At 44.0% G+C, this 71725-nt stretch overlaps 2 protein-coding genes and 4 long non-coding RNA genes across 8 annotated transcripts; 4 read left to right on the top strand and 2 right to left on the bottom strand.

The window, feature by feature from the left end:
• The first annotated feature begins 4287 nt into the window (after positions 1-4287).
• On the top strand, positions 4288-6639 carry LOC126991464 (uncharacterized). The gene is made up of 3 exons (XR_007745529.1): positions 4288-5301; positions 5420-5740; positions 6490-6639. It is a non-coding gene; the product is annotated as an uncharacterized LOC126991464 (long non-coding RNA).
• A 9648-nt stretch (positions 6640-16287) lies between these two features.
• LOC126991455 (uncharacterized) lies at positions 16288-32488 on the bottom strand. Its single transcript, XR_007745520.1, has 6 exons — positions 32358-32488; positions 25689-25816; positions 24748-24914; positions 18634-18734; positions 17906-18370; positions 16288-17361 (listed from the first exon to the last, which is right to left on the bottom strand). It is a non-coding gene; the product is annotated as an uncharacterized LOC126991455 (long non-coding RNA).
• Positions 21511-23112, top strand: LOC126991456 (uncharacterized). Its single transcript, XR_007745521.1, has 3 exons — positions 21511-22303; positions 22442-22769; positions 22816-23112. It is a non-coding gene; the product is annotated as an uncharacterized LOC126991456 (long non-coding RNA).
• Positions 32489-32863: 375 nt separating the features above from the next.
• Positions 32864-39935, bottom strand: LOC126991457 (uncharacterized). Its single transcript, XR_007745522.1, has 4 exons — positions 39771-39935; positions 38548-38775; positions 37933-38084; positions 32864-32975 (listed from the first exon to the last, which is right to left on the bottom strand). It is a non-coding gene; the product is annotated as an uncharacterized LOC126991457 (long non-coding RNA).
• A 1804-nt stretch (positions 39936-41739) lies between these two features.
• On the top strand, positions 41740-51266 carry LOC126991463 (uncharacterized). 3 transcript variants are annotated; one of them, XR_007745527.1, is made up of 6 exons: positions 41740-42114; positions 42540-42881; positions 43464-43627; positions 44668-44895; positions 50315-50426; positions 50768-51266. XR_007745527.1 is itself a non-coding variant. In XM_050850223.1 (5 exons), the coding sequence occupies exons 4-5, from the start codon at positions 44721-44723 to the stop codon at positions 50938-50940; spliced, it is 348 nt and encodes a 115-aa protein (XP_050706180.1). In that variant the 5' UTR covers positions 41742-42114; positions 42540-42881; positions 43464-43627; positions 44668-44720; the 3' UTR covers positions 50941-51266. The 3 variants fall into 3 exon arrangements, 1 of the variants encoding a protein (XP_050706180.1); XR_007745528.1 differs by lacking the exons at positions 50315-50426; positions 50768-51266 and adding an exon at positions 45366-45436 and having other exon boundaries at positions 41741-42114; XM_050850223.1 differs by lacking the exon at positions 50315-50426 and having other exon boundaries at positions 41742-42114.
• A 5532-nt stretch (positions 51267-56798) lies between these two features.
• On the top strand, positions 56799-60080 carry LOC126991468 (neogenin-like). Its single transcript, XM_050850225.1, has 4 exons — positions 56799-56928; positions 58727-59027; positions 59198-59419; positions 59916-60080. The coding sequence occupies exons 2-4, from the start codon at positions 59013-59015 to the stop codon at positions 60078-60080; spliced, it is 402 nt and encodes a 133-aa protein (XP_050706182.1). The 5' UTR covers positions 56799-56928; positions 58727-59012.
• Positions 60081-71725: the final 11645 nt, after the last annotated feature.

Here is a 71725-nt window from a genome sequence, read left to right on the forward strand (position 1 = left end):
ACATCCCTTCCTACTCCTCCTCTCTCCCACCTCACCTATTTCCTAACCCTCCTTGACCTCACACACCTCTCTTTCCCCCTCTTTACTCACCTCACATCCCTTCCTACTCCTCCTCTCTCTCACTTTTCCTCCATTACTAAACTACCTCTCACACACCTCATCCCCTTTCCTAATCCCCTTCACTCTGTTTTTTTTATCTCTTTCATTTCAGCTAAGATGGCGCCTAAGAAGTGCAGTACTTGTAACGGTAGCTTCTCAGCTCACTTTTTTACAGGGCGTTCTGCTGTCTGTCGACTGTGTCTGTCCAGGCAGCATCTCGAGACAAGACTGCAGGAGCAGGAAGAGAAGATGGAAGAAGGCCAGAATAAAATAATAGAGCTTTCTCTCACCAGGCAGCATCTCGAGACAAGACTGCAGGAGCAAGAAGAGAAGATGGAAGCAGGTCAGAATAAAATAATAGAGCTTTCTCGCACTGTTGCCTCCTTGCAGGAATTCATCCAGGCTAACGTTGCTGTGGTGCCAAACCCTTCTCCAACCGCCCCCTTGCCCTCAGCGGTACCGTCGACACCAGCGGACAACACCACGCAACGGGAGGATGCTAGTGGCACCGACCATGATGGCTTCACCGTCGTGAATGGAGGAGCCAAGCCAGCCAGACAAGCGATTTATCCTGTTCATTGCCTCAACAGGTTTGCCATTCTGGAGGAGGAGGACGAGCAGGAGAGCACCTTCCTGGTGGGTGACTCCATGATTCGCCAGCAGGTCGTTGAGTTCTGCGGCAGAGTTCCTCGTCGAAGACGGAACTATTGCTATCCTGGTGCTGGGATCGACGACATAACTGCTGCTCTTGAGGAGATCTCCCCCCAGGCTACTAATGATTCACTGTTTGTTATTCACACAGGTACGAACGACGTCACCACGACCCGGTCTGAGGAACTCCTGGAGAAGTACCGTAGGCTCATCCAGCAGTATAAGACTAAATCCCCTAACATTTTGATCTCAGGAGTTCTACCACGGACTTGGGCGGAGAGCGACTTTTTCAGTAAGGCCTTCAGCCTAAACAACCGCTTACAGACTCTTTGTAGGGAGCTTGACGTGGAGTTCCTAAACGCATGGGACAATTTCTATGGACAAAATGAGCTCTTTCACAGGGACGGATTGCACCTTTCTCCCATCGGGGCAGCCAGACTCGGAAGGCTCCTCAACGAAGCAGTGCGTGTCATCTGAACAAAAAACGAGTCACGGCCACGTCCCTCCACCCCGCCCGTGTAAATAGACGCCGTGCATCAAAACAAACCCGTAACCGTGATCCCGCAAGTACCACCACCTCTATTACCAAGCCTCTAGATAACTTAAAAATCCTTAGTTTCAATGCGCGTAGCCAAAGAAACAAATTTGATGAACTGAGATGTCTTGCTTTAACAGAAAATTTTGACATAATTGCTATAACCGAAACATTTATCGACACCACAAATATTGATTTAAGTTCCGAATACAACATAGATGGCTACAGACTCTTCAACAAAGATCGTGTAAACCGTAGAGGCGGTGGCGTCGCCCTTTATGTCAAAAGCTATTTGCAACCCACTGACAAAACACCGGGAAACAGTAACGTTGAACATTTGTGCGTGCGAGTAAACATTGCAAAAGTCAACTTAAATATATCTGTCACCTACAGACCTCCCGGGCAATCACTCGATGACGACCTTGAAATGTACAGGGTCTTAAGGCAGTCACTTAATAACAGCGACTCACTGATATTAGGAGATTTTAACCTCCCCCATATCGACTGGGCGACACTGTCAGGTACAGAAGGCGAGTCACATAGAATGATCGAATTTCTAGAGGAAAATTATCTAAGCCAAATGGTTTCTGAGCCAACTCGACAAAATAATATACTCGACCTTGTTATAACAACCCAAGATAACCTAGTCAGTAGTGTCACGGTAGGAGAACACCTCGGTTCTTGCGATCATAAATTAGTGCGCGTCGACATTAAAGCTCAATCATCAGTGACTGAAAATAAAGTAAAGGTGCCCAATTTCAAAAGAGCTAACTTCGTAGAAATCCGACAACCACTAACAGAACTACCCCTATCAGATGACGGCAACGTAGAGGAAGCCTGGCAAAGCCTAAACAATCACTGACTACCGCAGCAGAACACATTCGTCCCCTTGTGCGAGAAGCGAATTAACACTAATAAAAGCCCACCGTGGTTTAATAGCGAAATTAAACAATCAGTCAATGAGAGAAAATTGTTTTACAGGTTAAAGAAAGAACAAAGCACGCCCGAAAACATTAGACTTTATAATGATGCCAGGCGACGAGTAAAAAGACTAGTAGGTCAGGCAAAGCGTAGATACGAAGAAAATATTGCAGCCAACTGTAAAAATAATCCGAAATCTTTCTTCAGTTACATAAACAACAGAAAGGCGATCAAAAGTGGTATTGGACCTTTAACAAACAGCGACGGTGCACTAGTGACTGACAGCCAACACATTGCAAACCTCTTAAACAATTACTTTTCCTCGGTGTTTAATACTAACAGTCTTCCTCTCGCTACCACCAACACCAGTACTATTGTAAATCTCGAGCATGCACTGCCTAATTTTGAAATAACAACCGATGAAGTCCTTAAAGCTCTCCATTCACTTAAAACAAATAAAAGTCCTGGACCTGACAAAGTATATCCAACTCTGCTGAAAGAAACAAGGAGCGAAATACTCTCCTCCCTCACAACCGTATTCAATATGTCCTTGCGACAAGGCATCGTCCCTTCAGATTGGAAAAAGGCTAACGTGACACCGATTTACAAGAAAGGAGACAAAAAAGTACCAGGTAATTACAGGCCCATTAGTCTAACTTCGGTTGTAGGTAAGCTACTTGAGGGCATAATTAGAGACAAAATTGTGAATTACCTTGAAAGCCACTCATTGATTGGGGACTCACAACATGGCTTCCGAAACAAAAGATCCTGCCTATCAAACATATTAACCTTTTATAACGACCTCTTCACTGTTTGTGACTTAACCAAATCACTGGACGTAGTCTATCTTGATTTCCAGAAAGCGTTTGATAAAGTCCCGCATCATAAATTACTTTACAAATTAAAGCAAATAGGTATTGACGGTCAAGTAAACCAATGGATCGCGAATTGGTTGAGCAACAGACAACAAAGAGTAGTGATCGACGGATTTAACTCAGAGTGGGCGCCTGTCACTAGTGGCGTCACTCAGGGCTCGGTCCTTGGCCCAGTGCTCTTCATTATTTACATCAACGACGTGGATGTTGGACTCAATAACCGCATTAGTAAATTTGCAGACGACACAAAGATTGGCAACTCGGTTCTCACTGACGAAGACAGGCAAAGCCTCCAAGAGGATTTGCACAAAATTTCAGCTTGGTCGGATAGATGGGAGATGCCCTTTAACATAGACAAGTGCCAGGTCCTTCAAGTTGGAACGAGGAATAAGAAGTTCGAATACGAAATGCGCGGCGTTAAACTCAAAAGCGTTCAATGCGTCAAAGACTTGGGGGTCAAAATCGCGTCAAACCTCAAATTCTCACAGCAATGCATCGATGCATCAAATAAAGCGAACAGAATGTTGGGCTTCATTAAAAGAAACTTTGTATTCAAGAATAAAGATGTAATACTCCCGCTCTACAACAGTTTAGTCAGACCCCACTTGGAATATGCGGTACAGTTTTGGTCTCCCCACCATGCAAAGGATATTGCTAAATTAGAAGGTGTTCAGCGTCGGGCAACGAAAATGATCCCTTCCTTGCGCAACAAATCCTACGAAGAAAGGCTTTCTACCCTTAACATGTTCTCTCTTGAGAAACGTCGCCTCCGAGGAAAACTGATCGAATGTTTTAAAATACTTAATGGTTTCACGAATGTAGACAGATCAACATTGTTTATGATCGATGACACTTTGCGCACGAGGAACAATGGCGTAAAACTCAGATGTAGACAAGTAAATTCAGACTGCACCAAATTTTTCTTCACCAACGTCGTAGTGCGAGAATGGAATAAGCTTCCACCGTCAGTGGTCCAGTGTAACACGATTGACTCCTTCAAAAATAAGCTCGACCGTCACTTCCTTCAACTTAATATCGACTAGAGTAGAAATGCAACGTTTGGAGTCTTCTGATTAATGTAAAATCACTTAGGTTTAAGGACAGACCACCAAGTCTGGACCATGGGGTCTGTGTGGTCTGATTTTCTATGTAAATCTATGTAAATCAATTTACTCTGTTTTGAGGTATACATGTCAAAATATCAACATCAACGGCACAACACAAAGATCTGTCAGTCACACAGGAACAAGACTCAAACCTTGATGAACATGGAGGCAACAGAGAAATGAAGAGGAGGAGGAAGAAAAGAGAGGCAGGAGGAGGAGGAGGAGAGTTTAACCCAGGGCTGTGGAGTCAGCCCCCCTGCCCCTCCCCCTCTACTGCATTTGTTTTTTTGGGGGGTGCTTCCTGTGGCGCCGGTAGACTTGCTTGACCATTTTTTGACAGCAACAGCAGCACAAGCCACAACAGCCCTTGCTTTGGCAAATGGCACCATGTGGATACAAAGCCACTGGTTTGTTTATCTTCTGGATATGAGCAACTGACCTTGGTCGTTTGTGACGTACACCAAGAAAAGTTGGTGTTGCCGGTTGCGTCTTCCACCAGGGCGGTTGGAGGAAAAAGGTCAAGTGTGATTCCAGCTTGAGACCTTATTCCCATTGTTTTCTGCTCTGAGCACTCTCGTCTTGCGGCGAACAGTGGGAACCCACACTCACGTCTTCCACTCATACAAACTTGATGCTTGTACGCCAAGTCACTGCTCATACACCAAAGCATTTTTAGTGATTTTCTTTTGCTCGTAAATTGAAACGCTTGTAAACTAAGGCACTTGTAAATCGAGGTATTACTGTATATAAAAAATCTTTCAAACAAGTAATTTGTGACGGACAAGAAAAACATCACCACAAAGAACCTCATCAAGCACACAGGTGTCTTTCACTGTGATACGGCGCACTTGTAAAATAATACCAATTTCTGTAGTCATGAATAATCACTGCACCCTTCACTGCACATAGAGGCCTTGTTGGAGGCTGTGTCTTATGCCTGTGCAGTAAAAGCATAACTGTCAAACTAACAGGAACACTGGTGCCTCCTTTCTGCAGGTTCTCTTGGTAAGCATAACTGTCAAACTAACAGGAACACTGGTGCCTCCTTTCTGCAGGTTCTCTTGGTAAGCATAACTGTCAAACTAACAGGAACACTGGTGCCTCCTTTCTGCAGGTTCTCTTGGTAAGCATAATTGTCAAACTAACAGGAACACTGGTGCCTCCTTTCTGCAGGTTCTCTTGGTAAGCATAATTGTCAAACTAACAGGAACACTGGTGCCTCCTTTCTGCAGGTTCTCTTGGTAAGCATAACTGTCAAACTAACAGGAACACTGGTGCCTCCTTTCTGCAGGTTCTCTTGGTAAGCATAATTGCCAAACTAACAGGAACACTTTCAAACTCTCAAACTTTCCGCAGGTTCTCCTGGCCACCACCGGCAGGGACGTTGCCATGTAGCTGTGGTCAAGGAGGCCCACGGGTCGTGCCGGAACTAGGTGCAGCTGTGCCTGGAGGGTTGCCATGATGGCACCACCTTTCACCGTGTCGTGCTGGGCTTCATCCACCCGACAGGAACGGACAGCAGCGGAGAAGCCGTCAAGGGGAAGCCCTTCAAGGTGAGGCCGCAGGTTTAGCTCTGTAGTCACTGTGCACTAAATCAAATGTAGTTTACAAATTCAATACGTAATCAGTTTAACAACCTGCCATGTTGCATCTCTTTCTATCTTCTACCGATGTTTTCATGCTGACTGCTCTTCTGAACTTGCTAGCTTCATGCCTCCCCCCTCCCGTGGCCCCGCAGCACTCAACTTTCTGCTCTTGCTCATCCCAATTCTATCCAAATTCATCTGAAAGAGTTCACCAGCACTTCATTCTTTCATCCATTCCGCTGGTAAAGTCTAGAACAGCCTTAAGTCCTTGGCCTGTCCTTCCCCCTGCCTACGACTTGAACTCCTTCACAGGGAGAGTGTGGTGACACCTCTCCATGTGAATTTGACCTGTCTTCTGGCCTCTGGTTCTGTTTTCTATTGTTGGAGCAGCGTCTGGCAGGCTTTTTTATTGCTGTTTTGTTTTTCCCCTTGAGCTGCCTCCCTCCCTCCCTGGCTGTAAGGAACAACCCGGTACACATTGTTGCATCTCAGCCACAGTGCATGTTGAGTGCCGTGACAGCTTAATGGGCCTTCAGGGACATGTTGGATTCGTCAATAATAAATTATGATAAATGGCCTGTGAGACTAAATTCATGTTAGTAGACAAATGCCTTAGTGCTACAGTGCTGTGTGGGTTTACTCCTCCCTGCCTTATAATGCCACTATAAGCAGATGCATAACACAGTGAGCCCTCAACACACTACTCTGACCCTCAGGAAGAGTTCCACACACAGCTGTGGCTCGGCCTGCTGGCAATGGCCCCAGCGACAATCGTTCTTTTTGGCGCTGGGCCAGACTCGAGAGCTGCAGGACAAACACACACACACACCGTCACGGCCAACACTCTCCACACGCCTGGAGGAGGGAGGCATTGGCTACCATCCATTCTTGTTGTCTTTGATCATGGTTATTTTCTGACATGTAGCAGAGGCAGGAAGCAGCTCAGGACACACACCTCTTCACCTGTAGCTGTTATAAAGCTTCATTAGTCCGTCTGTACCGTCTCCGCCAGTTCTTCTCCCCCGCACAGTTGCTATCCATTTACAGGGGCCTTGTCCGCCCTCGTATGGAGTATGCATCTCATGTGTGGGGGATCACTCACACAGCTCTCCTTGACAGAGTGGAGTTAAAGTCTCTTCGTCTCATCAGCTCTCCTCCTCATACTGATAGTCTTTTACCTCTCAAATTCCGCTGCCATGTTGCCTCTCTTTCTATCTTCTATCGCTATTTTCATGCTGACTGCTCTTCTGAACTTGCTAACTGCATGCCTCCCCCCCTCCCGCGGCCCCGCTGCACACGACTTTCTACTCATGCTCATCCCTATACTGTCCAAACCCCTTATGCAAGGGTCAACCAGCATCTTCACTCCTTCATCCCTCACGCTGGTAAACTCTGGAACAATCTTCCTTCATCTGTATTTCCTCTTGCCTACGACTTGAACTCTTTCAAGAGGAGGGTATCAGGACACCTCTCCTCCCGAAATTGACCTCTCGTTTTGGACACTCCTTTGACCTCTGTTCGGGAGCAGTGAGTAGCGGGCTTTTTTTTTTTATTTACGCCCATGAACTGTCTTCCTAGCTTTTTGGTATCGGTACATCCCTAATAGAAAGTCTATTAATAAGGAAGCATATATGAATTTTCTGAGTCAAGATCTTCAGGTTTTGGTAGGTTAAGTTTAGGGTATTTTCAAACCCATGACAGCCAGCACCCTATGGTATAAATCACCAAAAAGTGGCCTCACTTTGTTGTATAGAAAGTCTCATTAGTAAGGAAGTGTATATGAAATGGCTCACAACTCTTTTCTTCCACAGGTGAGGTGCCGGCCAGCAGCGGACAGTGACAGCGCCAGGAGTTCAGGAACCAAGACCTTACCAGCAGCAGCAAAGGCAGGATGACCCAGGACTCACTTTCCCCAGGACCAAGCATAGTAGTAGTAGTAGTAGTAGTAGTTAGTAGTAGTAGTGGTAGTAGGTGGAGTAGTGTGCATGATTCCTACCATCCAAAACTTCATCCTCTCTTCACATTTTCCTTCCCCTTCATGTTTTCCCTTGTGTCTCCTCTCTGTCATCATCCTCCTGCCCTTCATCCTCCCTTCATGTCTTCCCTTGTGTGTCCTCTCTGTCATCATCCTCCCTTCATGTCTTCCTTTGTGTGTCCTCTCTGTCATCATCCTCCCTTCATGTCTTCCCTTGTGTGTCCTCTCTGTCATCATCCTCCTGCCCTTCATCCTCCCTTCATGTCTTCCCTTGTGTCTCCTCTCTGTCATCATCCTCCCTTCATGTCTTCCCTTGTGTGTCCTCTCTGTCATCATCCTCCTGCCCTTCATGTCTTCCCTTGTGTGTCCTCTCTGTCATCATCCTCCCTTCATCCTCCTTCATGTCTTCCTTGTGTCCTCTCTGTCATCATCCTCCTTCATGTCTTCCCTTGTGTGTCCTCTCTGTCATCATCCTCCCTTCATGTCTTCCCTTGTGTCTCCTCTCAGTCATCATCCTCACTTCATGACTTCCCTTGTGTCTAATCTCTGTCATCATCCTCACTTCATGTCTTCCCTTGTGTGTCCTCTCTGTCATCATCCTCCTGCCCTTCATCCTCCCTTCATGTCTTCCCTTGTGTGTCCTCTCTGTCATCATCCTCCCTTCATGTCTTCCCTTGTGTCTCCTCTCTGTCATCATCCTCCCTTCATGTCTTCCCTTGTGTCTCCTCTCTGTCATCATCCTCCTGCCCTTCATCCTCCCTTCATGTCTTCCTTTGTGTGTCCTCTCTGTCATCATCCTCCCTTCATGTCTTCCCTTGTGTGTCCTCTCTGTCATCATCCTCCCTTCATGTCTTCCCTTGTGTCTCCTCTCTGTCATCATCCTCCATTCATGTCTTCCCTTGTGTCCTCTCTGTCATCATCCTCCTTCATGTCTTCCCTTGTGTCCTCTCTGTCATCATCCTCCCTTCATGTCTTCCCTTGTGTCTCCTCTCTGTCATCATCCTCCTGCCCTTCATCCTCCCTTCATGTCTTCCCTTGTGTGTCCTCTCTGTCATCATCCTCCCTTCATGTCTTCCCTTGTGTGTCCTCTCTGTCATCATCCTCCCTTCATGTCTTCCCTTGTGTCTCCTCTCTGTCATCATCCTCCCTTCATGTCTTCCCTTGTGTGTCCTCTCTGTCATCCTCCCTTCATGTCTTCCCTTGTGTCTCCTCTCTGTCATCATCCTCCCTTCATGTCTTCCCTTGTGTCTCCTCTCTGTCATCATCCTCCTGCCCTTCATCCTCCCTTCATGTCTTCCTTTGTGTGTCCTCTCTGTCATCATCCTCCCTTCATGTCTTCCTTTGTGTGTCCTCTCTGTCATCATCCTCCCTTCATGTCTTCCCTTGTGTGTCCTCTCTGTCATCATCCTCCTGCCCTTCATCCTCCCTTCATGTCTTCCTTTGTGTGTCCTCTCTGTCATCATCCTCCCTTCATGTCTTCCCTTGTGTCCTCTCTGTCATCATCCTCCCTTCATGTCTTCCCTTGTGTCTCCTCTCTGTCATCATCCTCCCGTCCCTTGTGTCTCCTCTCTGTCATCATCCTCCCTTCATGTCTTCCCTTGTGTGTCCTCTCTGTCATCATCCTCCTGCCCTTCATCCTCCCTTCATGTCTTCCCTTGTGTGTCCTCTCTGTCATCATCCTCCCTTCATGTCTTCCCTTGTGTCTCCTCTCTGTCATCATCCTCCTGCCCTTCATCCTCCCTTCATGTCTTCCCTTGTGTCTCCTCTCTGTCATCATCCTCCCTTCATGTCTTCCCTTGTGTGTCCTCTCTGTCATCATCCTCCCTTCATGTCTTCCCTTGTGTCTCCTCTCTGTCATCATCCTCCCTTCATGTCTTCCCTTGTGTCTCCTCTCTGTCATCATCCTCCCTTCATGTCTTCCCTTGTGTCTCCTCTCTGTCATCATCCTCTCCTTCATGTCTTCCTTGTGTCTCCTCTCTGTCATCATCCTGCCCTTCATCCTCCCTTCATGTCTTCCCTTGTGTCTCCTCTCTGTCATCATCCTCCCTTCATGTCTTCCCATGTGTGTCCTCTCTGTCATCATCCTCCTGCCCTTCATCCTCCCTTCATGTCTTCCCTTGTGTGTCCTCTCTGTCATCATCCTCCCTTCATGTCTTCCCTTGTGTGTCCTCTCTGTCATCATCCTCCCTTCATGTCTTCCCTTGTGTGTCCTCTCTGTCATCATCCTCCCTTCATGTCTTCCCTTGTGTCCTCTCTGTCATCATCCTCCTGCCCTTCATCCTCCCTTCATGTCTTCCCTTGTGTCTCCTCTCTGTCATCATCCTCCCTTCATGTCTTCCCTTGTGTCTCCTCTCTGTCATCCTCCTCCTGCCCTTCATCCTCCCTTCATGTCTTCCCTTGTGTCTCCTCTCTGTCATCATCCTCCCTACATGTCTTCCCTTGTGTGTCCTCTCTGTCATCATCCTCCCTTCATGTCTTCCCTTGTGTCTCCTCTCTGTCATCATCCTCCCTTCATGTCTTCCCATGTGTGTCCTCTCTGTCATCATCCTCCCTTCATGTCTTCCCTTGTGTGTCCTCTCTGTCATCATCCTCCCTTCATGTCTTCCCTTGTGTCTCCTCTCTGTCATCATCCTCCTGCCCTTCATCCTCCCTTCATGTCTTCCCTTGTGTCTCCTCTCTGTCATCATCCTCCCTTCATGTCTTCCCTTGTGTGTCCTCTCTGTCATCATCCTCCTGCCCTTCATCCTCCCTTCATGTCTTCCCTTGTGTGTCCTCTCTGTCATCATCCTCCCTTCATGTCTTCCCTTGTGTCCTCTCTGTCATCATCCTCCCTTCATGTCTTCCCTTGTGTCTCCTCTCTGTCATCATCCTCCCTTCATGTCCTCCCTTGTGTGTCCTCTCTGTCATCATCCTCCCTTCATGTCTTCCCTTGTGTGTCCTCTCTGTCATCATCCTCCCTTCATGTCTTCCCTTGTGATTGATCTCTGTCATCATCCTCCCTTCATGTCTTCCCTTGTGTCCTCTCTGTCATCATCCTCCCTTCATGTCTTCCCTTGTGTCTCCTCTCTGTCATCATCCTCCTTCATGTCTTCCCTTGTGTCTCCTCTCTGTCATCATCCTCCCTTCATGTCTTCCCTTGTGTCTCCTCTCTGTCATCATCCTCCCTTCATGTCTTCCCTTGTGTGTCCTCTCTGTCATCATCCTCCCTTCATGTCTTCCCTTGTGTCTCCTCTCTGTCATCATCCTCCCTTCATGTCTTCCCTTGTGTCTCCTCTCTGTCATCATCCTCCCTTCATGTCTTCCCTTGTGTCCTCTCTGTCATCATCCTCCCTTCATGTCTTCCCTTGTGTGTCCTCTCTGTCATCATCCTCCCTTCATGTCTTCCCTTGTGTCTCCTCTCTGTCATCATCCTCACTTCATGTCTTCACATGTGAGTCCTATCTGTCATCATCCGCACTTCATGTCTTCCCTTGTGTCTCCTCTCTGTCATCATCCTCCCTTCATGTCTTCCCTTGTGTCTCCTCTCTGTCATCATCCTCCTGCCCTTCATCCTCCCTTCATGTCTTCCCTTGTGTCTCCTCTCTGTCATCATCCTCCTGCCCTTCATCCTCCCTTCATGTCTTCCCTTGTGTGTCCTCTCTGTCATCATCCTCCCTTCATGTCTTCCCTTGTGTGTCCTCTCTGTCATCATCCTCCCTTCATGTCTTCCCTTGTGTGTCCTCTCTGTCATCATCCTCCCTTCATGTCTTCCCTTGTGTCTCCTCTCTGTCATCATCCTCCTGCCCTTCATCCTCCCTTCATGTCTTCCCTTGTGTCTCCTCTCTGTCATCATCCTCCCTTCATGTCTTCCCTTGTGTCTCCTCTCTGTCATCATCCTCCTGCCCTTCATCCTCCCTTCATGTCTTCCCTTGTTGTCCTCTCTGTCATCATCCTCCCTTCATGTCTTCCCTTGTGTCTCCTCTCTGTCATCATCCTCCCTTCATGTTTTCCCTTGTGTCCTCTCTGTCATCATCCTCCCTTCATGTCTTCCCTTGTGTCTCCTCTCTGTCATCATCCTCCCTTCATGTCTTCCCTTGTGTCTCCTCTCTGTCATCATCCTCCTGCCCTTCATCCTCCCTTCATGTCTCCTCTCTGTCATCAGCATCCTTCTCTTCATCCTTTCTTTATATTTTCTTCTCTCCTTTGATCATGTTTTTCCTTCTCTCTAATATTCTTCCCTCTTGTCTCCTCTTTGTTATATAATTTCCTCTTCCTTTTATACTGTTTTTTTCCCAAATTCCTCCTTTCTAATATTTATCTTTTTTTCTCTCCTCCTCCTCTTCCCTTTCTACCCTTCCCTCTTTCTTCTTACTGTTCATTTCCCATTTCTCCTCTTCCTGTCAAATATTCTTCCATCACTTTCCTCCTCCTTCCTCTATTTCTCTTCCTTCTCTCTTTCCCATCTTAGTTTCCTTTCTTCTTCCTCCTCTATACATTAGATGTTGAAGGAAACTTTAATTTATGCATTTCATCTCTCTCTCTCTCTCTCTCTCTCTCTCTCTCTCTCTCTCAGGGGATGATTTAAACAGTTATCTTTTGTTTTGATTTATTTATTAACATATTTCTCGATAAACTTTATTGTTCTTCTGATCAAAGTCCAGGGGTATGCTCTCCCTCACACACACACACTAACAGGGAGCATATGCCAAGGGTGGTGTCGCTTCAGAGAGGGAGAGAGTAAGGGGGAAGGGGTCTTATGTATGTGTCTAGGGGGCATGTGTCTGTGGGGTTTGTAAACATACTGTGGGGGACATCCTGTGAGCTGTGGTGAGAGAGAGAGAGAGAGAGAGAGAGAGAGAGAGAGAGAGAGAGAGAGAGAGAGAGAGAGAGAGAGAGAGATAAACAGTCAATTTTCAAACCACTAAGCATATGGAACCCACATGTATGCAATATCAACTTGGCTTACTACTAAAGTGCAACCATTTTAGCGAGTCCATTGGGGCGTTGGTTCATCAAGGGTCCTTTCCTCCCCTCTGCTCTGCCACACAGTCCCAACACCTATTTTTTCCTCTCATGTGTTGCCTGTAGCTGACACATGAGAGGAAGGGACAGGTGCTGGGACTGTGTGGCAGAGCGGAGGGAAGGACAGGACCCAAGGAAGCCAACGCCTCAACAGACTCGCTAAAATGGTTTCACTATAACACTACTACAATTATTACTGCTATTTCTGCTGCTGCTGCTACTACTACTACTACTACTACTACTACTACTACTACTACTACTACTACTACTACTACAATTATTACTGCTATTTCTGCTGCTACTACTACTACTACTACTACTACAATTATTACTGCTATTTCTGCTACTACTACTACTACTACTACTACTACTACAATTATTACTGCTATTTTTGCTGCTGCTACTACTACTACTACTACTACTACAATTATTACTGCTATTTCTGCTACTACTACTAATACTTCTACTCCTACTATATTACTGCTATTTCTGCTGCTGCTATCACTACCACTTCAACTGCTACTTCTACTACTATGGTCACATATAAATAAATTGCCTCTCTTTCTATCTTCTGTCGATATACTCACGCTGACTGCTCTTCTGAACTTGCTAACTGCATGCCTCCCCCCCTCCTGCGGCCTCATCTCACACGACTTTCTAATCAAGCTCATCCCTATACTGTCCAAACCCCTTATGCAAGAGTCAACCAGCACCTTCACTCTTTCATCCCTCACGCTGGTAAACTCTGGAACAATCTTCCTTCATCTGAATTTCCTTCTGCCTACGATATGAACTCTTTCAAGAGGAGGGTATCGGGACACCTCTCCTCCCGAAATTGACCTCTCTTTTTGGCAGCTCCTATGTACTCCATTCAAGAGCAGTAAGTAGTGGGCTTTTTTTTCATTATTTTTTTTTATGCCCTTTAACTGTCTCCTTTGCTGTAAAAAACAAAATAATAATAATAATTCATCTCTTCTCAGGTACACAAAATACATCTGGCTCTGTAAGTAAAATAAAAGTTATTTCTAATAATTTACTGTGATTTTTAGAACCTTTGCTTCTTGTGAAGAATTTCTATCAGGAAATGTTGAAGGCCATGAGGAGGAAAGAGAAGAATGAGGCAGAATGTGCAAGTGTGATGGAAGGGAGATCATGTTGCCCTCCCTGAAAGATGTAAAGCATTGTACTCGGTCACCAGCCACACACACACACACATGCAGGACTCTCCCAGATACAACCCTTACTTATTATGATGTGTTCTGACCCCTGTGCTGATCTAGACATCCACCCAGACACACACACACAAAAGACTGCAAAGGGAGAATGCAGAAATATCGTAGTGGTGTATGTCCTCCTAAAACAATTCATTGACAGAAGAATTGTACAAGAAGAAGCTGGAAGATACATTGGATTGCTGGAGGAGAAAGATAAGATTCTGATAATGGGAGATTTTAATTGTAAGGAAGTGTCATGGGAAAACTGGTCAACGGAGGGAAGTGAAGCTTCATGGGGGAATAAGGTTTTGGAATTGGTTATAGATAACGTCCTCACACAGTGGGTAGAAGAAAATATGAGATGCAGAGGAGACGAGCCATCTAAATTGGCCTTGATAATCACCCTGGATATCATAGAGGTGATGAACTATAAGAGCCCTATAGGGAAGAGCGATCACGTACTTATCGAGTACATATTACGAGGAGGTAAAATAAACAGGAATGAGGACTGCAGGAAAGAATGGTTTAACTTTAATAAGGCAAATTTTTAACAACTTGGGAAACATTTTGAGGAAGCACAATGGGATACTTTTTTTGAGGCTGAAAATGGGGAGAAAAATGGGCTATCTTTCTACTGATTTACAACGAAGGAGTGGAAAAGTGTGTACCAAGGATGAAAGAAGGCCAGACATCAAGAGAAGAGTGGTACAATAGAAAGTGTGTTGACGCCAAGCAGGATAAGGAGAAGGCATGGAACAAATGGAGAAAAATAGGAGGATGGATCTATGGAATGAGTACAAGAGGAAGAGGAGTGCTTATGTCAAAGTAAGAAGAAAAGAAAAAGGAATTTTGAGAAAAAATATTGTAGACCAGCCAAAACTGCTTTATGAGTTCATAAATGGAAAGTTGATAAAATAGAGATGAGATTCAGAAAGTTAAAGTTAGTGGTGAAACTTTTGATAGTATAAGTGAAATAGTAGAAGTGATGAATAATTGTTTGCAAACAGTGTTCACAAAGGAGAGTGAGTTTGAAGGTGTAGATGCAGTGCCGGGGAATAGAGTGCATGGGTCTGGAGAGAATACAAACATCAGCAGATGAAGTTATAAAATTATTGGAAGAATTGGATGTGAGGAAATCAGCAGGACCGGATGGTATATCAAATTGGGTGCTAAAAGAGTGTAACCAGCAAATAGCTGAAAAGTTGAGCAACTTGATTAATGTTTCACAAGCACAAGGGAAGGTACCGAGAGACTGGAAGAGGGCTAACATCGTCCCAATACATAAAGGAGGAAGTAAGGAAGACCCGTTGAACTATAGGCCAGTGTCATTAACAAGTGTAGTAGCAAAGATGTGTGTGAAAATTATAAAAAAACAGATGGGTGGAGTATTTAGAAGAAAACAGTACATTAACAAATAGCCAATTTGGATTCAGAGGAGAACGGTCTTGTGTAACTAATCTGATCAGCTTCTATTCAAGAGTAATTGATATAATACAGGAAAGGGACGGTTGGGCAGATTGTGTGTATCTGGACTTAAAGAAGGCATGTGATAAAGTACCACACAAGCGATTAATATGGAAACTTAATCATGTTGGAGGTGTGGGTGGTTCAATATTGGATTGGATTATGGACTTTTTGATGAAGAGAGAAATGAGAACAGTAATTAGGAATAATAAATCAAGCTGGATGGAAGTGACCAGTGGAGTCCCCCAAGGATCGGTGTTGGCTCCGATTATGTTTGTAATATATATTAATGACATAACAGAAGGGGCGACAAGCTATATGAATATGTTTGCTGATGATGCTGAAATAATGAAGAAGACTGTGTAGCCCTGAGCCAAGATCTTGATATAATAAGCGAATGGTCATGCAAATGGGAAATGACATTCAATACAGAGAAGTGTAGCGTGATGGAGTTTGGTAAGAGCAGTAGATGAATATCGGGGAACTACTCTCTGAGTAATGAAAGAATCATGAAAAAAAACTGAAGAAAAAGATTTGGGAGTGATCATAACAGACAAGTTATCCTTTGGAAAACATATAGACCGGATAACTGGGGAAACATACAATCCTCTTAGAAACATAAAAGCAGCATTAATATATTTAGATGAAGAAATGGTAAAGAAACTAATAACATCGATGATACGTCCAAGACTGGAATATGCAGCATTAGTGTGGTCACCTATGTTGAAGACAGAAATTAGAAAGTTGGAAAGAGTACAAAGAGCAGCGACTAAATTACCGGAAACTCTGAGAGAACATACCTATGAAGAAAGACTGGAGAAATTGGGACTAACAAAACTAGAGAAGAAGAGAGAGGGACCTAATAGCATTGTACAGGATACAAGAGGGATTGGAGAAATTGGACAGGGAAGACCTAGTGGTACGTGACAGAAGTGTGACAAGAGGCAGTGATAAGAAATGACAAGAAATACAGTTTTCCATACAGAAGTATAACAACATGGAACGGACTGACAAGGAGACTGTGTGCAAAACGATTCATGAATTTAAAGCCAAACTGGATAATAAGCATTATGGAGATGGGACAGCACGAGCCTAGTACGGTATTTCACAACTAGGTAAATACACACACACACACACACACACACACACACACACACACACACACACACACACACACACACACACACACACACACACACACACACACACACACACACACACACACACACACACACACACACACACACACACACACACATGCAAGACACTTGGTCTGCTGCTTGATCTAGAGTACCCGCTGCAAAGAGGCCTGGAGGACAACACTGAAGTCTTCTCCCCTGTACAAGCAGCATGACTGGTGAAGCTTTCTCACCAACCAAACTACTAATGGTGTCTCTCTTCTCCAAGGAGTCGTGGTAACTACATTTTTCACCTTTCAGCTCACCCCTGCAGGAAGGTTTGCATAGATATGACACTTTCTCTTGAGCGTTCCCCTTGGCTGCTGAAGTGTTTTCAAAATCACACAAAGAAGTAAAGAGAGCACCTTGCTGGGATCCTGCTGAACCTGATCTCCATTCTGGCCAGCAGCAGCAGTATTTTGTAGCCAGTTTTATGTAAAATGTCTCCTGGTGACTGTAGTGCTGCTTCCTGCCTGTGTGCATGCCTCACTGTTAAACATACCTCTTGGGAGATGGTGCAGGCTGCTCTCCTCACCCACAATATGAGGCACGGGTGAATACTCTTGTGGTCTCCAGCGAGCAAAACTTGCATCATCTACCAAGGTCTTTTCTGGTGAGTCTCCCGAGTTTGGCCGCCAAGAAACACCTCCTTCGTCCAGGGGTGAAGACCTGAGGCTTAAGGGTTCTGCTTCACCTGCTGTCTTGGCCCCAGCAGCCACTTCCCTCCTGGCTTGTGGTGGCTTGACATCCTCACACCTGCAACAATCCTCATCATCATCATCACCCCAAGCTTCACCCCCTGCCCAAGTGTTGCCTCTCACCGGCAGTCACTAACAAGGACTGGACCTTACAAAAGAGTCTGTTGGAGAAAATCCTGAGCTGACTTTGCTTTTTAGAGAATGCAAGAGGATTTTCAATATCAGTTTTGATTAAAAATATGCATCTTTAACCCCTTGACTGCAAATTTCCTACCAGAAGACCTCACCAAGCTACAGGAATGGAACAAAAAGTGGCTGCTACAATAATGAAAAAAATGGCAACAGGAATGGAACAAAAAGTAGCTGCTACAATAATGAAGAAAAATATAAAGTCCTGCACCTTGGGAGGGAATATCCAGCACACCAATACCACATGGGAAACACTCCACTATCCACCACAGAGCCAGAGAAAGACCTGGTAGTACATGTTTTCATGGTACCAATGAAACCAAATACATGCCCATCGCAGCGGACGGGTTAAAGATGCTTTATACCATAAGTTTTCCCAAGGATAATTTCCAAAAAAGCTCAAGGCTTCTCACCTGGACATTGAAGTGTTCCTCAGGATGCTCTCGGGCGACGGTGGCCTGCTGCTGTGCAGCCTTCATGGAGAGACTCATCGTCACTGCTGAGGGCGCTGTCCTGCTGCCCTGCGCTGACCTCTGTGAGTCTGCTCCCAGGCAGGCGGCAACCTTGGAAACATTTATAAAGAATAAGAAGAGGCGACACTGGCCACACTTATAACTACCATGTCTGTTTTGTTTATATTCCCTGCCTGTTCCCTTGTCAGTAATCTGTCAGCTGCAACACTTACCAGCATCTTGGTCCACCTGGGCACTCTGAGCCTGTGTCCGCACCACTGCACAGCCTTCAGACACCAGTACCAGCACAAGATCTTGTGTCAGCCAGTCTTTGGGTGTCTTAGGGAGGCTGCTTGCCTTCAGCCGGGGCACCAGGCCGCCCAGCACTCCCAAGAAGGCTCACGGCCAGCCTGCCGCTCACACAGCCTGAGAGTGAGGAAATAATCAGAATAAAAAAAAGAATAACATGGAAACAAATACCTCACATACACAGTTTCTTACTAACTAAGAGTGAATGTTCATATTCTTGTCAAAACATTCAATCATTATACCTTAGGAACACTTTGGGGTTATCCAGATGATGCACAATGATACAACTAAATATTTACTGCAATATCAGAGTGAAACATCAACCAACATGAATCAATTAGGAGGTTATCAACGGAACATGACAATGACTCCATGCGCACCCTCATGGTTGAGGCCGACCGACTCAAACTCCACCTTGGCTGATTTCCCACACATTGACCCAACAAGGCTTGCAGTGGCCGGGCCCAGCGCTGGATGGGCTCTGCAGAAGAAAGTTGAAAAACAGTGTTTGTAGAAAGAAGAAAAAAGATGCTGCAACAACCACAAGCTTCACCTCTTTGTGTCCATCAGTATACTGGAGACAAGAATGGAAACTAATTCAGTCTTGCTAAATAACTGTTGAGCAAGCCCTTCAGTTCGGCAAAGAATTGTAAAAAGAAAAAATACACTCCCAAACCCCAGTGCTTGGTCTGCTTGAGGATCCTGATCACTGTACTGCTGAACAACAACCAAACATGACTTTTCATTCCTCTCACACATGACAACTTTCACATTAGGGTTACACAGTATTAATGCACATCCCATGCAAGAAAATGGCATTACATTACTATGTTTAACCCTTGACTGTGGATTTCCTACCAGAAGACCTCACCAAGCTACAGGAGTGGAACAAAGTGTCTGCTATAATTCAATGAAGAAAATGTAAAGTCCTGCACCTTGGGAGAGGATATCCAGCACACCAATACCACATGGGAAACACTCCACTATCCACCACAGAGGCAGAGAAAGACCTGGGAGTGTATGTTACCAGGTTACCAGCGAAGGACAAATCCCTGACAATCGCAGCGGACAGGTTAACCATCAACAGTCCACTACAGGATTATGGCCTTTCCTAGGATGCTCTAACTCTCCTGTCCTGTTAGTATACTCCTCCCTGTTCAGGCTAATGCAGGCTAATTCCATTTTTCCGCCTAGTTCTCTGTCTGGCGTTAGTGTGCTCCATCCTGCCCCGGCAAATGTTCTAATTCCACCTCCACCTGGGTCTCTGTTTGGTGTTAGTGTGCTCCATCCTGCCCCAGTAAAGGTTATAATTCTTTCCACCTGGTTCTCTGTCTGGTGTTAGTCTCAATCCTGCCCCAACACAGGTTCTAATTCCACCTCTCCACCTGCTGGTGAAGAGGTGGATTAGATCCTTTGTTGGGGCAGGATGGAGCACACTAACTCCAGACAGAGAACCAGGTGGAGCGGTGGAATTATAAACTTTGCTGGGGCAGGATGGAACACACTAACACCAGACAGAGAACCAGGTGGAGCGGTGGAATTATAAACTTTGCTGGGGCAGGATGGAGCACACTAACACCTGACAGAGAACCAGGTGGAGCGGTAGAATTAGAACCCTTTGTTGGGGCACGATGGAGCACACTAACACCAGACAGAGAACCAGGTGGAGAGGTAGAGTGCAGGCGAGATTGAGGAGGCGGGGTATAAGGACACCACTGCCTACAGTAACTTTCGGTAATGTACAATCAACTCGAAATAAAATAGATGAATTAGCAGCAAACTGTGAATATATAGGGAACTACCGAGAGAGTAGCTTCATAGCATTAACAGATACCTGGCTTGCAGACAAGGATGTTGACGAAACAGTAAATATTGATGGTTTCTTGATAGTCAGGGGAGACATGAAGGACGTGGTGAAACAGAAGGGAGGAGGGCGGCGGTGTACATAAATGAGAGATGGTGTACTCAGGTTAACATAAAGGAACATTTTGTTGTGACGACCTGGAATATTTAGTAATATCATGTAGACCTTTTACCTACCACGTGAAGTTAATAATGTGACGATTATAACTGTATACATCCTGACTGATGCCACTGAGGCAATAGCGAGTAAGTTATCACTAAATTGTGTTAGAAAATACGAAAATGAAAATCCTGAAGGAATTATGAAAGTGTTGGGGGATTTTAACCACTGTAATTTCCAACCATATGTACCTTTGTATCAGCAAACTGTAACTTGCCCCACTAGAGATAATAATATTTAAGATAAAATGTATTGTAATGTAAGGAACGGTTATCGTTCTTATCAAAAGCCTAAATTAGGTAAATCTGGCCACAATATGGTGTTTTTGGCTCCCACATGTAAGCAAACTCTGAAATGTAAACTGTGCAAGAAAATTAAGGTGCAGGATTGGAATAATGAGCACATGGTGAGTCTTCAAGGCTGTTTTGATTGTACAGACTGGGATGTGTTGTATAGTGAGTCCAACTCTATTAGTGCAAATGTAGATGTTTTAAATTCATATATTGTACAGACTGGGATGTGTTGTATGATGAGTCCAACTCTATTAGTGCAAATGTAGATGTTTTAAATTCATATATTGTACAGACTGGGATGTGTTGTATAATAAGTCCAACTCTATTAATGTAAATGTAGATGTTTTAAATTCATAAATTAACTTTTGTACCAACATGATTGTTCCAACTAATGAAATTAGCATTTATCCAAATAACAAACCCTGGATAAATTCTGATATCAAAGCGTTATTGATTGAAAAGAAGAGAACTTTTATAAATGGTGACTGCATGCAAAGTAAAGTGATACAAAGCCAATTAAATAGGAAAATACTAGATGCTAAACAGTCAAATAAAGTTAAAATTGAAAACTTATTTAAGTCAAATAAGTCAAAAGATGCTTGGACAGGGTAAACTACTGAGTGGCTCTAAAAGAAAAGGTCATTAAAAGACCCACCAAACATGTAAATGATTTGAACTCCTTTTATGCAAGGTTTGATGTGCACCATTTTAATACTGAATGTGAAAATATTTTGTCAATGGTTAGGCATCAATGTAGAACGAATAATAATAACTCTTGATGATACGATGAACTCCATGAAACTTATACAATGTGGAAAAACAAGTGGACCAGATAAAATTGGTTCTAAACTACTAAAATCCTGTGCCGATCAACTTGCTGATCCACTGTGTAAACTTTTCCAAGCTTCACTTGATCAGAGTACAGTACCGGATGTGGAAAATGTCAGAGATTATTCCAGTACCCAAAAACAACCACCCAAGGGAGTTTAATGATCTTCGACCCGTAGCCTTAACATCAATTATAATGAAATGTTTGGAGCACATTGTGAAGAGGTACATTTGTTCAAGCGTAGATCCCTTGAAAGATATTTTGCAATTTGCTTATTGTCAAGGTATGAGTGTTCAGGATGCTGGGTTAACCTTACTTCACCAAACTTACGAACATTTAGAACTGAAATTCACAGGTTAGAATTATATTTATAGATTTTAGCAGCGCTTTCATTACAATTCAGCCACATATTTTACTTAACAAATTACCAGAGATGAATATCAACAGTAATCTAATACTGTGGATCTATAGTTATCTTTTGCAAAGACCTCAATACACCAAATTTTTTTTTTTTTTTTTTTTTTTTTTTGTCGCGGCCTATTGCGCCGGTAGGCTTCTTCCCGGTGGGGCCTGATGGTCAGCCCAAGGCTTCTTCCCGGTGGGGCCTGATGGTCGGCCCAGCCCGTTCTGGCGCAGGCGAGTGTTGATAGTGGCGCCATCTTGTGTTGGCCCATGCTGCCCCCCGGAACTCATCTTTCAGCCTCTCTTTGGAGAGGTTATCTAGAGCCCAGGTTGATGGGTGGTCTTCAGGCCAGCATGTGGGTAGTCTTAGGCCACTCGGCAGTGACTGAAAAACCTCAACTGTGCGGCACACTAACACCAGACAAGAGAACCAGGTGGAGAGGTGGAATTATAACCTTTGTTGGGGCAGGATGGAGCACACTAACACCAGACAAGAGAACCAGGTGGAGAGGTGGAATTATAACCTTTGCTGGGGCAGGATGGAGCACTCTAACACCAGACAAGAGAACCAGATGGAGAGGTGGGATTATAACCTTTGCTGGGGCAGGATGGAGCACACTAACACCAGACAAGAGAACCAGGTGGAGAGGTGGAATTATAACCTTTGTTGGGGCAGGATGGAGCACACTAACACCAGACAAGAGAACCAGGTGGAAGATGCTTGGACAGACCTTTATTTTGCAGTGGACTATTCATATCAGAAGACAATTTTTCTTTATACTCTTATCATCACGGCCATGGGTGGTGTGGTGCCAGGGTGTGTGTGGATGGCCATGGGTGGTGTGGTGCCAGGGTGGTGTGGATGACAGGGAAGATAGGGGCAGTAAGGTGTGCCAGGGTGTGTGTGGATGGCCATGGGTGGTGTGGTGCCAGGGTGGTGTGGATGACAGGGAAGATAGGGGCAGTAAGGTGTGCATGGGTGTGTGTGGATGACAGGGAAGATAGGGGCAGTAAGGTGTGCATGGGTGTGTGTGGATGGCCATGGGTGGTGTGGTGCCAGGATAGAGTGGATGACAGGGAAGATAGGGGCAGTAAGGTGTGCATGGGTGTGTGTGGATGTGCCAGTGAATGGTAAGGGAAGGAAAGGCAGGAGTGTGCAGGCCACGCACCATGGAGTCCCCAACTAGGCGAGTCTCGAACTCATCCTCCATGGTGTCTGCCAGCACCTGGAACCTATTGAAGGTAGTGGGGGTCAGTAAATCCTTGGTTGCCTGCTTCGGTTTGGCTCCATTCCTTACAGGTTGGAACCCGACATCCTGTGAAGCAGGAAGAGAAGCGTTAAGTGGGGCAGGCTGGAAGTTGTCCTGTGGGGCAGGCTGGGAGTTAGCCTGTGAAGCAGGCTGGGGGTTAGCCTGTGAGGCAGGCTGGGGGTCAGCCTGTGAGGCAGGCTGGCGGTTGTCCTGTGAGGCAGGCTGGGCGTAAGCCTGTGAGGCAGGCTGGGGGTAAGCCTGTGAGGCAGGCTCGGGGTTAGACTGTAAGGCAAGCTGGTGTTAGCCTGTGAGGCAGGCTGGGGGTTAGCCTGTGAGGCAGGCTGGGAGTTAGCCTGTGAGGCAGGCTGGGAGTCAACCTGTGAGGCAGGTAACACGTCCTCCCGTGAAGCAGGAGGGTCGTCTGGAGAGGGCACAGTCTCGGTGGAGGGCCTCTCCACCATCGATGGTGGAGTCACTGCCACATTACTTAAAACAAATTCAGTCACAGCCTTCTGAAGTTGTAATCTTTGAACGCAGAGGCGGCAAGTTCTACTCAGCTGGAAGTACTGAGCTGCAAATCGTCCGGGACAGACGTCACACTTACGGAGGTTCGAAGGCATTGTTAGAAATTTAAGCGAGTTAACAGTTAGGGCAAATATTAAAAGCGCTTTCAAAATAACTTAAAGTGTGACCATAAATTGAATTGGATAAAATTGTGCATGGAAATTAGATACTGATGTGTTAGATGCCTCCAACACTGGGAGTTCGCCCCACTGGGTCTTGAAAATGCCTCAAAGACCAATCGCTTGTCCTGAGCCTCAGTCACGAGAGAGACTTTCACAACCCGGCACTTTTCAGCAATTGTCCTTGAAGTTTTGTCCCATAGAATGGGGCCGGTGTAGTCACACAGAGCAGAGCTGGCAAAGAAAGAAAAGGAATCAGCAATTCGTTCCCACTTTCCGAAACGTCTAACCCAACTCTGCGACCCTTTCGAGGCCTGGCCGGTGGCACCTGTCACCAGGTGTTCTCCACCAACTCTAGAGAGTATCAGACGCCCTTCCTGAGAGACAAAAAAGCTGAAATATTCCTTGAGTATAAGAAAAAACCTCAGAAACTCCACCTAGAAGCCGGGAGGTACAATCTCAAATGACCCACGGAAGACATCTCTTTCAGGAGAAAACAAGAACCAGCTGTTATGCAGAATAGGGATGGGAGTACCGTCGATAGAAGGGAGGGACGGGGAGCTCACACCGACAACTGGTTCCCAGGGAGGCTTTTTAGTGAAGAGGTCGCCACACTCCTCTACACCGCAGGCCTAAATAATTAGGCACGGTCCAGCTGACTAGGACCCTGGAACTCCAGCCATTGTCTCATAAAGAGATCCTCTGCCTGCAATCCAATCCACCACTGCTGCTGCCCAGAGGCTTCACCGTGACACTGGCACGGGAGACAGATCAGGTATTACACCTTGTCCAAGGGTGACCTGAGACTATGCAGGGCAGGGACGTCTAGTTCCTTGAGGTGAAAACACTTCACCCGCATACCCGGACCTTGAGGGACTGACTGACTGGTTCTTGTTGGTATAAGGACAGGGAGATCAGGGATGAGGGAGGGACAAAAGACGGGAACTGAATCCCGCAACATCCCTGACCCACACTTACTACACCACCAAAACAACGAGGGGAGTAAAGCCAAACCTTGAGGTATGCCTGGAGCACATTGATGGCCTTGTTAACCTTGGTGTGGAGTGTTTGGTGGGCCAACTCGTGGTAGAGGTGGATGGCCAAGGTGGAAAGGGCCAGCGATCTTGTCCGCCACCACGGTCACACTTTCCACTATTCAGCAGCATGTTGACCAAGTGATCCTGTGAATGCAGGTGAAAAAGGTGAATAGAGTCATGCTGTCCAGCTTTGTAATGCAAGAGTTAGCCTGCATCTTCACTCCCTGGCAGCATGTTGACCAAGTAATTATTAGTGAGGTGAAAAAACAGAATCATGCTGTCCAGTTGACCAAGTAATTATGAGTGAGGGTGAAAAATAGGAACAGAATCATGCTGTCCAGCTTTGTAACGCAAGAGTTAGCCTGCATCTTCACTCCCTGGCAGCAAGTTGACCAAGTAATCATATGTGAGGATAAAAAGGGGGAGTAGAGTCAAGCTGCCCAACTTTGTAATGCAAGAGTTAGCTGCATCTTCATTCCCTGGCATCACATTGAAGAAGTTATCATGTGAGAGTAGAATCATGCTGTCCACCTTAATAAACACATGTAGGTGCCTCCTCTGTTTCCTGTGTAGGGAGGTGCAGGCAATCAGGAGTACACAGCAGGAGGGCTGCAAACACACACAATGCCTCTGTCCCTCCCCACCATGACATTACAGTAGTTTAAGGGACACACAGAGGAGGCTGAATCAAAACTATACCAGACATTATTATTATTATTATTATTATTATTATTATTATTATTATAGATCAATAAAAGGGGCATCAAGGGGAAGTAAAAACTGGTATAGACACAATCAAAGTCCCCATAATGAGCAGACACGAATATGAAAAATAAGAAATAGTTCTCAAAGACACTCAAGTGAAGAGGATAAGAAGAAAGGGACAGAAACAAACACTAACACCTCTACTCTCCTCACCTTCACGTCAGAGCAGTTCATGAGGGTGAGGTCGGGGCTGAGGGCTGCAGCACGGGCAGGGGCGGGGAGAGTGACCACAGCGGCAGCAGGGACCCAGGCAGACCCAAGGCTTCCATCTTAGGTGATTGCTGAGAAGGGGAGGAAGGAAGGTGCTGGAAAGTGTTATGAGGGGGAGTGCTGCCAGCCTCAACAGCACTAAAGGGTGTGGCTGCTGAGAAGGGAAGGAAGGAAGGTGCTGGAAAGTGTTATGAGGGGGAGTGCTGCCAGCCTCAACAGCACTAAAGGGTGTGGCTGCTGAGAAGGGTAGGAAGGAAGGTGCTGGGAGGTGTTATGAGGGGGAGTGCTGCCAGCCTCAACAGCACTAAAGGGTGTGGCTGCTGAGAAGGGGAGGAAGGAAGGTGCTGGGAGGTGTTATGAGGGGGAGTGCTGCCAGCCTCAACAGCACTAAAGGGTGTGGCTGCTGAGAAGGGAAGGAAGGAAGGTGCTGGGAGGTGTTATGAGGGGGAGTGCTGCCAGCCTCAACAGCACTAAAGGGTGTGGCTGCTGAGAAGGGAAGGAAGGAAGGTGCTGGGAGGTGTTATGAGGGGGAGTGCTGCCAGCCTCAACAGCACTAAAGGGTGTGGCTGCTGAGAAGGGAAGGAAGGAAGGTGCTGGGAGGTGTTATGAGGGGGAGGCTGCCAGCCTCAACAGCACTAAAGGGTGGCTGCTGAGAAGGGAAGGAAGGAAGGTGCTGGGAGGTGTTATGAGGAGTGCTAACATAAGAAGAACATAAGAACACAGGAAGCTTCAAAAGGCCGAGTGGCCTACACGGGGCAGCTCCAGAATCCCCACTACTCACGATGGGTGAGGAGGTGTAGTTTCAGGAGTTACAGGTAGAGGCTTGATCCTCGTCTACCTTCGGTACGGGCGTACGCTCCAGTACCCTGTCACCTTACTGCACCCACACCTCACTGCCACCTGTCATCCTCGTCCATGTAGCTATCCAGTCTACTCTTAAAACAAGCTATCGTCCCTGCACTAACTATGTGATTGCTGAGTCTATTCCATTCCCCCACCACCCTATTACTAAACCAATGCTTGATCATTCATTCATTCATTTCATCGACGCCTGCTCCTAGGAGCTCCCACCAGGGGATGGCCACGGCAGAAGAGCTTCCATCTTCCTCTATCCAGACACTCCCTCCTTGCCTGCTCAAAGTTTCTCAAGGATCTTTCCCCCCTCTCCCTAATGTACTCTTGCACCCTATCCCTCCATTTCACTGGAGGTTGTCCTCAAGCATTCCCTCCTTCTATCTCGCTCACATACACCCTTCTGGTCATCTTACTCTCCTCCATTCACTCCATGTGGCCAAACCACTTTAAAGTCTGTCGCTTCACTTCTTCCACCACTCCACACTTCCCTTCACCCCTGTGACACATTCCAAAATGCTCGTACACACTTTCATTACTCATTCCATCCATTCTACTCACACCACAAGCACTCCTCAAATAACTCATTTCCACTGCCTGCACTCTAGACCTCTGACTTTCATTCCAGGCCCACGTTTCACTTGCATATGTGAGGGTTGGTACTATTATTGTATTTCTCAAATCCCTCTTTACCTCCATGCTCACACTTCTGCCATTCATGATTCGTCCCAAAGACCTTATCACCCTTCTTCCTTGCAATGCCCTTTCTCTTGTCTCTCCCTCCGTACCACCATGCTTGCACATAACTGATCAAGATACTTAAACTCATTGACCTCCTCCATTTCTTCACCATTCAAAATATTTTGCATTCTTTTTCACATTCAATTCCCACTCTCAGGGCATACAAAATCTACAACCTCACTTCTACTTTGCTCACAAACCATCACTTTACTTTTGTTGACATTTTCAGCTTTTTCCTGTTACAGACACTGTCAAAAACACTGACCAAATTTTGTAGGCCAGTCTCACTTTCTGCAATGAGCACCGTGTCATCAGCAAACAGTACTGAATTCAGTACCCACTTCCCTCCCTCATCGAACAGTCTTACTCCAACTTCTCCAACTTTGCCCTTCATTTCTCTAATGACACCATCCATATAAATATTGAATAACCATGGTGACACCCTTGTCTTAGGCCCACTTTTATCTCAAAATGTTCACTTGTTTCTCCAGTAATTTTGACACATGCAGATGCATCCTCATAGAAAGACTTCATTGCACTAAGCAGTTTTCCTCCCACACCATAAATCTTTAAAACATCCCACAATGCAATCCAATCGACTCTGTCATAAGTTTTTCCAAATCAATGAAGGCATCGTATAGTTTCTTTCATTTTGCTATTATTTTTTTCTAGTACCATCCTGAAGGCAAATATCTGATCCATACATACCCTTCCCTTCCTGAAGCCTCCTTGTTCTTCACTGATTTTCTCTTCTGTAAGTCTTTGCACCCTCTCTATTATGACTTTTCCATATACCTTTCCGGGTATACTCAGGAGACTTATACCTCTATAGCTCCCACATTCCCCTCTCCTGCCCTTCCCCTTGTAAACTGGGACAATGATGGCTTTCGTCCAGTCTGCTGGCACCCCCCCTCCCATGCTACTTCACATATCTTGACCATCCATTTCACGACTTCATCTCCTCCACACTTCAACATTTCTGCTGTGATTCCATCAATTCCTGCTGCCTTTCCATTTTATAATCTTTTTATTGCCTGATTTACTTGTTCATATGTTATAGTTCTTTCTTTATATACTCCTCCTCTGCCTCTACTCAAAACTGCTGCTGTTACAGCTGCTGGACGTCCATCCTCAAAATTCATTAAGTTTTTGAAATATTCTCTCCATCTCTCTTTCACAGCTTCCCAGTATTTCAAAATCTTTCAATTCGATTCCATAACTTCATTTATTTTATTTGAGGAGATATTTTCTGCATTTCTTTCGTTTTTTACTTCTTTCCAATATGATTTCCTGTTCCCTTTATATTTTTCACTTAGTCTTTTTCCAGTCTTCATCAACTCTCTTCTTACTTTCTTTTATTGCTTGTTTTAATTTCATTTTGCATTCTCTATATTTCTTTTCCTTTCCCTTTTTACTTGTTTAGCCACATTTCTTTCTTGAGTTTTCTTAAAAAGTTCCCTTTTCTCTTTTACTATCCTCCTTATCTCTTTTCTCCTCCAGGAATTTCCTTTTCTTTTTCCATCTCTCACCACTTTCATCCCTAACACTTTTTTGTTGTATTTACCGTTATTTCTTAAAATGTTCCAAAACCTTTTTCAATATTTGTATTATCTTTTACACTTTCCCATTTTTCACTTAAGGCCTCTGCCATCTCACGGTTATACTCATCTTTTATTTATTTTTCCTGTAACTTTTCTATCTTGAATATTTCATTTTTTACTTCACCTTTCTTTTCAAACACCCACTTTTCTTTCAGCTTTAACTTTGCCCGCACTGCAAGATGATCAGATCCATTGAACATTCCTCTTACTACCTTTGTGTCACAAATCTATTTTCTAAGCCTTTCATCTACTGCCACATAATCAATCAATCCTTTTTGCTCATTATCTTCTCCCCTCCTCCATGTGTATCAGTGGATATTCTCGTGCTGAAAGAAGGTGTTCGCTAGGAACATTCCCCTCTCAGCACAGACATCCACCAGGCACTCTCCATTATCCCCCATTTTCCCACCACATCCATCACACATTCATCACCCACTTTAGCATTCATATCTCCCATCATAAAAAGTTTCCTTTCTTTCAAAACTCTTCAAACATGCATTCACTTCCTCCCAAAAGCTTCCTTCTCTCAGTCTTCTCCTTTCACCCACACAATTCCTGATCCCTTCCAACCATAATCAGTCACACCATTCCACACTCTTTCAGACATCACAGTAGCACATCCTTCCTTACTCCTGCCTCCATACTTCTCATCTATCCCCGTCCATACAACCCCCCCAGGCACACCCTCCCACGTACCCTCTCTACCATCACTCACGCCAGTTCCTCGAATATGTGTTTCACTCACTCCCAACACATCCACTCTAACATTTAAAAAAATTTCAATCATCACTCTCCTCTTTTCCTCACCACCTAAACCATTCACATTAATAGACACCAGTCTCATACATTCCTTTCTCTTCTGCCGCCCTCTGGCCATCGTTCCTGCCTCTAAAAACTAGATAAAAGTATGCTTGCTAATTTCCCTCCTAAATCTATACTTTTCTAATTTAAATCCATTACTGCGAGTTCTATCCTGCTGGCTAATTCTCAGTAATTTACTTATATCGCCTTTGTTATAACCCTTGACCCATTTGAATACTTCTATCAGATCTCCCCGCACTCTTCATCTTTCTAGAGAATGTAAGTTTAGATGTTTCAGCCTATCTTGATATGAGAGGTTCCTCAGTCCCTGAATCATCTTGGTCATCCTCCTCTGAACTGATTCTAGCAAGTTGATGTCCATTCTGTAGTGTGGGCACCAAAACTGGACAGCATAATCTAAGTGTGGCCTAACTAACGCTAAATAGAGTCTGAGAATGACCTCTGCACTTTTGTTGGTTACCGTCCTGTTAATAAAACCCAATACCCTGTTAGCCCTATTCCTCGCACTAATACATTGCTTCCTTAGTTTTAGGTCAGAGATCACCAACACTCCCAGATCCCTTTCACACTTAGACCTGCCTATCGATGTGGAGTCTGAACTATACCCGTGTAATGGGTTTTGTGTTCCTACACTTAGTACGCTACACTTGGTGATATTAAACTCATCTGCCATTTCTCTGACCAAGCTGACAGTTTGTTAAGGTCCTCCTGCAGTGCTCTAACATCCTCCCTTGTCCTAATAGTGCGACCTATTTTTGTGTCATCTGCAAATTTACCTATGTCACTAGTTATCCCATTGTCTATGTCATTGAAATAGACAATGAATAAAAGCAGGCCTACAACTGAACCTTGATGAACCCCACTGGTAACATTACCCCATTCGGATTTTTTACCGTTAATGGTGGAAGAGGGAGTGCCAGGATGGGTTTGAGGAAGGGCTAAGGGACATGATTTTAGGATGGGTTCAAGGACAGGGTGCTAGGATGTGTTGAAGGACAGGATGGTAGGATGTGTTTTAGGATGTGTTGAAGGACAGGGTGCTAGGATGTGTTTTAGGATGTGTTGAAGGACAGGATGGTAGGATGTGTTTAGGATGGGTTCAAGGACAGGATGGTAGGATGTGTTTTAGGACGTGCTTTAGGATGGGTTCAAGGACAGGGTGCTAGGATGTGTTTTGTTAGGAATTAGGTCAGTTAACCAGGGGATTAGACAAATTAACGATTTCCTTTATGGAACTAGTCTCGGGCCAAGAGTTCAAGCCAACTAAGAGTATCGTCTGAGCTCAAATAAGCCTTGGATGGTACTTACATACTTCGCTCATCGGCTCCCAGACCGAGACAGTATCATCGTATTCACTGCCTGAAGACTAAACACATTTACCATGAAAGGAATAACAATAGTTCAGTGTTTCCTTTCATGAAATAATAAATAATTGCCCTTGCGGCAAGGATAATTCAAAATACCCCTTCTGACCTACATGGTTGGCTTTCGGCCCACAACATCACCTGCTCTCAAGCTAACAACACCTCAGCGCTTTCGCCCCATATTAACTCGCGGCAGTGCTGATTTAAACTTAGTCTCGAGGACAACAGTACTCCTCCAGAACTTACTTCAAGAGACCACTTCTTTGAAACCCTTCGAAAGATAAGTGCCTCCTACAGTGATTACAATTAGGTATTACTATCAGGCCTGTTAGGATTATCGTTGTAACGCTGGGAGGTGCTTGTAGGGGAAAGCCAGGCACCCCTGCTGTATTAGTGGTAAGTGGTTTGTGTGTCTTTTTGTGGAGTTGTCTTGGTGTGGTTCATGTGTCTTGCGAGAAACATAAACGTTGGGTACAGTAAAGTCACTGTATCACAACAGTTTTAGGATGGGTTCAAGGACAGGGTGCTAGGATGTGTTTTAGGATGGGTTCAAGGACAGGGTGCTAGGATGTGTTTTAGGATGGGTTCAAGGACAGGGTGCTAGGATGTGTTTTAGGATGGGTTCAAGGACAGGGTGCTAGGATGTGTTTTAGGATGGGTTCAAGGACAGGGTGCTAGGATGTGTTTTAGGATGGGTTCAAGGACAGGGTGCTAGGATGTGTTTTAGGATGGGTTCAAGGACAGGGTGCTAGGATGTGTTTTAGGATGGGTTCAAGGACAGGGTGCTAGGATGTGTTTTAGGATGGGATGAAGGACAGGATGGTAGGTAGGATGTCTCTTTGGGCAATCCTGCATCAGCTGACAACTTCCCACCTCAGTAAATTCAGGTTATAAAATTAAGATTCTTCAGAGCAATGGAATTTGTACTGACAGACTGTTACTGAATCACTACCAGCACTCTGGCACTTGTTACTTTTATGAATTTCCTGCATTTCAGAATTTGGACAACTATATTTCAGCTTACAAAATCCCGTTAGCAAAAATAAATTTTACTGGGATTTTTCAGACCAATTCAGACTCCTGGACTTCCACGACACCAACAGCAACACTCAGGCACTCACATCCCTTACAAATCCCTGCACATCAGAATCCGGACGCCTAGATTTCAGTGTAATTTCCTCCTTAGTAAACTGAGGTAAACGCAGTGATTTCTAAGACCAATTCAGACTAACCGACTTCACTATCTGGGAGGCAACACTCAGCACTAACATCCAGGCCGGAGCGCTTGGTGAAGCCCCTCCTGACGAGTCGCCGTTCACCGACGCGCTCCAGCGGAAGAATGCTGATGCCGAGGGCGTACACATTGCGGGCCAAAACACACGTCAGAGAGTGGAGGGTTTCTGCAGGAGGAGGATAAAAGTGGCAGTTATGTTGGGCTGTTGGAGAGCTGCATCTTCACCAGCTACCTTCCTCTAACACTTCTGAGCTTTTATTTAATTCTTTATCATCAGTGAGCTCATCCCCTGAGCCTAGAGAGAGGCATGAAAACAGCCTTCATTAAAAGCAGGCCAGCAATGCTGCATATCTAAATGATTCTTTACCTATCCAAGGGCAGACAAAGTACATCAATCAGTGACATAACAAAAGCACTGCATAAGGAGGAGTAGGAGCACTTTCTCCAGCACCTCAGCCTGTTATCTCTTTGGCAGGAAGAGAGGCAACGTGAGGCCTGGCTCACCGCCCACTCCTTGATAAGCTCATCCCTGTGGGTGAGGGAGGGCAGGGTGGTCCCAGAGCTCACCAGATATGCACACGTTAAGGTTGGCCTTAATCCACGGCACGCGGAGGGTCTGAAAGGTGCGCGCCACAGACTTACACATCATGCTGGACTTTTCATGTGAGGAGTTCTAGATCAGATAATCGTTTTAGGCTTGGTTACACATGATGTCGGACTTTCAACATGAGAAATTCAACCTAAGATAATCCTAGTGACTGGCAGAGCAAAAAATGTATATTGGTTACACACACACACACACACACACACACACACAAGTTAAGCAGTGACATCAGTAATAATCACCATCATTAGAGTACTCCAGTTCCCTTGGAGAGGATAGAGTTAAACCACAAACACTTGCAGCACATTCTGAGGGTGGCAAGACACTGTGAGGAATATTACCAACAGTCATGTAACACAAAGGGGGCAGCTATGTCTTTGGCCAGTCCATAATTATACTTGTCACAAACACTTGCAGTATATTCTGAGGGTGGCAAGACACTGTAAGGAATATTACCAACAGTCATGTAACACAAAAGGGGCAACTATGTCTTTGGCCAAGTCATAATTATACTTGTCACAAACACTTGCAGTATATTCTGAGGGTGGCAAAACAGTGACGGCCTGCCTGCATGCTTGCTGACAGCTAGTCACCACTGCTAACAAGGAGCATGTTTAAGGTGCGTCTCTTCACTCACCCGCTGACTGCACCCCATACGGTCAACTTGGGTAAGCCTCCATGTAGCTGCCCTTCCCATTCTAAGAATTACATGAGTCGTAAGTTATGTGAGCGTCCCCGTGGCCATACAATACTTATGGTTGTGACTTTACTATATATATTCTCCATTTTTTGTATTCTATTATTTTCTATCAATATTAACCGGGCAAATAAGTTTACTCTCATTATTTAATGGTATTCTATTTTTTTTTTTATTTACAGCACAGAGAGCAACTCAAGGGCAACAAAAAGATGTAAAAAAAAAATAAATAACTGTTCCGCTCATACAGCAATAAGTCTAGAGTGGCCAATAGAGAGGTCAATTTCGGGTGGAGAAGTGTCTTGATACTCTCTTCTTGAAAGAAGTCAAGTCATAGGCAGGAGGAAATACAGACGAAGGAAGGCTGTTCCAGAGTTTACCAGTGAAGGGGATGAAAGAATGGAGTAACTGGTTAACTCTTGCATAAAGGGTTTGGACAGTATAGGGACGAGCTTGAGTAGAAAGTCGTGTGCAGCGTGGCTGTGGGAGGGGGGGAGGCATGCAGTTAGCAAGTTTCGAAGAGCAGTCAGCATGAAAATTTCGATAGCCTTAGCCTCCACTCTGTCCAGAAGAGCTGTGTGAGTGGAGCCCCCCCACACGTGAGATGCATACTCCATACGAGGGCGGACAAGACTCTTATATATGGAAAGCATCTGTGCGGGGAAGAAGAACTGGCGGAGACTGTACAGAACGCCCAACCTCGAGGAAGCTGATTTAGTGAGAGAGATGTGAAGTTTCGAGTTGAGATTTTTAGTTAAGGATAGACCGAGGATATTTAGTGTTGAAGAAGGTGACAGCTGAGTGTTATTGATGAATATGGGAGAGGTGTTTGGAAGATTGTGTCGAGTTGATAGGCGGAGAAATTGAGTTTTTGAGGCATTGAAGGACACAAGGTTCCTTTTATCCCAATCAGAAATGATAGCAAGGTCTGAGGTTAAGCATTCTGCAGCCTCCAGCCTGGAGTCATGTAATTCCTGTTGAGAGGGTCTTCTGTTGAAAGAAGTTGAATAATGCAGAGTTGAGCCATCAGCGTATGAGTGGACAGGACAGTTTGTTATGGAAAGATCATTGATGAATAACAGGAACAGAGTGGGTGATAGGACAGAGCCCTGTGGAACACCACTGTTGATAGTTCTAGTAAGTAATGGCACCAGTCCTCTCTGCCAAGGATTAATTCTAGTTTTCCTGAAGGAGTCTCATTATGACACCCACCTCATGGCTGCCAGTTCTGTTCCACTCATCCATCATGCACTGGTAGTGAGGGCCGGCCACTGCAGGCACTCAAACATAATGAATGACCTTGATCAAGCCTATCGTCATGCTGTCCAGCTTTCTAATGCAGTGGGGTGTTGGGGGGTAGAGGAGGAGTAGTAGCTAGAATAATTTTCCAGGGTTGGTGATTTTTTTTTTTTAAATCAAAGAAATCAAAAAATCATTGATTTTTTTTTTTTTAATTTTCAGATTTTTTTTTTATTATTATTATTTTTTTTATAAATATATATCCTGCTGAGTGATTTGAAAGTCTCCATAGGTTACTTTAAGTTTAAGTTTAGGGCCTGTAAGTCTGAGCACAGTCAAGGATCCAGATACATACTTGTTCAGTACTTGGTACAGGAGCAGGTTTAGGACAGATAGAGTTGCCTGAAGTTGTCATTTTCATGACAGAATATTATATTATTACCACAGAGAAGAATATCTACTTCTGTTACTGTTTGGTTGCTAACCTTGGTTATTATTATGATACATTGCCTGCCAAGTTAGTAAAGACTAAAGGAGGATGATTTTTGGGGGAGCATCAATGTGTCAAAAACTGGTCCTGTCATTTCATCAAATCAGCAAAAAACTAAATCCATCAAATTTTCCAATGTTTCCATTTTGCCAAAAACAGCTTTTTACCCTTATCCCATCAGTGTAGCAACAAGTTCATATCATTTCAATGCATCAAAAATGAGAAGGCATCAATATATCAATAAATCCAGATGTTATCAAAGCATCAAATTGTTAGAAGTCATCAGAGCATAAAAAAAATCAAAGTTATCAAAGCATCAAAAGTCTAGTCCATGATGACACTATGGGATATTACGACTTTGACAATGGTACACCATCACAACTACCTGACAATGGTACACCATCACAACTACCTGACAATGGTACACCATCACAACTACCTGACAATGGTACACCATCACAATGGTACACCATCACAACTACCTGACAATGGTACACCATCACAACTACCTGACAATGGTACACCATCACAACTACCTGACAATGGTACACCATCACAACTACCTGACAATGGTACACCATCACAACTACCTGACAATGGTACACCATCACAACTACCATTAATGCAAATGTTTCTACATCAACGAGTAAAGCGGTGTGACACAGTATGATCGAGACTAACTTGGGAACCAAATTCTCGAACTAACAAGTGATACTCTGTTCGGGGTCACGAGGCAATATCAATGAAAGCCTCAGTCATACCCTTGACAGATCAGAACGGGGTCTGTACCTTGTAGCACCAGGAGCACTTCAGCCTGAGGAATTAACAGAAATGTAAAGTGCCATCTATCAATAAGATGCCGGCCAACTACTCCATTATCCGGGGTAACATCCACCATGGAAATGGACAGTATATTCACATGCAGTTTATCTCAGCTGTGGGCCACACGATGGACAGGCACCTTTAGTTTCTAGAGGCGGCCCACACTCGAGACAGATACGATTCAGATGATGCTGATGAAGCTGCTGTTGACTAAGAAAATCAACCTTCTCAGCAACAGAATCATTGTCCCTGCGCTGTGTGTCTGGCACCCCTAGAGAGAACGATCTGCTTCAGGCCTTGCAATAATGCACAGGTCTGTGTAGGCTGCAACAGCGTCACAGAAACCATGAGGTATCCATGTCCTATCTGCAGGGGCCAGGTGCAGGAGTGATTAGAAATATTCACTCAGCAAGATATGAAATACTGCTGCTTCATTTCTAGTTTTGAACGCTGCTGATTAATTGCAACCCCAGTCCTCAGAGGGAAGAATGACACTCTCAATTTTATGGTTCTTAGGTTATTTATTGTAAAAAAAAGTCACTTGAAATAAAGACTGATATTGATATGTATCTTGTTGTGCTGCCTCGCGCTTCATCTGCTGGACCTGAACATAATGTGTCGATGTTTTGCTAAGATCTGAAGATGTTTTTGACATTTTGGAAATATATGAAGTTTTGGATGCATTGATTTGATTTTATCCATTTTTGATGCTTTGAAGCCATCTAGTGTTTTTGATGATTTGATAACATCCAGGCAGTGTAAGCTTTTTTATAACTTGATAAGATACAGCTTTTTGGATGCTGTGAAAAGATAGTCTTTTTGGCGTTTTGATAGGCCTGACACCCTTGGAATAGTTTTGATGCTTAGAAGGCGCCCGATTTTTTACCAAGTAAAAAACATATGGCAAGTTGGCAACATTAGAGCAAGAGGATATAACAATGTAGGATTATTTATTTATTTATTTATTTATTTTTTTTTTTTTTGGGGGGGGGGTATATACCTCGAAGAGAATAAATGAATCAATACATATGAATAGGTTGTTTTACTTTACCATCTTTGGAGCACATCATTTAACTTATGGAAGACTTTTAGTTAAAAAAAAAAAAAATCATGATTTTTTAGTAAAAAAAATCAATGATTTAATCATTTGATTAAATCAATTTGATTTAATCATTGCCAACTCTGTAATTTTCCACTATATTTTTATACTTTTTTATCATGGTAAAAATGCATTTAAATATGCCTTTTGTCCTTGTTAAGCTTGGTGCTGGCTGACTGATTGATAATGGAGAGTAGTAAAACAGGAGGAGGAGGGGGAAGAGGAGGAGGAGGAGGAATACATAGGAAGAACAGACACTAGAAGACCTATCGGTCTATGGCGAGGGTGTCAGTTTACTACCGCTACTACTAGTAATCTACGTGTGGTAGAACAGGACAGAAAAGATGAAGGCTCCTTCCCACCCACCTCTCCCTCCGGCAACGTGCAGGAAGTAGTTAGAAGAGAACACCATGTACCTTTAAGGAAGAAAGGGACATGGAAATTTTAGAGTAAAGAGAGAAATAAGAGGAAATTACTACCCTTAACTTACACTACTGGTAACCTAAGCTGTGGGGGAAAATGACTTCATTACATAAGAACATAAGAACATAGAAACACAGGCAGACTTGAAGAGGCCAAGTGGCCTACACAGGACAGCCCCAGAATCCCTCCTAATACTCACGATGGGTGAGGTGGAGGCTTGATCCTCGTTTTACCGGCGGTACTAGGCACGCACCAGTAACCTGTCACCTTACTGCACCCACACCTCACTCCATCTGTCATGCGGACATTAACTGTTGCTTTACTCTTTTGTTAACTTACGCTACTTGCAATCTAGGTTGTGGGAGAGAATAATATGGATTTAGGTTGAGGTCTTGCTGCAATCTGTCTGAAAACATGCAAAGAAGGGTCAGTATAATCTTATATCCCTGAAATACTTATCCAATGAAGACTTGAAGACTCTGTGCGCTAACTACTGACGGTGGGAGTCTATTCCAGTGATCGACGACTCTATTATTGAAAAAAACTTTTGCGCACCAATGTGTTACATCAGTTTCCCTTCAACTTCATACCGTTGCTGCGTGTTATTGTGTTGGTGTCTCTCTGAAATAGACTATCTAAAGGAGGAGGAGGAGGAGAAAGGGGAATAAAAAAGCATTGGTGTGTTCCTATATCCTAACAAATGCTGGCAGCAGGGTGGGTGAACATAAATTACTGGAGTCTGAGGCAGAGTTGCATTGCCAGGTGACATGAAGGCGAGGGTGGGTGAGGCATGGGGGCACGTTACTGCACTCACCATCCAAGGACTGCAGGCTGGAGGGCATACTTGGCACATCCTTGTAGTGGGGCAGCAGGAGGAACCAGTGGGAGGTGTAGGGGTGGAGGCCGACCACCTGGCAGGACATCTTGGCAGGGCTCAGGGTGTGGCCTATGAACCTTGAGTTGGAGCAGCGTTGGAACACTCTCCTCATCGTCCTCTGTCCCTGTGGTGGTGCTGGCCTGGCTCTTCCTCTGGGCTGAGTCTCTGAAATGGGAAAGCAGCATTCATCAAGGCATTACTATAGGAGACAATGCACGTACAGAGGGAAGAGTGCAGTCGCTACAAGCTTCTTTCAACAGCAAGGGAGGCAGCTTAATGGACAAAAATCACATTAGCAGCGACAAAAAAGCCTGCTGGACGCTGCTCTCACCAAGGAAAAAAGAATGAGCACACACCAATGTTTCAGGGCCCACATTTAGGACAGAATGGTTTTGAAGGACTGGCTCGCACTACAAACACCCTCCCCCTCTTCCTCTTCCTACATCTCTTTCTCTTCCTATCCCCTGCTCCTCCTTCTCTTCCTGCCCCCTCCTACTTCTTCTCCTTCTCTATCTCTCTATCTCCTCCTCCAACTCCTTACCTAATATATATGCTTTGAAGAGGAAGAAAAGGAGGAAGAGAAGGGATAGGAAGAAAAGAGGAGGAGGGAAAGGAAGAGAAAGAGGAGGAAAGGAAAGGAGAAGGGGAGACAGGAAGAGAAAGAGAAGAGAGAGGAGGAGGAGGAAAAGGAATAGTGAATGCATCAACATAAAAGCCTGCTGGACGCTGCTCTGACAACGGTAAGAAGAATGAGAGGCTGGAAGATAGGGCTGTTAATTTCCTCGTTTTTCAATATTTTCCAGAGTTTTATCATCTATTTTTGTTTTTTTACAGTTGAGCACAGTTGTTCATGGGCCAAATATTTGTATACATTTTTATTCTTCATTGTTCATTTCAGCTAAATCATTCGTATTCATAATCTACACAGATGGATTGCAATGTGTGTGTGTGTGTGTGTGTGTGTGTGGGAGGATACCCATAGACACACACTGGCGGTCCTGCAGACTCCTAATGTTCTTATGACCAGAAGTATTTACAGGGACAGAAGGAATTTACTTCAGGGTACACAGGGACAGGATGAGAACACACAATGATATACAAGGACAAGGAAAATGGACATATGCACAAAAATAGGATACGTTTAAAAACATGTCCCTTACTTGGTTGGCGGTCATGCACGCCCACAGCCCTTAGTGCATGGCGGGCGGTGACGTGCAGGCTGTAGGCGTGGTCCACCCTGGCGGCTCCCTCCTCCACGCCGCTCGATGAGTTGCTGCCACCACCCACGGCTGCTCCCTCGCCAGACGGTAAATGTCATCGCCAACTGCAGACGTAATTTCATGCAGTATATACGTACATAAATTCTTGGGCTATATTATGTCATATGTTATATACAGATTTCATGAGATATAATGTCATGTATTATTTGAACATTTAAACTTAAAAGCCTGCAAGATGTCAGTCAGTCTACGCATCAGCAAATATTGTGGCCCAGTTGTGGCGTGGGTTGTGAGAGGAACACCAAGTAATTGACCACAACTTTGCAGAGGTTTGAATGTACTATTTATAGTAAACATATAGTGGTAAAACAAATGGTTTAGTTTAGTTTGATTTCCAAGAGCTGAAGCAAAAAGTGTTACAAGCCAACTTGAGCTCCCCTTCCTCCTCCTTTTCCTTCTTATTACAGTTATTATTATGAGAGACAAATCAGGCAGAAAGGGAGGAAGGCTGACACTGTGAGCTTCCACTCCAGCAGCCCACACACACCGCAGACCACAAGAAGGAAAGCTAAAGCAATGAGAAAACTAGAAAGAAGCTGAGATACTGTAGAAGATCATACAAGTGGAGGGACAGAGAGACAAGGCAACAGATATCCCAAAATACACCTCTCCTCCTCCTCCTCCCCCTTACATTCCTCCACTGACGTCACGGCGTTCGCTGAGTTGCCACTTTTCACAAGATGCGCAGAAGTTTTTCACTTTTGTCATCCACATAACCCGACTTGGTAGTATATAGACTTAGGGTGTGAGAGGCACGGTACGCGAGGTCAGTTGGAGACATAGCACAGTGTCTAGCGGGCTGTCTACGTCAGAGCCGCCACTTAAGATTTGCCGGACTTTAGCTAGTATCGGAATAATGGATTTATATCGGTTATCGGTTATCGCTTATATTTGTGTCTGCAGTTAACGAATATCGGTTATCACCGATAAGGTTTTCCATTATCAGTTATCGGGTATCGGGAATAAGGTTAATTTTCTGTTATCGTGCCCATCTATGGTCGTCACTACCGTCAGCATTAATACTTGCTGCGGCAGAGGCACTGGAAACAATCTTATGAGCGTTGGTCTTACTATTGGAGCTCCCGCCCCCCGGCCTCCTCGACCACCACGTCCTCGGGCCATAATATTATGTTCCCACTGGACGGACGTCCTCGGTGCAGTACGAGACGAATAACAAGTCCCCACGTTGTATCGTACAAACAACCCTTTGAGCAGAACCAGCAGCCGGAAATGATAGAAAAAAAATATTACTGATACTGAACAAGCAAACGCAAACTGTAACGGAAACGAGACAGGAATGTCACGGGATTGTGCTCCCGCTGCAAGGGCGCCAACCCACGTACATCATCGTCATCATCTGCAGGGAAGGTAAACACAGCACGGGGCGCCGCTCTGCAACACGGAAGCTGAGGATCACCAGCGGCTGTCAGGCGGCAGGGAGAGCAGTGCAGTATGCTTAGTGTAGAGGAAATTAATGCCAGAGGAAGAAGTGAGTATGTGTTCACGGGTTTATCTTTCTCAGTTGGTAAATGTGCCAGAACGAACTGTTGTAGGAATCTCCTTGATGCTCCTGTTCCTCTACCATATTGTATAGGAAACCAAGCCATTCAAGATGTACGAGATAACTATAAATATCTTGGGGTCAGGGTGTATTCCTCCCTAAGGTTTCACTTGCATGTGAGAGAAATCACTGGCAAGGCTGGAGGCATTGGTTACTGTATTTTAAAGGGTACCCTTTGCTGATTTCATGAAGGCAGTTTTCATCTCTCATATTCACCCTATCTTGGACTTTGCCTCTGTGGTTTGGTTCACTGTTTATACAGGTGACATGACCCAGCTCATGTCTTCTCAGTGCGGGTCATTAGCATTTGGAATAATTTACCAGAATCAGTTGTCTTGGTGAATTCTATTAATGCTTTTAAACAGCATCTCGACACTTCTTTTGGTCAAATTTTGTGTGATTTTCATTGACTTTGGGTTGTTGAGTATGACTTTGAATTGTAAAATTGTGTCCTGTGCTGTGCTGTGTCTCCACTCGGGATTGCCAACCTGACTGCATTGTCTTGCCACTTGCTCAAGAGTGTTATGGCAGTGGTTTGTGTGGTCTTGGTGATGCCACATTAGCCAACCATCAGATCATCTAAAGGACAATCTACTTGCTGTCTTGGTTGTAGGCGTCACCTGATTCTAGATGGGGTTCTCCCCATCTAGGTAAGAAATGTAGGTAAGAAACCACAATAATGAAACCACCTCCAGAACATTGCCCTGGGCTACACCACTCATAACATCTGTCCAGTCAAAAACTACACCATTCTTCTATACTCAGTAATATATATATATATATATATATATATATATATATATATATATATATATATATATATATATATATATATATATATATATATATATATATATATATATATATACACACACACACACTATATACGATACCATAAGTAATACTGCCTCTAGAACATTACCCTGGGCTGCACCACTCATAACATCTGTCCAGTCAAAAACTGCACTATATTCAGTAAGATCATAAATATATACCACAAATAATGAGACTGAAACATTGCCCTGGGGTATTCCACTTGTCTTTCCCATCAAAAATTGTAACATTCACTTGTACTGTCTGCTTGATAGGTCTCAAATAAAGGAACAAGACTTCAGACAAAAGCCAGATTGGTGAGGATCATTGTGCTGGAACATCATCATCATTTCATAGACGCCTGCTCCTAGGAGCTGCCACCAGGGGACGGCCACGGCAGAAGAGTTTCCAACTGTAACGCATCACAGCAATGCTAGGGATGCTAACACAGGCCTCCCCACAGAGTAGCAGAGGGCAGAGGGCGGCGTGCGGCCCTGCATTGCATCAAATCAGCTGCCCCATCACGGCCATGCCCACGCCCGTCATTCTGGGCCAAAGAGAACCTCGGGTGGCAGGCAGCACAGCGGGGGAGGCGGCGGTGCCAGGCCAGGAGGAATGTAAGGGGGAGGAGGAGGAGAGGTGTATTTTGGGATATCTGTTGCCTTGTCTCTCTGTCCCTCCACTTGTATGATCTTCTACAGTATCTCAGCTTCTTTCTAGTTTTCTCATTGCTTTAGCTTTCCTTCTTGTGGTCTGCGGTGTGTGTGGGCTGCTGGAGTGGAAGCTCACAGTGTCAGCCTTCCTCCCTTTCTGCCTGATTTGTCTCTCATAATAATAACTGTAATAAGAAGGAAAAGGAGGAGGAAGGGAGCTCAAGTTGGCTTGTAACACTTTTGCTTCAGCTCTTGGAAATCAAACTAAACTAAACCATTTGTTTTACCACTATATGTTTACTATAAATAGTACATTCAAACCTCTGCAAAGTTGTGGTCAATTACTTGGTGTTCCTCTCACAACCCACGCCACAACTGGGCCACAATATTTGCTGATGCGTAGACTGACTGACATCTTGCAGGCTTTTAAGTTTAAATGTTCAAATAATACATGACATTATATCTCATGAAATCTGTATATAACATATGACATAATATAGCCCAAGAATTTATGTACGTATATACTGCATGAAATTACGTCTGCAGTTGGCGATGACATTTACCGTCTGGCGAGGGAGCAGCCGTGGGTGGTGGCAGCAACTCATCGAGCGGCGTGGAGGAGGGAGCCGCCAGGGTGGACCACGCCTACAGCCTGCACGTCACCGCCCGCCATGCACTAAGGGCTGTGGGCGTGCATGACCGCCAACCAAGTAAGGGACATGTTTTTAAACGTATCCTATTTTTGTGCATATGTCCATTTTCCTTGTCCTTGTATATCATTGTGTGTTCTCATCCTGTCCCTGTGTGCCCTGAAGTAAATTCCTTCTGTCCCTGTAAATACTTCTGGTCATAAGAACATTAGGAGTCTGCAAGGGACCGCCACTGTGTGTCTCTGGGTATCCTCCCACACACACACACACACACACACACACACACACACACACACACACACACACACACACACACACACATTGCAATCCATCTGTGTAGATTATGAATACGAATGATTTAGCTGAAATGAACAATGAAGAATAAAAATGTATACAAATATTTGGCCCATGAACAACTGTGCTCAACTGTAAAAAAACAAAAATAGATGATAAAACTCTGGAAAATATTGAAAAACGAGGAAATTAACAGCCAGCCTATCTTCCAGCCTCTCATTCTTCTTACCGTTGTCAGAGCAGCGTCCAGCAGGCTTTTATGTTGATGCATTCACTATTCCTTTTCCCTCCTCCTCTCTCTCTTCTCTTTCTCTTCCTGTCTCCCCTTCTCCTTTTCCTTTCCCTCCTCTTTCTCTTCCTTTCCCCTCCTCCTCTTTTCTTCCTATCCCCTTCTCTTCCTCCTTTTCTTCCTCTTCAAAGCATATATATTAGGTAAGGAGTTGGAGGAGGAGATAGAGAGAGAAAGAGAAGGAGAAGAAGTAGGAGGGGGCAGGAAGAGAAGGAGGAGCAGGGGATAGGAAGAGAAAGAGATGTAGGAAGAGGAAGAGGGGGAGGGTGTTTGTAGTGAGCCAGTCCTTCAAAACCATTCTGTCCTAAATGTTGGCCCTGAAACATTGGTGTGTGCTCATTCTCTTTTCCTTGGTGAGAGCAGCGTCCAGCAGGCTTTTTGTCGCTGCTAATGTGATTTTGTCAATTAAGCTGCATCCCTTGCTGTTGAAAGAAGCTTGTAGCGACTGCACTCTTCCCTCTGTACGTGCATTGTCTCCTATAGTAATGCCTTGATGAATGCTGCTTTCCCATTTCAGAGACTCAGCCCAGAGGAAGAGCCAGGCCAGCACCACCACAGGGACAGAGGACGATGAGGAGAGTGTTCCAACGCTGCTCCAACTCAAGGTTCATAGGCCACACGCTGAGCCCTGCCAAGATGTCCTGCCAGGTGGTCGGCCTCCACCCCTACACCTCCCACTGGTTCCTCCTGCTGCCCCACTACAAGGATGTGCCAAGTATGCCCTCCAGCCTGCAGTCCTTGGATGGTGAGTGCAGTAACGTGCCCCCATGCCTCACCCACCCTTGCCTTCATGTCACCTGGCAATGCAACTCTGCCTCAGACTCCAGTAATTTATGTTCACCCACCCTGCTGCCAGCATTTGTTAGGATATAGGAACACACCAATGTTTTTTTATTCCCCTTTCTCCTCCTCCTCCTCCTTTAGATAGTCTATTTCAGAGAGACACCAACACAATAACACGCAGCAACGGTATGAAGTTGAAGGGAAACTGACGTAACACATTGGTGCGCAGAAGTTTTTTCAATAATAGAGTCGTCGATCATTGGAATAGACTCCCACCGTCAGTAGTTAGCGTACAGCGTATCATTAGCTTCAAGTCTTCATTGGATAAGTACTTCAGGGGTATAAGATTATACTGACCCTTCTTCGCATGCTTTCAGACAGATTGCAGCAAGACCTCAACCTAAATCCATATTATTCTCTCCCACAACCTAGATTGCAAGTAGCGTAAGTTAACAAAAGAGTAAAGTAACAGTTAATGTCCGCATGACAGATGGAGTGAGGTGGGTGCAGTAAGGTGACAGGTTACTGGTGCGTGCCTAGTACCGCCAGTAAAACGAGGATCAAGCCTCCACCTCACCCATCGTGAGTATTAGGGGGGATTCTGGGGCTGTCCTGTGTAGGCCACTTGGCCTCTTCAAGTCTGCCTGTGTTTCTATGTTCTTATGTTCTTATGTAATGAAGTCATTTTCCCCCACAGCTTAGGTTACCAGTAGTGTAAGTTAAGGGTAGTAATTTCCTCTTATTTCTCTCTTTACTGTAAAATTTCCATGTCCCTTTCCTCCTTAAAGGTACATGGTGTTCTCTTCTAACTATTTCCTGCACGTTGCCGGAGGGAGAGGTGGGTGGGAAGGAGCCTTCATCTTTTCTGTCCTGTTCTACCACACGTAGATTACTAGTAGTAGCGGTAGTAAACAGACACCCTCGCCATAGACCGATAGGTCTTCTAGTGTCTGTTCTTCCTATGTATTCCTCCTCCTCCTCCTCTTCCCCCTCCTCCTCCTGTTTTACTACTCTCAATTATCAATCAGTCAGCCAGCACCAAGCTTAACAAGGACAAAAGGCATATTTAAATGCATTTTTACCATGATAAAAAAGTATAAAAATATAGTGGAAAATTACAGAGTTGGCAATGATTAAATCAAATTGATTTAATCAAATGATTAAATCATTGATTTTTTACTAAAAATCATGATTTTTTTTAACTAAAAGTCTTCCATAAGTTAAATGATGTGCTCCAAAGATGGTAAAGTAAAACAACCTATTCATATGTATTGATTCATTTATTCTCTTCGAGGTATATACCCCCCCCCCAAAAAAAAAAAAATAAATAAATAAATAAATAAATAATCCTACATTGTTATATCCTCTTGCTCTAATGTTGCCAACTTGCCATATGTTTTTTACTTGGTAAAAAATCGGGCGCCTTCTAAGCATCAAAACTATTCCAAGGGTGTCAGGCCTATCAAAACGCCAAAAAGACTATCTTTTCACAGCATCCAAAAAGCTGTATCTTATCAAGTTATAAAAAAGCTTACACTGCCTGGATGTTATCAAATCATCAAAAACACTAGATGGCTTCAAAGCATCAAAAATGGATAAAATCAAATCAATGCATCCAAAACTTCATATATTTCCAAAATGTCAAAAACATCTTCAGATCTTAGCAAAACATCGACACATTATGTTCAGGTCCAGCAGATGAAGCGCGAGGCAGCACAACAAGATACATATCAATATCAGTCTTTATTTCAAGTGACTTTTTTTTACAATAAATAACCTAAGAACCATAAAATTGAGAGTGTCATTCTTCCCTCTGAAGACTGGGGGTTGCAATTAATCGGCAGCGTTCAAAACTAGAAATGAAGCAGCAGTATTTCATATCTTGCTGAATGAATATTTTGAATCACTCCTGCACCTGGCCCCTGCAGATAGGACATGGATACCTTATGGTTTCCATGACGCTGTTGCAGCCTACACAGACCTGTGCGTTATTGCAAGGCCTGAAGCAGATCGTTCTCTCTAGGGGTGCCAGACACACAGCGCAGGGACATTGATTCTGTTGCTGAGAAGGTTGATTTTCTTAGTCAACAGCAGCTTCATCAGCATCATCTGAATCGTATCTGTCTCGAGTGTGGGCCGCCTCTAGAAACTAAAGGTGCCTGTCCATCGTGTGGCCCACAGCTGAGATAAACTGCATGTGAATATACTGTCCATTTCCATGGTGGATGTTACCCCGGATAATGGAGTAGTTGGCCGGCATCTTATTGATAGATGGCACTTTACATTTCTGTTAATTCCTCAGGCTGAAGTGCTCCTGGTGCTACAAGGTACAGACCCCGTTCTGATCTGTCAAGGGTATGACTGAGGCTTTCATTGATATTGCCTCGTGACCCCGAACAGAGTATCACTTGTTAGTTCGAGAATTTGGTTCCCAAGTTAGTCTCGATCATACTGTGTCACACCACTTTACTCGTTGATGTAGAAACATTTGCATTAATGGTAGTTGTGATGGTGCACCATTGTCAGGTAGTTGTGATGGTGTACCATTGTCAGGTAGTTGTGATGGTGTACCATTGTCAGGTAGTTGTGATGGTGTACCATTGTCAGGTAGTTGTGATGGTGCACCATTGTCAGGTAGTTGTGATGGTGTACCATTGTCAAAGTCGTAATATCCCACAGTGTCATCATGGCTAGACTTTTGATGCTTTGATAACTTTGATTTTTTTTATGCTCTGATGACTTTTAACAATTTGATGCTTTGATAACATCTGGATTTATTAATATATTTATGCCTTCTCATTTTTGATGCATTGAAATGATATGAAATTGTTGCTACACTGATGGGATAAGGGTAAAAAGCTGTTTTTGACAAAATGAAAACATCTGGAAAATTTGATGGATTTAGTTTTTTGCTGATTTGATGAAATGACAGGACCAATTTTTGACACATTGATGCTCCCCCAAAAATCATCCTCCTTTAGTCTTTACTAACTTGGCAGGCAATGTATCATAATAACAACCAAGGTTAGCAACCAAACAGTAACAGAATAGAGGTAGATATTCTTCTCTGTGGTAATAATATAATATGCTGTCATGAAAATGACAACTTCAGGCAACTCTATCTGTCCTAAACCTGCTCCTGTACCAAGTACAAACAAGTATGAACAAGTATGTATCTGGATCCTTGACTGTGCTCAGACTTACAGGCCCTAAACTTAAACTTAAAGTAACCTATGGAGACTTTCAAATCACTCAGCAGGATATATATTTATTAAAAAAAAAAAAAAAAAAAAAGAATTAAAATTAAAAAAAAAAGATCAATGATTTTTTGATTTCTTTGATTTAAAAAAAAAAAATCACCAACCCTGGAAAATTATTGTAGGTACTCCTTCTCCTCTACCCCCCAACACCCCGTTGCATTAGAAAGCTGGACAGCATGACGATAGGCTTAATCAAGGTCATTCATTATGTTTGAGTGCCTGCAGTGGCCGGCCCTCACTACCAGTGCATGATGGATGAGTGGAACAGAACTGGCAGCCATGAGGTGGGTGTCATAATGAGACTCCTTCAGGAAAACTAGAATTAATCCTTGGCAGGGAGGACTGGTGCCATTACTTACTAGAACTATCAACAGTGGTGTTCCACAGGGCTCTGTCCTATCACCCACTCTGTTCCTGTTATTCATCAATGATCTTTCCATAACAAACTGTCCTGTCCACTCATACGCTGACGGCTCAACTCTGCATTATTCAACTTCTTTCAACAGAAGACCCTCTCAACAGGAATTACATGACCTCAGGCTGGAGGCTGCAGAACGCTTAACCTCAGACCTTGCTATCATTTCTGATTGGGATAAAAGGAACCTTGTGTCCTTCAATGCCTCAAAAACTCAATTTCTCCGCCTATCAACTCGACACAATCTTCCAAACACCTCTCCCATATTCATCAATAACACTCAGCTGTCACCTTCTTCAACACTAAATATCCTCGGTCTATCCTTAACTAAAAATCTCAACTCGAAACTTCACATCTCTCTCACTAAATCAGCTTCCTCGAGGTTGGGCGTTCTGTACAGTCTCCGCCAGTTCTTCTTCCCACGCACAGATGCTTTCCATTCTTGTCCGCCCTCGTATGGAGTATGCATCTCACGTGTGGGGGGTTCCACTCACACAGTTCTCTTGGACAGAGTGGAGTCTAAGGCTCTTCGTCTCATCAGCTCCCCTCCTCTTACTGACAGTCTTTTACCTCTTAAATTCCGCCGCCATGTTTCAACTCTTTCTATCTTTTATCGATAATTTCATGGTGACGACTATTCTGAACTTGCTAACTGCCTGCCTCCCCCCTCCTGCAGCCCCGCTCCAATCAACTTTCTACTCACGCTCATCCATATACTGTCCAAACCGCTTATGCAAGTGTTAACCAGTATCTCCATTCCCTTCACTGGTAAACTCTGGAACAGCCTTCCTTCGTCTGTATTTCCTCCTGCTTATGACTTGAACTCTTTCTATAGGAGAGTATCAAGACACCTCTCCACCCGAAATTTACCTCTCTTCGCCACTCTAGACTTATTGCTGTATGAGGGGAACAGTTATTATTTTTTTTTTTACATCTTTTTGTTGCCCTTGAGTTGCTCTCTGTGCTGTAAATAAAAAAAAAAATAGAAGACCATTAAATTATGAGAGTAAACTTATTTGCCCGGTTAATATTGATAGAAAATAATAGAATACAAAAAATGGAGAATATATATATAGTAAAGTCACAACCATAAGTATTGTATGGCCACGGGGACGCTCACATAACTCACGACTCATGTAACTCTTAGAATGGGAAGGGCAGCTACATGGAGGCTTACCCAAGTTGACAGTATGGGGTGCAGTCAGCAGGTGAGTGAAGAGACGCACCTTAAACATGCTCCTTGTTAGCAGTGGTGACTAGCTGTCAGCAAGCATGCAGGCAGGCCATCACTGTTTTGCCACCCTCAGAATATACTGCAAGTGTTTGTGACAAGTATAATTATGGCTTGGCCAAAGACATAGTTGCCCCCTTTGTGTTACATGACTGTTGGTAATATTCCTCACAGTGTCTTGCCACCCTCAGAATGTGCTGCAAGTGTTTGTGGTTTAACTCTCTATCCTCTCCAAGGGAACTGGAGTACTCTAATGATGGTGATTATTACTGATGTCACTGCTTAACTTGTGTGTGTGTGTGTGTAACCAATATACATTTTTTGCTCTGCCAGTCACTAGGATTATCTTAGGTTGAATTTCTCATGTTGAAAGTCCGACATCATGTGTAACCAAGCCTAAAACGATTATCTGATCTAGAACTCCTCACATGAAAAGTCCAGCATGATGTGTAAGTCTGTGGCGCGCACCTTTCAGACCCTCCGCGTGCCGTGGATTAAGGCCAACCTTAACGTGTGCATATCTGGTGAGCTCTGGGACCACCCTGCCCTCCCTCACCCACAGGGATGAGCTTATCAAGGAGTGGGCGGTAAGGAGCCAGGCCTCACGTTGCCTCTCTTCCTGCCAAAGAGATAACAGGCTGAGGGTGCTGGAGAAAGTGCTCCTACTCCTCCTTATGCAGTGCTTTTGTTATGTCACTGATTGATGTACTTTGTCTGCCCTTGGATAGGTAAAGAATCATTTAGATATGCAGCATTGCTGGCCTGCTTTTAATGAAGGCTGTTTTCATGCCTCTCTAGGCTCAGGGGATGAGTTCACTGATGATAAAGAATTAAATAAAAGCTCAGAAGTGTTAGAGGAAGGTAGCTGGTGAAGATGCAGCTCTCCAACAGCCCAACATAACTGCCACTTTTATCCTCCTCCCTGCAGAAACCCTCCACACTCTGACCTGTGTGTTGGCCCGCCATGTGTACGCCCTCGGCCTCAGCAGTCTGCCGCTGGAGCGCGTCGGTGAACGGCGACTCGTCAGGAGGGGCTTCACCAAGCGCTCCGGCCTGGATGTTAGTGCTGAGTGTTGCCTCCCAGATAGTGAAGTCGGTTAGTCTGAATTGGTCTTAGAAATCACTACGTTTACCTCAGTTTACTAAGGAGGAAATTACACTGAAATCTAGGCGTCCGGATTCTGATGTGCAGGGATTTGTAAGGGATGTGAGTGCCTGAGTGTTGCTGTTGGTGTCGTGGAAGTCCAGGAGTCTGAATTGGTCTGAAAAATCCCAGTAAAATTTATTTTTGCTAACGGGGATTTTGTAAGCTGAAATATAGTTGTCCAAATTCTGAAATGCAGGAAATTCATAAAAGTAACAAGTGCCAGAGTGCTGGTAGTGATTCAGTAACAGTCTGTCAGTACAAATTCCATTGCTCTGAAGAATCTTAATTTTATAACCTGAATTTACTGAGGTGGGAAGTTGTCAGCTGATGCAGGATTGCCCAAAGAGACATCCTACCTACTATCCTGTCCTTCATCCCATCCTAAAACACATCCTAGCACCCTGTCCTTGAACCCATCCTAAAACACATCCTAGCACCCTGTCCTTGAACCCATCCTAAAACACATCCTAGCACCCTGTCCTTGAACCCATCCTAAAACACATCCTAGCACCCTGTCCTTGAACCCATCCTAAAACACATCCTAGCACCCTGTCCTTGAACCCATCCTAAAACTGTTGTGATACAGTGACTTTACCGTACCCAACGTTTATGTTTCTCGCAAGACACATGAACCACACCAAGACAACTCCACAAAAAGACACACAAACCACTTACCACTAATACAGCAGGGGTGCCTGGCTTTCCCCTACAAGCACCTCCCAGCGTTACAACGATAATCCTAACAGGCCTGATAGTAATACCTAATTGTAATCACTGTAGGAGGCACTTATCTTTCGAAGGGTTTCAAAAGAAGTGGTCTCTTGAAGTAAGTTCTGGAGGAGTACTGTTGTCCTCGAGACTAAGTTTAAATCAGCACTGCCGCGAGTTAATATGGGGCGAAAGCGCTGAGGTGTTGTTAGCTTGAGAGCAGGTGATGTTGTGGGCCGAAAGCCAACCATGTAGGTCAGAAGGGTATTTTGAATTATCCTTGCCGCAAGGGCAATTATTTATTATTTCATGAAAGGAAACACTGAACTATTGTTATTCCTTTCATGGTAAATGTGTTTAGTCTTCAGGCAGTGAATACGATGATACTGTCTCGGTCTGGGAGCCGATGAGCGAAGTATGTAAGTACCATCCAAGGCTTATTTGAGCTCAGACGATACTCTTAGTTGGCTTGAACTCTTGGCCCGAGACTAGTTCCATAAAGGAAATCGTTAATTTGTCTAATCCCCTGGTTAACTGACCTAATTCCTAACAAAACACATCCTAGCACCCTGTCCTTGAACCCATCCTAAAGCACGTCCTAAAACACATCCTACCATCCTGTCCTTGAACCCATCCTAAAACACATCCTACCATCCTGTCCTTCAACACATCCTAAAACACATCCTAGCACCCTGTCCTTCAACACATCCTAAAACACATCCTACCATCCTGTCCTTCAACACATCCTAGCACCCTGTCCTTGAACCCATCCTAAAATCATGTCCCTTAGCCCTTCCTCAAACCCATCCTGGCACTTCCTCTTCCACCATTAACGGTAAAAAATCCGAATGGGGTAATGTTACCAGTGGGGTTCATCAAGGTTCAGTTTTAGGCCTGCTTTTATTCATTGTCTATTTCAATGACATAGACAATGGGATAACTGGTGACATGGGTAAATTTGCAGATGACACCAAAATCGGGCGCACTATTAAGACAAGGGAGGATGTTAGAGCACTGCAGGAGGACCTTAACAAACTGTCAGCTTGGTCAGAGAAATGGCAGATGAGTTTTAATATCACCAAGTGTAGCGTACTAAGTGTAGGAACACAAAACCCATTACACGGGTATAGTTCAGACTCCACATCAATAGGCAGGTCTAAGTGTGAAAGGGATCTGGGAGTGTTGGTGATCTCTGACCTAAAACTAAGGAAGCAATGTATTAGTGCGAGGAATAGGGCTAACAGGGTATTGGGTTTTATTAACAGGACGGTAACCAACAAAAGTGCAGAGGTCATTCTCAGACTCTATTTAGCGTTAGTTAGGCCACACTTAGATTATGCTGTCCAGTTTTGGTGCCCACACTACAGAATGGACATCAACTTGCTAGAATCAGCTCAGAGGAGGATGACCAAGATGATTCAGGGACTGAGGAACCTCTCATATCAAGATAGGCTGAAACATCTAAACTTACATTCTCTAGAAAGATGAAGAGTGCGGGGAGATCTGATAGAAGTATTCAAATGGGTCAAGGGTTACAACAAAGGCGATATAAGTAAATTACTGAGAATTAGCCAGCAGGATAGAACTCGCAGTAATGGATTTAAATTAGAAAAGTATAGATTTAGGAGGGAAATTAGCAAGCATACTTTTATCTAGTTTTTAGAGGCAGGAGCGATGGCCAGAGGGCGGCAGAAGAGAAAGGAATGTATGAGACTGGTGTCTATTAATGTGAATGGTTTAGGTGGTGAGGAAACGAGGAGAGTGATGATTGAAATTTTTTAAAATGTTAGAGTGGATGTGTTGGGAGTGAGTGAAACACATATTCGAGGAACTGGTGTGAGTGATGGTAGAGAGGGTACGTGGGAGGGTGTGCCTGGGGGGGTTGTATGGACGGGGATAGATGAGAAGTATGGAGGCAGGAGTAAGGAAGGATGTGCTATTGTGATGTCTGAAAGAGTGTGGAATGGTGTGACTGATTATGGTTGGAAGGGATCAAGAATTGTGTGGGTGAAAGGAGAAGACTGAGAGAAAGGGAAGCTTTTTGGGAGGAAGTGAATGCATGTTTGAAGAGTTTTGAGAAAGAAAGGAAACTTTTTATGATGGGAGATATGAATGCTAAAGTGGGTGATGAATGTGTGATGGATGTGGTGGGAAAATGGGGGATAATGGAGAGTGCCTGGTGGATGTCTGTGCTGAGAGGGGAATGTTCCTAGCGAACACCTTCTTTCAGCACGAGAATATCCACTGATACACATGGAGAAGGGGAGAAGATAATGAGCAAAAAGGATTGATTGATTATGTGGCAGTAGATGAAAGGCTTAGAAAATAGATTTGTGACACAAAGGTAGTAAGAGGAATGTTCGATGGATCTGACCATCGTGCAGTGCTGGCAAAGTTAAAGCTGAAAGAAAAGTGGGTGTTTGAAAAGAAAGGTGAAGTAAAAAATGGAATATTGAAGATAGAAAAGTTACAGGAAAAATAAATAAAAGATGAGTATAACCGTGAGATGGCAGAGGCCTTAAGTGAAAAATGGGAAAGTGTAAAAGATAATACAAATATTGAAAAAGGTTTTGGAACATTTTAAGAAATAACGGTAAATACAACAAAAAAGTGTTAGGGATGAAAGTGGTGAGAGATGGAAAAAGAAAAGGAAATTCCTGGTGGAGAAAAGAGATAAGGAGGATAGTAAAGGAGAAAAGGGAACTTTTTAAGAAAACTCAAGAAAGAAATGTGGCTAAACAAGTAAAAAGGGAAAGGAAAAAGAAATATAGAGAATGCAAAATGAAATTAAAACAAGCAATAAAAGAAAGTAAGAAGAGAGTTGATGAAGACTGGAAAAAGACTAAGTGAAAAATATAAAGGGAACAGGAAATCATGTTGGAAAGAAGTAAAAAACGAAAGAAATGCAGAAAATATCTCCTCAAATAAAATAAATGAAGTTATGGATGAGAATGGAAAGATGTTGAAAGACGGGGAAGCTGTGAAAGAGAGATGGAGAGAATATTTCAAAAACTTAATGAATTTTGAGGGTGGACGTCCAGCAGCTGTAACAGCAGCAGTTTTGAGTAGAGGTAGAGGAGGAGTATATAAAGAAAGAAGTATAACATATGAACAAGTAAATCAGGCAATAAAAAGATTATAAAATGGAAAGGCAGCAGGAATTGATGGAATCACAGCAGAAATGTTGAAGTGTGGAGGAGATGAAGTCGTGAAATGGATGGTCAAGATATGTGAAGTAGCATGGGAGGGGGGTGCCAGCAGACTGGACGAAAGCCAACATTGTCCCAGTTTACAAGGGGAAGGGCAGGAGAGGGGAATGTGGGAGCTATAGAGGCATAAGTCTCCTGAGTATACCCGGAAAGGTATATGGAAAAGTCATAATAGAGAGGGTGCAAAGACTTACAGAAGAGAAAATCAGTGAAGAACAAGGAGGCTTCAGGAAGGGAAGGGGATGTGTGGATCAGATATTTGCCTTCAGGATGGAAGTAGAAAAAATAATAGTAAAAGGACAGAAACTATACGCTGCCTTCATGAATATGGAAAAAGCTAGAGCTAATACAGTCTCTCTATAAGAGGATGCATCTGCATGTGTCAAAATTACTGGAGAAACAAGTGAACATTTTGAGATAAAAGTGGGCTTAAGACAAGGGTGCGTCATGTCACCAGGGTTATTCAATATTTATATGGATGGTGTCATTAGAGAAATGAAGGGCAAAGTTGGAGAAGATGGAGTAAGACTGTTCGATGAGGGAAGGAAGTGGGTACTGAATTCGATACTGTTTGCTGATGACACGGTGCTCATTGCAGAAAATGAAAGTGACCTACAAAATTTGGTCAGTGTTTTTGATAGTGTCTGTAACAGGAGAAAGCTGAAAGTAAATGTCAACAGAAGTGAAGTGATGGTTTGTGAGCGAAATAGAAGTGAGGTTGTAGATTTTGTATGCCCATATAGAGTGAGAATTTAATGTGAAAAAGAATGCAAAATAATTTTGAATGGTGAAGAAATGGAGGAGGTCAATGAGTTTAAGTATCTTGGATCAGTTATGTGTAAGCATGGTGGTACGGAGGGAGAGATAAGAGAAAGGGCATTGCAAGGAAGAAGGGTTTTAGGGTCTTTGGGACGAATCATGAATGGCAGAAGTGTGAGCATGGAAGTAAAGAGGGATTTGAGAAATACAATAATAGTACCAACCCTCACATATGCAAGTGAAACGTGGGCCTGGAATGAAAGTCAGAGGTCTAGAGTGCAGGCAGTGGAAATGAGTTATTTGAGGAGTGCTTGTGGTGTGAGTAGAATGGATGGAATGAGTAATGAAAGTGTGTACGAGCATTTTGGAATGTGTCACAGGGGTGAAGGGAAGAAGTGTGGAGTGGTGGAAGAAGTGAAGCGACAGACTTTAAAGTGGTTTGGCCACATGGAGCGAATGGAGGAGAGTATGATGACCAGAAGGGTATATGTGAGTGAGATAGAGGGAGGGAATTCTAGAGGACGACCTCCAGTGAAATGGAGGGATAGGGTGCAAGAGTACGTTGGGGAGAGGGGGGGAAAATCTTTGAGAAACTTTGAGCAGGCAAGGAGGGAGTGTCTGGATAGAGAAAGATGGAAGCTCTTCTGCCGTGGCCATCCCCTGCTGGGAGCTCCTAGGAGCAGGCATCCAGGAAATGATGATCATATGTTTGTCTCCGTTACTAGTATTGAAAATGGTATAAGAAAGACTATTCATATCTTTGTGGTTTGAGTATATAAAGTTTGGCATTGTGAAAGGTTAGCATTTGCCAGTTATCGTTAAGTTAGGTTAGGTTAGATGTTTGTCTCAGTACTAAAGTGTTTTCAGTGATATAACAAAGACTGCATATTTTTTTGTGATTTGTGTGGATAAATTTTGCCATTGTAAAAATCTTAAGTGTTTGTCAATCATTAAGTTCCTCTCAGTTACTAGAGTGGTAAAAATGTTGAAAATGGAATAACAAAGACTAGCAATATTTTTGCGGTTTGAGAGTATAAAGTTTGGCATAGTAAAAATCTTAGTGTTCTTCAGTCATCATGTTTCTCTCAGTTACTAAAGCTTGAAAATTGTGTGACAGTTGCTCCGAGGTTTCTGAGGCAGCCGGCCAACGCTCTTGCCTATGAGAAGGAGAACGTGGAGCTGGAGTGCAGCGTGTACGGCCAGCCAGAGCCCTCGCTCCACTGGCTCAAGAACGGCGAGCTGCTGGTGGAGACGGAATACCTTCAGGTGAGCCGGACTTCTGTGGCGGTGTGGAAATTTATCGCTGTTACAGGTTTAAAAGGACAGAGATATGTAGATTCATAAGATAGATAGATTGGTGGATACATACATACATACATACATACATTAGGGGAAAGGAATGTAAGGCCCTAACTCAGTGGTTCTTAACCTGGGGGTGCACCCTCTGAGGGGGAGCACAGTAATTTCCAGGGGGGGTGCGAGCCCTAGGGGAAAACTAGGAATTTCTCTCATTATATTTGCTATTCTCTTACCAAGAGCGTGGGCTAATATTGAGAAGTTTATGAACAAATGCAAAAGTATCGCCATTACTTCAGTTTCCTGTAGTCTACTTAGGGCTTGCCAGTTTCTTTAACATCTGTAAGGAAATTTTATTGCTAGATGCAAGGGGGCGTGGAGGGAAGGACTACTTCCTGGAAGGGGCGGGGAAGTAAAAAGGTTAAGAACCACTGCTCTAAATGGATGCATGAGGTATGTAAAGAGATACATTAGAATCCATAAGGTTCCATGCATAAGGTTCTAAAGAGATAAGTAAAGGAAAAGGGATACAAGGTTCTAAGTAGATACATAAGGGATTTCAGTAGATAAGGGATATAAGGCTCTATGCAGGGAGATAAATATAAGGCTGTCAATAGCTACACAAAACACAGCTGTGTTGTGTTAGGTGTGTGTAATGCCAAGCCTCCCTGTAGAGTGTGAGCGGCAACAACCTGCAGATCCTTGGCCTGGTGCGCCAGGACTCCGGGATGTACCAGTGTGTGGCGCACAGCTCGCCGGGGACGCCCAGCTGTGTGTCCTTGAGTCAAGTAAGCAGCGGTGCCGTGCGGGGCAGACACTGTTCACACTGTAGACCTTTGTTTGCATTCATGAGTACTGATGTAGCGTTGTCTGCATTGGACACAGGCAGTGACTAGTCCAGATAATTCCAGGTTGCTAATAAGCCCAGACGCAAACATTTACAAGGTTACTGAATGTATTCCAATGTTTCTGGCGGGCAGCTGCAGCCGCTGCTACAGACGCTGCAGTTTTAAAAAGTGTACATTACCCAAGTTATTGATGTTGATGCATGTGATTTTCTTAGCATGGCTGTAAGCATAGCCCTTTGTTGTGTTTATTATTCCTTGAAGACTGAATAAAATGCATAGATTACACTGTGGGCAAAGCACACGTCTCCAGTAATGGGTTCATATTTGATTGTCCTGAAGTTTGGAGATATCAAAGCCGGTGCTGAGTGTTACTGACTCACTAAAATGTGATTTACCCGAGAATGACTATTTTGTTGTGGTATTTTGATAATAAGTTGTCTGGGCTCACCTCCAGGGAGGAGCAGCATGCCCCCACCCACGCACAAGGCAGGTCACAGACACAGTAAGTGGGGCAGCTCAGGCACACCACTACTACTACTACTCCTTGTTTTCAATACTTAGAATGTCTGCTCATTGTTGACACAGCTTGTTTACATCATTTGCCTTCTCTTGGTGTGGGCCTTGACAGTCACTGTGCCTACTAGTCTTTATGCTGTTCACAATAATTACTCCTGGGATACTCAGTCCTCTACAAGCAGGAAGGATCACTCATGTCAGAACCAAAGGACACAACCTGGAAATATTTATTGCATAAAAAATTCAACACAATACTACTACTGTTAAGATGTATTTAGCAAATACAGAGTTATCCAACTGCCATTCCAGTGATTATAAAGAAATAATAACATTTTAGCGAGTACATATACAACATTTCATCAAAAGTAAGTAATTCACACATCACTTTCCTCCCTTCACTGCAGAGAACGCGTCCAGAACGTGAGTGCAGCTCCTCCAGCGAGGGACGGGATGAATACAAGACCCAGATCAGCGACCTAAGTCCCGGGAGTAACTACATGGTGCGGGTGGCGGCCCACACCTCCGGCGGCCTGGTGGGCGCCTCCATACACGAGGTGCGGGTGTTCACCAAGCCGGACCTGGACCTGCCCTCCGCCTCAGAGTCTGAAAGTTGTCTCCACCTCACCCACCAGTCTGGAGGCCACTTGGTCGCCGCCCGTACTGGCCAAAACGCCCATCACGGGATACACCATGTTCTATACGCAGGTGTGGACGGCCTTATAGAACTGTGTGCTAAATGTGGAGTCCCTGTTGCCTAACAAAAGTCTCCCCATATCCTTGTGTGTCATTAGTGACCTTCCTTTGAGTAGAGGGTGACCATAGCCGTGTGTTTGTACAAGTCCCAGTGTGTATCTTAACCATTGTCTCCCTTGTAGTTTTCTCCTCAGGTTGGGTCAGCAGAAGAACACGAAGTAAAGGTCACTGGTACGTCACATGACCTCCAAGGCCTGGACCAGTTCACTGAGCACAGCGTGTGGCTCACCGCCGTCAACAGTAATGGCGGGGGAGACGCCACCCCGGAGGTCACTGCCAGAACCTTCTCAGACGTGCCCTCAAAGGAGCCTCAGAATGTGAGCGTTGAGGCTGCCAGCTCAAGAGTGAGTTGTGGAAGGCTTCCAAGGCAAAGATACATTGTGAAACTCGTTTTTAAATAGCTTTCTGCTCTGTTCGTTTCCTTCACATCATCTCTACAAGTTGCACATTCATTGTTTCAGTATTTTTAACCCTTGCACATTCATTATATTTGACCCGTCTGCTGCGATTGGCACGGATTTGGCCTTCACTGGTAGCCTGAAAACATTTACTCCCATGTCTTTCCCTGGCTCTGTGGTGGATAGTGGAGTGTATCCAATGTGGCATTGGTGCGCAGGATATCCCCTCCCAAGCTGCAGGACTTTACATTTTTCTCCACTGAATTGTAGCAGCCGGTTTGTGTTCCATTCCTGTAGCTTGGTGAGGTCTTCTGGTAGGAAATCCACAGTCAGGGGGTTAAGTTGAAGCATTCATGGCCTCACACAAGGTTCAAACTTTTTAAGATTGTATTTTGATAATTTATCGTATAACTTTTTTCCCTCACAATGCCTTTCCCTTCAGAGCCTCATCATCTGCTGGGAGCCTCCGCTGGCCGAGCACCAGAATGGGATCATCACCAGCTGCAAGATCCGCTACAAAGAGCGCGGCGAGTCAGGTTCCTCCAAGAAGCCACAGACGGAAACAGACGACTCTTTGCCCTCAAGAAAAGCACCACATACTCCATAAAGGTTTAACCCGTCTGCTGCGATTGGCACAGATTTCACATTCACTGGTAGCCTGATAACATACAGTCCCTGGTCTTTCTCTGCCTCTGTGGTGGATAATGGAGTGTTTCCCATGTGGTATTGGTGTGCTGGATATCTCTTCACTGGTAGCCTGATAACATACAGTCCCTGGTCTTTCTCTGCCTCTATGGTGGATAGTGGAGTGTTTCCCATGTGGTATTGGTGTGCTGGATATCCCCTCCCATGGTGCAGGACTTACCTTTTCTTCATTGAATTGTAGCCACAGATACTTTTTGTTCTCGCTGTTCATTTCCCATTTCCTTCTGGTTCTCCTCCTCCTCCTCCTGTAACCCTCTCTTTCCTGTCCCTACTGATCATGTTCTCTTTTTTCCTCTTGCTGTTCCTGTGTCCCCGCCCTGCCAAATATTCTCCCGCGTCCTGCTTCTCGGCATTTCCTTGAGCAGGTTAGTGCAGAGAGCGTATACAGCTTAGGGTCGGAGAGGCTTTGACGGAGCTCAACCAACGTAATGTACAGACTGAAGCGCCACAGCGCCACAAAGAGAGCCCACGAGACCACAATTACACACTGTACATATATAACATAAACTTGGGCGAGGCTGTGGATTTTGATGCAGCGGATGTACATTTTGATCCAATGACCCTGATAACCTAAAACCGGTGAATGTATAGGAGGCGAAGCTACACACACACACACACACACACACACACACACACACACACACACACAAACACACTCCCCGACAACATTACAAAGAGAAAGTATTCTTCCCATGATAAATACTGATTAAAAAGTCTTGTGTGTGTGTGTGTGTGTGTGTGTGTGTGTGTGTGTGTGTGTGTGTGTGTAATTCACCTCGGCCTGATCACGAGTTGGACTCGGTCCCGCCAGCAGGTACCCTCCCGACGTGAACAAGTGCTCATCATCATCGATCTCTGGGTACTGCCAGGACCTCACACACCACACCCCCCATCCCCCTTGCTCAAGGGAGGACAGTAACCACTCCTTGTCAACAGAAAGAATCCGGCCTGATGGGGGCTCAAACCGCTGCCTGTTTGGCCGTAAAGCCTTGCAGCGCAGCGCTCTACCGATTGAGCTGTGTGTGTGTGTGCATGTGTGTGTGTGTGTGTGTGTGTGTGTGTGTGTGTGTGTGTGTGTGTGTGTGTGTGTGTGTGTGTGTGTAGCCTCGCCTCCTATACATTCACTCTGGTTTAGATTAGCAGCTGCTGCAGTCTGACTCGACTCGCTCTCCTGATCATTACTGCCGCAGGAAATGACATAACTGTCTTCTCCCACACTCTACCTTCTCTTCCTCGCTTTATTCTTCATTATTACCATTACCAGAAGCTTTATTACTCTGTTCCCCGCATAAGGAGGACGAGGGGACAGACACATGCGTTTGGCTTCCTGATGCAATACATATTATCAAGGGAAGCATGATAGCAAGAGAATATTGAGCTACACACAACTTTTACTACCATTATTATTGGCAAGATTGTCACGTGTAAGGAGGACGGGGAGGCAGGGACATGGGTTTGGCTTCCTGACACAACACGCATCATCAGAGGAAGCAAGGCAGCAGGCGAATAATGAGCAGCACACAACTATACGCATACAATTCCAGCACTGCCGCCAGGTAAGACCACGAGACTAACAATGAGGAGCCCAACAACATCGTTACGTCCGCATTGCATCGCTCCACATCTTATCCGCCCCCAGTTACCAGCGCATAGAAGCTCCTGCCCTTCCCCATTACGCGTATATCATTAGCCAAGCGAAAAGAAAGCCACTCCCTCCATCCCTTCAACTCCGGCTACATGTGATTGGGGGATTTTTTGGGAAAAGATGGTGCTGGTTAATGGTATTTCCTTGGCTGGGGATATCCGCCAAGGTAACCTGAAGAGTTTTTAGTGAAGGTACCATAAGGTTGAAGGCGGATTTTCTAATGGTAACAACAATAAGACTGACACTCGTTTACTCCTTTTCCTTCTGCCTCACCAACTACTTCTGTGAGAGTCTATCAATTGCCATATGTGTTTATATCGCTCAATCTACATTCTATCTCACGTTAGTTCACCGCAGTATCACCAACGCCATCACCACAACCTCCACATATGTCAACAAACGCCACAACATACCAACATACCGCAATACACCAACACATTCACTAAACACAAACCAGAAACTTCAAACCATCAACACACGTAATGACAGACTTACTCCCTCATAAATGGACACTCGGCCTCGATTCATTATACAAATACGCTAATTATTCTAAGAAGCCTAAATTCTTGGTAACGTTAAACCCGGTGTGTGTATGTGTGTGAGTGTGTGATATATATATATATATATATATATATATATATATATATATATATATATATATATATATATATATATATATATATATATATATATATATATATATATATATATATATATATTGATATTGATATATTGATATATTGATTTTTGGCTTAATAGTTATATACATATTGGTAAATTACAAATGTAGTTTTTAATTTAAGCCAGGGCCATTAAGCCGAGGCTTTCTAAGGACCTGAAGACTCGTAAACAAAGTACATAACAAGGGAGAGGTTTAGGCCACATAAAGCATAATAACTTACATATATTTCAACAATGTTTAAATGTATAGGTCAGTCGAAGTGAAAAATGTATACAATACGAACATGTGAAAAAAAAACTTAGATGATATCACTCTAGCAGCAAACAAGTGTACATGTGAAATAAAAACTTGAAAATAGTTTGATTATTATTGAAATAATGAAATTTACAGCAATCAGTCGGAGTTTGCAAAAATAATGTGAGAAAAAAAACGCAATGAACCATTCAAAAACACTATAAAATAAATTCAAAAATCAATGTGACCATAAGTTCTCATAGGTACTAAGAAGCCTTTTTATTAATTTGGTTTGAACAATCTTATATTCTCATCAGTTTTTAAGTGTTGTGGTGAGTCATTCCAGATTTTAGCTCCTCATGATAGGATGCTCTTTTTTTTTTTTTTACAACAAAGGAGGCAGCTCAAGGGCACACAAAAAAAGAAAACAATAATAAAAAAGCCCGCTACTCGCTGCTCCTAAAAAAGAAACAAAAGAGGTGGCCGAAAGGAAGATCAAATACGGGAGGAGAGGTGTCCTGATACCCTCCTCTTGAAAGAGTTCAAGTCGTAGGCAGGAGGAAATACAGATGAAGGAAGATTGTTCCAGAGTTTACCAGCGTGAGGGATGAAAGAGTGAAGATGCTGGTTAACTCTTGCATAAGGGGTTTGGACAGTATAGGGATGAGCATGAGTAGAAAGTCGAGTGCAGCGGGGCCGCGGGAGGGGGGGAGGCATGCAGTTAGCAAGTTCAGAAGAGCAGTCAGCGTGGAAATATCGATAGAAGATAGAAAGAGAGGCAACATTGCGGCGGAATTTAAGAGGTAGAAGATTATCAGTATGAGGAGGAGAGCTGACGAGACGAAGAGCCTTAGCCTCCACTCTGTCCAGAAGAGCTGTGTGAGTGGAGCCTCCCCACACATGAGATGCATACTCCATACGATGTGATGTCCTGCACAATGGTATTAATAGGTCATGAGGTCTCCGGGTAACATTGCCAGGCATTGCTGTAAAGCCAGAGTCTATGGAGAGAGAGAGAGAGAGAGAGAGAGAGAGAGAGAGAGAGAGAGAGAGATTGTCGCTATGTAGTACGGTTCTTATGGGCCAAACAAAGTCTTTCGCTCCACCAGACGTGATGCAAGTGTGGACATGGCCTTATCTTACGTAATTTAAGGCACTGATGTCAGAAATCACCCGTCCAAGCATCCTTCTCCTGTCAGAGAGGCGCTATACGACAACATAAGCGTGGATAGCCTTGGCTTGAGTTTTAAATTTTCCGCAAAAAAAAAAAAATATTAAGCATTTAATGACCAAATATACTCAGGACTTAAATAATTCACAAAGAGTTTTTCAAGTCACTTAGTTATTTTACATGCAATCTATTGCTTAACATTCATGATTTCATTAATATATTTTTTCTCTACTTCTACAAATTTGTTTACCGACAACACGATTTGAAGAAGTAAATAACGAAGAAAACGTATTTTAAGGATAGACTCGTATTAAAAACTCGTGTTGAAGCGCTGCAACTGTTTACATAATACATATCTATCTCAATGACGACGCAAAGGCTGTCAGTGAGTTATAGCAGTATTTGCCAATATATGTGTGGATAGCTTAGACTTGAGTTATTCATTTCATGCTTATTATTTACCGGCAGTTTAAGAGAACATCATGTAGCTATCTGGCAACTTACACTAGAGCAAGACCTTTAATTTAACATTAATCAATATATATATATATATATATATATATATATATATATATATATATTTATATATATATAAATATATATATATATATATATATATATATATATATATATATATATATTTATATATATATATATATATATATACACAACATAGGAAACAGTTCAAGGGCACCCAAAAAAAGGAAACAATAATAAAAAATGCCCTCTACTTACCTCTCCTAAATATAATCCAGAGGTGGCCGAAGAGAGGTCAATATCGGAAGGAGAGGTGTCCAAATGCCCTTCTCTTGAAAGAGTTCAAGTCGTAGGCAGGATGAAATACAGATGCAGGAAGATTGTTCCAGAGTTTACCAGAGTGAGGGATGAAAGAGTGAAGATGCTGGTTATCTCTTGCATAAAGGGTTTGGATAGTATAGGGATGAGCATGAGTAGAAAGTCGCTTGCAGCGGGGCCGCGGGAGGAGGGGAGGCATCATAGGCGGATCTAGGGAGGTTTCCTGGGGGGGGCCAAAGAGGATAGGGGCGCTTTGAATTTTTGGTGAGAGAGATAGGCGAGCGAAGCGAGCCCAATCAGCTGGTTTTTGAGATGTTGAAGTATTTTATGTGCTTTTTAAAGCACCATGAGCAAGGCCTTTCAGAAAAAAATCCTGTGTTTTAACAATAAGTGTTTTGCTATTTAGAAAGTTCATTTGATATTTTTTTCACAAGAAGATTGAAATAGGTAAAAAAAAAATACTTGCTAATCAAAAATATTTATAGAAGTAAACATCAATAATAGTTAATGAAAATTTAAAACATAAATAATTTTACTTGCAAGTTTTCATACTTTCAATGAGTAATTATTCCATGGATTTTACTAGTACCTGAATCCATTTGAAAATGTTATAGAATGAATGATTATGATAGTTAAACGTACAATCAATCAGTAAAATCAAAATATACTGTAGTAGTAACTAAGAATATAATGCAGGGCACCTGGCACCAAATCCCTACAGTTGGCAGCTTATATACAAATCATTCATGTACAGTTGCCCAAGGAAATTCTTCTAATCAAAGAAATATACCTTTCAATCTGGCTTTAATATACTCTTTCAAATCTGAATAAAATGATCTAATAATGGTCAGAAAAGAGATGACGAAGATTTTAGTGCTTGAAGGGGATAATAGTAGTATTCGTATTTTTTTGTAAAATTTGCATTGAAAAATGGATAGGGTTTTGTTAAATTGTAGACTGACTAGAACTAACTTAAGGTTTTCTTTCTCCTAATCAATACAACCGAACTGAGATTAAATTAAAAGCTATTCTGGACTTCTGAGCAAATGAATGTAATGAATCTCGTAACTCAACTCATAAGCAACCAGTGTTACCATGCAGTCTGCAATGAATTGGGGTCTCATGAAGACTCTACAAGGTAAATGATAATTTCCTTAAAGCAGACATGGAAAACCTATCTATTACAGCTTCTGTAGAAGGAAGACGATTGCGATGTGTTTGGAGCAGAACAAGGGCCTCCAATCTCTCTTCGGACATTGTGCTCCTGATAGCAGAGCACGTACGGTCAACCTTGCTGAACATCCTCTCTGCCTCACAAGTTGACACAGGGAGTGTGGCTAAGAGAGTTAGTAGAGTCAGCATATTGGGAAATACAGCTTCCATACCCTTACACTCATTGATTGTTGCCACTGCTGTTGTAGGTTTTTTCTCACATGATGACCAATGCCTCTGCCAAATCTTGAACTCGTCTCTTACAGAAGATTCTATTGGGTTATCTTTCATCAGTGGGCCATATTTGACAAATGCAGGTTGTACATCCTCCCATGACTTGTCACTCACAATACTAGGAATGAGAGAGCTCAGTCCAGCAGACAGTTCAGTGTGCTTACCGAACCTTTCACGAAAATCTCTGAGCACTGCATCAAGTGCTGGAATGTAGACATTAATTCTGTAATATGATTTAGTGTCTACTGTGTCTTCACTGGATGCTCCTATGCTTCGGTAAATGCATCTAGATGGAAGACGAGGTTTCTTCACTTCAACTCCCAATTTCTCTGCTGTGGCCTCAATATCTTTGAAAATCTCTGCAAACGATGTCTCACTGCTTTCACGCATAGATTGTAGCTCAGATTTTGTGGCATTCAGTAGTTTTAATGCTTGGGTGATATCACCTCCTTTGCTTGCAGTGCGGCACATAATGGTTTCATAACTGATGATATAGCTTGGAGGCAAGCCAATGAGACTAATGTTTCTGTTCTTTCTAAGGAAGCTAGAAGACTGCTGGCTTTTGAACTGGCTTCTCTGTCTACCCATGTCATCATCTCATGAAGTGCAGAAACTATAGTAGGTAGGCATTTCCAGAAGCGTGATACTGCAGTGTGTCTTTCAACAAATCGAGTGGTACACAGAGTTAAGAGATTGATGTTGTCACATTCACTTTCTTCTCCATGTTTCTTGAGCAAAGCAACACGTTTGGCACTGCTGTTAAAATGGTTAATCACAGCTGCCATTATGCCATGTGCATTTCTGATTGTGGTAACTGTTAAACACTTTGAGCAAGAGAGGTTGGTTGCATGGGAGACACAGTGAAAATAATCGGCGTACGGGGCTGATTCCTTCACAATCATAGCTGCACCAGATACCATGCTTGACAGTGCAGCTGCTCCATCATAACCTTGCCCAACACAGCGTTTGACATCCAAGGTTGCTTTGTTCATTTCAGAGAGTATTATTTTGCCAAGAGTGACTCCATCTAACTTCACTTCATTTCCATCAACTGGACTTGAAACATCTGTTGTCCTTTCAAAGGCGTCCACCACAGCAAAAGGATCCTCTTGCACTACATAATTTCCATCAGCATTACATTTTACATACCGTGCCACAACAACCATTTGCTCTCTTGTCTGACGATCTGTTGACTCATCCACCAGTATGCTCCAAAACTCAGCAGAGTTGACATCACGGATAATATCCTCCTTGAGAAGGCTGCACATTGTAGTGAGTAACTGATTTTGTGTTGTCTTGCTGATGTATGTTGGCAGCTTATGGATGTTACAGTTTCTGATGTGTTGTTCAAAAGCCTTATCTCCAGCATCTATCCTATACCTCAACAAGTGTCTAAAGTTTCCATCATTTTCTGGGTTTATCACATTACCATTCTGTAACATCAGATATCCATCATCCCTATGTCCACGCAAGGATATATTTTGAACGGCACAAAGTTGTAGGAGAGGTATGTATGACTGTGCGCAAGATGTTGCGATTTTTCTCTACTTCTGCCAACCGCTGCGAACACAACTGATTTCCTATATCTTGGCATGGGTTTTTATTATTGAGTGTCTCCCTGAGGTGAGGCCCCTGACCCCTGGCGCCCACACACGCCCGTCCTGGCCCGGTACTCACGCTAGGGACGTGTGGCTGCACTGGCTGGCATGGCGCTGTGTTGTGGCGGCCACTCACTTTCTCCCCTCCCTGCAAGGTTGGACTGGTCTGACCGTCAGAAAGCTAATATGTGTTCAACAGCTCAGCTGACTGGCAGCTCAGCTGATTTATTATTAGTGTTGTCATCTATCACGATTATCACTAAATTAGATTGTTGGAAGCGGTAAACTGCAGATCCTTGACAAACCATTCAATATTTGTTCGCTAAACTGGGATAAAACTGAAAAAGCGCTACATATAGAGCAAAATCGAGATTCTTTAACACTAGAACAATACGATAAGCGTTGCTGCCGGACAACCCCCCCCACCCGCCCGGGCCTCCCACACGGCCACACCCGTCCCTCCCCCCACACCCGTCCCTCCCCCCCACACCCCCTAGTGAGCCTTTTTTTTAATGGAACATAATATTTTCCTATCGATCAATGCCAAGGAATATTATGTATTCCAATTTAAATTTTAATTATTTGGTCTCCTAGGGGCGCCACCATAGCTCCTAAGGGCGCCACCATAGCTCCTGGGGGGGGCCATGGCCCCCATGGCCCCCCCCCAAATCCGCCAGTGGGAGGCATGCAGTTAGCAAGTTCAGAAGAGCAGTCAGCGTGGAAATATCGATAGAAGAGAGAAAGAGAGGCAGCATGGCGGCGGTAATTAAGAGGTAGAAGACTCTCTGTATGAGGAGGAGAGCTGATGAGACGAAGAGCCATATATTTAGTAGGAGTAGGTAGGAAGACACCTACCGAACGGGCGTGAGCTACTTCCGGTGAGGATATATGAGAAGCGAGGAGGGTGCTGAAGCCCTACAAAGACCCTTCCCATGTCCTCACTAACCGTTTCCCTTTTGTCTCATTAACACCAGAGAGCAGCTCAGCATGCTCTCTAAAGACAGTTCCTCTCTCTTTCTACACCACACTACATTCACAAAACACAAACACCTTTTCCCAAAATTCAAAATTCAAAATGGCTAACGAAAACACCGCCTCGGAGTCCCCACCTGGGGGGGGGGACCATAAATTCCCCCAGGGAGGACTCCCCTTCTGGCTGCCGACTTGAGAGGTGTCTTGATAACTCCTCGAACCTCCTCCTTATCAATTTCTGCAACATTCGCGGTCTCCGTTCTAATTTTCATTCTGTGGAACACCATCTCTCCTCCTCTAAACCTCACCTTCTCTTCCTCACCGAGACACAGGTTTCTGAGGCTACTGACAGCAATCTCTACTCTGTTCCCTCCTACTATCTCTATCCTAAATTTCAATCCAAAGCTGGATGTTGCGCCTACGTGCGCAACGACATTACTTGCTCTCGTGCCCACGACCTTGACTCTTCTGAATTTTCCACCATCTGGCTAAGACTTCATTGTCATTCTATTACTAAATACATCTGTGCTGTTTATCTTTCACCTAACTCTACTAACTATGTAAAATTCTTTGACTATTTGAACTCTAAAGTGGAGCACATCTTGACCCACTCTCCCTTCGCTGAAATCTCCATCTTGGGAGATTTCAATGTTCACCACCAGCTTTGGCTTTCATCCTCTTGCACTGACCAGCCTGGTGAACAAGCCTACAACTTTGCTCTCCTCAACGACCTGGAGCAGTTGGTTCAGCACCCTACTCGTATTCCCGACTGTCTTGGAGACAGGCCCAACATTCTAGACCTCTTCCTTACCTCTAATCCTTCTGCTTACTCTGTCAACCTGTTCTCTCCGTTGGGCTCCTCCGATCACAACCTTATTTCTGTATCCTGTCCTATCACTCCTGTACACCCTCTGGACCCTCCAAAGAGGCAATGCTTCTGGCATTTTGCTTCAACTCGGTGGGACGACCTGAGGATGTACTTTTCCGATTTCCGATTTGCTTCCAGGATAGAGACCCCTCTGTGTGTGCTCAGCGCATCACAGAGGTGATTGTCTCTGGAATGGAAGCATACATTCCACGTACTTTCTCTACTCCCCATGCTAAAAAACCTTGGTTTAATCACGCTTGTTCTCGTGCTGTCAAAGATAGAGAGGCAGCTCACAAAATGTACCAAGGCCCTCGAACTCCCTCTAACCATGATCATTACATTTCCGCCCGGAATCGTGCCAAATATATTCTTCGACTTATCAAAAAAACTCCTTTATCCATAGAAAATGTCAACACCTTGTTTTCTCTATTTCTTCCAGAGAGTTCTGGCACTTAGCCAAAAATATCTCCTCCAATTTCACTTCTTCCTCTTTCCCGCCTCATCTTAACCCAGACAGCAGCACTGCCGTCTCATCTATCTCTAAGGCTGAACTCTTCGCTCAAACTTTCTGTAACAACTCCACTCTGAACGATTCTGGGCATGTTTCTCCTACTCACCCCCCCTCTGACTCCTTTATGCCTGTTATTTAGATTATTAGGAATGATGTTTTTTATGCCCTCTCTGGTCTCAACTCTCAGAAGGCTTATTGACCTGATGGAGTGCCTCCTATTGTCCTTAAAAACTATGCTTCCGTGCTGACACCCTGCCTGGTCAAACTCTTTCGTATCTGCCTATCAACAGCTACCTTTCCTTCCTTCTGGAAGTACGGCTTCGTACAGCTTCTGCCTAAGAAGGGTGAGCGTTCCAATTGTTCAAACTACCGCCTTATAGCTTTACTTTCCTGTCTATCTAAATCTTTTGAATCAATCCTTATCCGGAAGATTCAAAAGCACCTTTCCACTTCTAACCTTCTATCTCATCGCCAGTATGGGTTCCGCAAGAGGCGTTCTACTGGCGATCTTCTTGCTCTCTTAACTAATTCTTGGTCATCCTCTTTTAGCCGTTTCGGTGAAACTTTCTCAGTTGCACTAGACATATCGAAAGCCTTCGATAGAGTCCGGCATAAGTCTTTGCTTTCTAAACTGCCCTCTTTCGGATTCTATCTTTCTCTCTGTTCCTTTATCTCCAGTTTCCTTTCCGACCGTTCTATCTCTGCTGTTGTAGACGGTCACTGTTCTTCCCCTAAACCTTTTAACAGTGGTGTTCCACAGGGCTCCGTCCTATCACCCACTCTCTTCCTGTTATTCATCAGTGATCTTCTTTCCATAACAACCTGTCCTATCTACTCATATGCTGATGACTCCACTCTGCATTATTCAACTTCTTTGAACAGAAGACCCTCTCAACAGGAATTACATGACTCCAGGCTAGAGGCTGCAGAACGCTTAACTTAATATATATATATATATATATATATATATATATATATATATATATATATATATATATATATATATATATATATATATATATATATATATATATATATATATAAAATTTCAGATTTACGATGGCAGTGATGTCACTAATATAGGCTGTCTGGTGTAACATCAGATAGTATCCTCCGCTGTATTCAGGATCGATGCCAGACATTGTAGACATCGGGGACTTAAACCCTGTCTGGCAATGGGGAGGGGTCCGGGTGTATGCTCCACTGGGAAAAAAAATAAAAACATCCCCATAGATTCTTCTTCTTCTTCTGGAGACATAAGGGGCTTTGGGATAATGACAAAATGAATTTATGATACGTCCTACACTAGAATCAAGTTACTGTATAATGAATTAAGTAAAAAAAAATATCTTAACACCTTAAAACCTTAAAGAAAGATCTGGGTCTTTTGTTGAAAGATCTGGGGCTGAAGCCCTAAAAGCTACCCTCCCCCGCCGCCTATGGTTGTAGTAAATGAGTGGGCCCAAAGAGTTTTATAACTATAAATGTTGTAGTAGTAGATGTCCTACCTTATCCTCATGTTTACTGAATTATGAAACCCATATGAAGAGCAAGGAAACCATATAAGTCTATCGTTAAACCAGTTTTCCAATCTAACTTTTTATAAACGAATTGTTAAATTGATC

The sequence above is a fragment of the Eriocheir sinensis genome, unplaced genomic scaffold (assembly GCF_024679095.1).
Source record: "Eriocheir sinensis breed Jianghai 21 unplaced genomic scaffold, ASM2467909v1 Scaffold286, whole genome shotgun sequence".
Lineage (NCBI taxonomy): Eukaryota > Metazoa > Arthropoda > Malacostraca > Decapoda > Varunidae > Eriocheir > Eriocheir sinensis.

Coding starts and splice junctions, on each gene's coding strand:
- LOC126991468 (XM_050850225.1), top strand. Junction 59,420..59,915: donor TTGAGGCTGCCAGCTCAAGA/GTGAGTTGTGGA, acceptor CTTTCCCTTCAG/AGCCTCATCATCTGCTGGGA.
- LOC126991463 (XM_050850223.1), top strand. CDS start 44,721: ATGAGGAGAGTGTTCCAACGCTGCTCCAACTCAAGGTTCATAGGCCAC. Junction 44,896..50,767: donor CAGCCTGCAGTCCTTGGATG/GTGAGTGCAGTA, acceptor TCCTCCCTGCAG/AAACCCTCCACACTCTGACC.